The sequence below is a fragment of the Salvelinus alpinus genome, chromosome 4 (assembly GCF_045679555.1).
Source record: "Salvelinus alpinus chromosome 4, SLU_Salpinus.1, whole genome shotgun sequence".
Classification (NCBI taxonomy): Eukaryota; Metazoa; Chordata; class Actinopteri; order Salmoniformes; family Salmonidae; genus Salvelinus; species Salvelinus alpinus.
The window spans coordinates 68,924,183-68,984,154 of record NC_092089.1 but is presented as its reverse complement, the minus strand read 5'-3'; the positions used below and the strand labels follow the sequence as shown (position 1 = coordinate 68,984,154).

The window sequence follows — 59,972 nt, the reverse complement described above, 5'->3', positions numbered from 1 at the left end:
TGATATGGAAATGTTGTAGATAGACAAATACACTATTTATACAAAAGTGTGGACACCCCTTCAAATGAGTGGATTCGGCTATTTCAGCCACACCCGTTGCTGACAGGTGTTTAAAATTGAGCAGACAGCCATGCAATCTCCATAGAGAAACATTGACTGTAGAATTGTGGTTAGAGCGTTGGGCCAGTAACCGAAAGGTTCCTAGATCAAATCCCCGAGCTGACAAGGTAAAAATCTGTCATTCTGCCCCTGAACAAGGCAGTTAACCCACTGTTCCTAGGCCGTCATTGTAAATAAGAATTTGTTCTTAACTGACTTGTTAAAAAAAGGTAAAATAAATACTGAAGAGCTCAGTGATTTTCAACATGGCACTGTCATAGAATGCTACCTTTCCAACAAGTCAGTTTGTAAAATTTCTGCCCTGCTAGAGCTGCCCTGGTCATCTGTAAGTGCTGTTATTGTGAAGTGGAAACGTCTAGGCGCAACAACGGCTCAGCAGCGAAGTGGTAGACCACACAAGCTCATAGAGCGGGACCGCTGAAGCTTGTAGCATGTCTTCGGTTGCAACACTCACTACCGAGTTTCAAACTGCCTCTGGAAGCAATGTCAGCACAATAACTGTTCGTCGGGAGCTTCATGAAATGGGTTCCATGGCCAAGCAGCCACACACAAGCCTAAGATCGCCATACGCAAAAGTCAAGCATCGGCTGGAGTTGTATAAAGCTCGCCAATATTGGACTTTGGAGCAATGGAAACGCGTTCTCTGGAGTGATGAATCACGCTTCACCATCTGGCAGTCCGACAGTTGAATCTAGGTTTTGGCAGACCAGGAGAACGCTACCTTCCCCAATGCATAGTGCCAACTGTAAAATTTGATGGAGGAGGAATAATGGTCTGGGGCTGTTTTTCATGGTTCCGGCTAGGCCCTTAGTTCCAGTGAAGGGAAATATTAACGCTACAGCATACAATGACATTCTAGATGATTCTGTGCTTCCAACTTTGTGGCAACAGTTTGGGGAAGGCCCTTTCCTGTTTCAGCATGACAATGCACCCGTGCACAAAGCGAGGTCCATACAGAAGTGGTTAGTCGAGATCGGTGTGGAAGAACTTGACTGGCCTGCACGGAGCCCTGACTTCAACCCCATCGAACACCTTTGGGATGAATTGGAACACCGACTGCGTGCCTGGCCTAATAGCCCAACATCAGTCCCGACCTCACTAGTGGTCTTGTGTCTGAATGGAACTAAGTCCCAGCAGCCATGTTCTAACATCTAGTGGAAAGCCTTCTCAGAAGAGGGGAGGGAGTTACAGCAGCAAAGGGGGGACCAATTCCATATTAATGCCAATGATTTTGGAATGAGATGTTCGACGAGCAGGTGTCCACAGACTTTTGGTCATGTAGTGTATAATTGGTTCATATCATTAAGTAGGGAACCGATAGTAAGTCACCAAAGGCCTTTTTGAAGTCAACATAAACTAATCTAATTTCTACAGGCAGTAAGTGCCTTTGTTGGAGATCGACAGGAGTCATGCTTGAAATAGTTTCGCACTCAAATGACGTCTCAGCCAGGGAAGGCGCTCGGTTTCAGAGGTTCTCCTCTTGACTGTGTCACCTCGCTCCAACTGAAGAATGTCAGAGTGGGAATGAGAATTTTCCCTGGTCCCAAGAGCAATAAAAGACCCAGTGCTTCCTTTGAAAGTGCTAGGAAAGACCCCTTTGATCTCACTGTCATATGCATGTGGTTCCTAATACAAGATAATGGGCTGGCTTTCTTGAAAGATAAGTGGTGTGAAGTGTGTGTGCTGCATCTTATCAATTAGTGCCTGAGCGATTTCACAGGACACCCAGGGTATGTGTTGCCACACGGTCTCCACTGCCTGTACAGCAGTTTTATCTGGTGTTCATTTTTTCCGCCTCACTCACAATGTCATCTCCCACAGTCCTTTTTATGGGATAGGGATAGAGCACTGGCTCTATCCTGTATGTCTACACCTAGTGCCCTCCTGCTTGCCCAGCCCTCTCCCTGAATAAGTATTTCCTCCACTCTTAGGCGCGGGAGCCATCAGCCTCTTTTTGTCCATCGTCTCCACGTCCCAGGGCCTGGCATATAGCAGCAGGAGAAGGCTGGGTGGGGCATTGTCATGCCCTGGCATGTCATGCGCAAATCTACCCCTGATCTCCCACTTTGAAGTGGGAGTGCTGGAGGAACTGTAACTGGGATTTGGGATGTTGCTGGGGATTTGCACCGGGCAGACTGGGGTTCCCCCCTCCTCCTCACAGACTGGTGCCAGGCCCAGAGACTACTGCAATACAATCGCACCTCATTATCTGGGACAGCCACATCACAGACCTGTGTTGGGAAGGGAGGGGAGTATGGAGGAGGAGGGGAAAGAGAGGGTGGGGTGGGGATGGAGGGGTGTGGTTGGGTGAGGGGTGAAATGATGGGAGAGATGAGGGATAAGCAGAAACCAGGCAATGTGTCAACACCTCCGGCCTACAGTAGAGAGACTCAGGACACACTCTCTGACCCACTTCACAGGGAGGATAGAGTTGTTATGCACAGAAGCCTGCTTTTAAATGAATGGTTTCAGTAATGGGTTAACTGTGAAAGCTTACCACTGACTGTTAGCAATGACCCACACAGCACAGCAATTCAGTAGTGATGAACAAAGTGTATTTTATATTTATTACTGCATACTGCACTTTCAGATATATGACATTTTACATAAACCAGACCAGCACAGTCTAATAGCTTTTCAAAATCAAATAAATTGACTGACTTGACTGACTTTACAGAATTTTCTTTTGTTTAGGTAATATTCAGGGAGAAATTACATGCCCAACATTTATCTATGCTTTGAAAAATGCTAGATATTATGTATTACTGTGTAACTCAGTACACTCTGAGACTTGGCTTTGTCTTCAAGGATGCAGATGAAGAGGCCCATTGTCTATCTGTGAGGAGGAGGCTGGGTTGGGGTAGAACTAAAAGCTCTGGGCTCCTCCTGGCAGCTGATCAAATCAAATTTTATTTGTCACATACGCCGAATACCATGAAATGCTTACTTACAGGCCCTTAACCAACAATGCAGTTCAAGAAATAGAGTTCATCAAATATTTTTCTAAATAAACTAAAGTTAAAAAAATCTATCAAAAAGTAATACATTTACATAACAATAACAATGCTATATACAGGGGATACAGGTACAATGTCAATGTGCGGGGGTACAGGTTAATCAAGGTAATTTGTAAAGTGACTATGCATAGATAATGAACAGCGAGTAGCAGCAGTGTAAAACAAAGGGAGTGGGGGTCAATGCAAATAGTCCGGGTGGCCATTTGATGTCCTCCTATCTTCACATGTACGATCATTAAATCAATATGAAATCTAAGGAACAGGAAGCCAGATGGCCTTCCCCCAGACCTCCTTGACCTAGCAGGTCAGAGCCCTCTCAGAGCCACCATGGCTAGTGTACAACCGGCCCATGGAAGAAAGCCCTTTGAAGGCATAGACATTCAACAAGAAGCCCATGAATGACTAAAGGGGACAAATAAGCTGTTACGACTCAGGTCAAATCAGTGTTTGTGTTTCCATCCACATCAAAGGCTCAGGCTTGTTTGATATTCAGCCAAACACCTTGATCCATGCCGTGGACAGGTAGAGAGGGGAGGAGCAGTCCATTGAGAGGAAAGGGGGCTTGTGGTCTCTCCACAGCTCTGGGCAAAGGGCAGTTGACCCAGACGAGAGGTCTGGCGGTGCCTCATTCTCTAGCGTGCAATTGGCCCCTTCACACTTACCTCAAGCAATGTAAGGCTGCCCTGTTGAGTACATACTGTACATGCCTCTGTAGATGCCATATTCAGATGAGCTATCCACAGCTCTCATTAAATACTCAGCAGCCAATACTTTTATACTCAATATGGTACATACATCACTCTTTGCCTGTCTTATACTCAGTCACCATGAAAACTGGCTTCTTTGAGTCCACCATTACACTTTTATAGGTGCACCACAGGGCACTGACAAGCGGTTCCAGGAAGTCAATTCTCAATTCAATCACCCGTTGTGATAATAAATATTAGCGATAGCGATATTACTGTGCAATGTAGACATTTTATTTTCTCCAGAGATTGCGAGACAATTCATATGTTGATGTAATGTTTTTACTCTCAGTTTTTGGTGAAAAAAACGACACTAACCATGAGCCTTGCGGTCTGTGTCGTCCAATCACATAGTAGATACAAGTCACGTGATCCGCGAGCGAACACGTGTGTGTGCCAACGGATCACGCCACTTGTATCTGCCCCGTGATTGGACGATACCACATCTATCAAACGGCATCATGTGCTCACCAGATCATGTGACTTGCATCTGCTCTGTGTCTGGACAACAAAGACCTCAATGCTGTATGCGATGAGTAATTTGTTTGCCTCCTAACTCCGGTATTTACACTACACAGTCTTGTATCCTTAACTTTGATTTCATATATCAAGTTGGGATACGCAATAAAAAAAATCATTATACCCTTGTACAAGACTGAGTACTAGCACCCCCAAATGATTCATTATTATGGCTGCATCACCGCCTGGTATGGCAACTGCACCGTGATCAACCGCAAGGCTCTACAGAGGGTGATGCGGACGGCCCAATACATTCCTGGGGAAGAGCTCCCTGCCCTCCAGGACATTTACGCCAGCCGGTGTGTGAGGAATGCCCAGAAGATCGTCAAGGACTCCAGTCTTGAACATTGGGTGTCGGACCAATAGGCTCCGAGACAGCTTCTACCACCAGGCCAGCAGACTGTTGAATGGCTAAACCTTAGCTATCTACCCGCCTGCACCTTAAGAGACTATTTGCACTGACTGACTCTCTCTCTCTCTCTCTCTCTCTCTCTCTCTCTCTCTCTCTCTCTCTCTCTCTCTCTCTCTCTCTCTCTCTCTCTCTCTCTCTCTCTCTCTCTCTCCCTCTCTCTCTCTCTCTCTCTCTCTCTCTCTCTCTCTCTCTCTCTCTCTCTCTCTCTCTCTCTCTCTCTCTCTCTCTCTCTCTCACACACCATGGTCACCACTGCTGTTACCATTTATTATTGCTATTTATTATTGCTATTTATTTAAGCTGCTATACCAAGTCACTTCTCACTTTGCTACTTGTATATAACAGTCATCATAAGGTGACATAGAGTGTGTATAAATCAGAGTGTATATCCTGTTGTGCACATACTTTTCATAACTAGTTTTTCTTCCTTTATTTCCTTCTACTCTTTATTACGATTATCACATTTTAGGGAAGACCCAGATGCAGACAGTGTCGAAGTAACAGGGGGCAGGCAAAATGACAAGTCAAGGGCAGGCAGAGGTCGGTAATCCAGATCAGAGTCCAAAAGGTACAGAACGGCAGGCAGTCTCAGGGTCATTGCAGGCAGAGGTCAATAATCCAGTGTGAAGTGACAATGTACAGAACGGCAGGCAGGCTCAGGGTCAGGGCAGGCAGAATGGTCAAAACCGGGAAAACTTGAAATATACAGGAGCAAGGGGCTGTGAGAAATGGGTTTGATTCTAGACACATGAGATATATACGGAGGGTACGGGGCAACAGAAGACGAACAGCAGAGGGGCTAATGACCTTGGAGATGGGGAAAGGGACGATAAACCGGGGGGAAAGTTTGCGGGACTCCACCTGGAGGGGCAGATCTCAGATGGACAGCCATACCTTCTGCCCGAGACGATACCGGGGTCCGGTGGCGATCCACTTGTCGTCGATACCTGGAAGTGCTGGTGCGCGTAACGATGGTGACAGGTGTGCGTAAAGACGAGCAGCCTGGCGACCTCGAGCACCAGAGAGGGGGAGTGGGAACAGACGTGAGAACTATTTGTTATTCTTGGACTTTATTTGGCATTTAATCCTTGATTTATATTGATATTGTACCACATTGTTAAGAAGAGTTAGCAAGTAAGCATTTCACTGTACCATTTACACCAGTGTCCTGTGCACATGACCAATAAACTTTGACTTGATTTAGCGGCGATAGTGGAGAGGGTATAGGCTGCGGGGGTGGGAGGAGAAAGGGAAAGGTTAAGGCAGCCCTCCACACCTCTCTGATTCAGAGGGGTTGGGTTAAATGCGGAAGACACATTTCAGTTGAATGCATTCAGTTGTACAAGTGACTAGGGGGGTCGTCGATGAGGTCACCTCCGAAATGCATCCCACCAGACTCATCTTGATTTCTGTGTAGGCCAGAGGTCAGGTTAAACAGTAGTTTGATTGAATGGCTGTTCACAGGCCAGTGTGAAATGACAGCTCTATTGCAATGTGTGAGCGGGGAGGAGGGGGCTACCCTGGCCTTTGTGTGGCCCACAGTCTGAGTGCACAGACCCCATTGTTAGAACTCGACCCCCCAGCCCCTCAGACTCTCTCCCCAACCTGCTTTGTCTTGAGCAATGGGACCATTTCCGTCATCCAGGGCAGGACTACGTTGTGACTTGAACACAAGTCCTCCCTGTCTGACTTTGCGGTCTGCACACCCATTAATACACACAACGGTAGCCAGATGGACTGTTGTGACCTTACTGGGAAAAGGTAACTATTTAACCCCTTGTGTGCCTTGTAAGGCTGGGGAGAAGAGGATTGAAAACATGATGAAATGTCTTTTTCACATACAGGTACTGGTCAAGTAATATGGATAACCTGTATGTCTTTCTAAGAGCATTTAGGTAATCCACATACAACATGACCTAAATGGTTGAATAAACCTGTGGGTTATGACTTGGTTGAATAGTTGAATACTTCTTGGGTCAACCGTGTCACAGTTCAAGTTTCAAGTTTTAATGTCACGTGCACAAGGAAAGTGAAATGCCTTTCTGGCATGCTCTAAACCCAGCAATGCAGTAATTAATATCAATGTAGGACAAAAAATACACAAGGTAGAACAAAAACACACAATAAATAAAAATAAGAAATAAGAAGAACACAAGAAGTAAGTAAGCTATATACAGGGTCAGTCAGTTCCAATACCATAAACCAATGTACAGGGATACTGTAGTGATAGAGGTAGATACAGTGCATTTGGAAAGTATTCAGACCCCTTGACTTTTTCCAAATTCTGTTACTTTACAACCTTGTTCTAAAATTGATTAAATAGTTTTTTCCCCCTCATCAATCTACACACAATTCCCCATAATGACAATGCAAAAACAGGTTTTTAGACATTTTTGCAAATGTATTAAAAGTAAAAAATTTAAATATCACATTTACATAAGTATTCAGACCCTTTACTCAGTACTTTATAGAAGCACTTTCGGCAGCGATTACAGCCTCGAGTCTTCTTGGGTATGACGCTACAAGCTTGGCACACCTATATTTGGGGAGCTTCTCCTATTCTCTGCTGATCCTCTCAAGCTCTGTCAGGTTAGATGGGGAGCTGCACAGCTATTTTCAGGTCTCTCCTGAGATGTTCAACAGGGTTCAAGTCCGGGCTCTGGCTCTGCCACTCAAGGACATTCAGAGACTTGTCCCGAAGCCACTTCTGCGTTGTCTTGGCTGTGTGCTTAGGGTCATTGTCCTGTTGGAAGGTGAACCTTCGCCCAAGTCTAAGGTCCTGAGTGCTCTGGAGCAGGTTTTTATCAAGGATCTCTCTCTCTGTGTACTTTGCTCCGATCATCTTTCCCTCAATCCTGACTAGTCTCCCAGTCCCTGCCGCTGAAAAACATCCCCACAGCATGATGCTGCCACCACCATGCTTCACTGTAGGGATGGTGCCAGGTTTCCTCCAGACGTGATGCTTGGCATTCAGGCCAAAGAGTTCAATCTTGCTTTCATCAGACCAGATAATCTTGCTTCTCATGGTCTGAGAGTCCTTTAAGTGCCCCTTGGCAAACTCCAAGTGGGCTGTCATGTGCCTTTTACTAAAGCATGGCTTCTCTCTGGCCACTCAACCATAAAGGCCTGATTGGTGGAGTGCTGCAGAGATGGTTGTCCGTCTGGAAGGTTCTCCCATCTCCACAGAGGAACTCTGGAGCTCTGTCAGAGTGACCATCGAGTTCTTGGTCACCTCCCTGACCATGGCCCTTCTCCCCCGATTGCTCAGTTTGGCCAGGCGGCCAGCTCTAGGAAGAGTCTTGTTGGTTCCAAACTTCTTCCATTTAAGAATGATGGAGGCCACTGTGTTCTTGGGGACCTTCAATGCTGCAGACATTTTTTGGTACCCTTCCCCAGATCTGTGCCTCGACACAATTCTGTCTCTGAGCTCTACAGACAATTCCTTCGACTTCATGGCTTGGTTTTTGCTCTGACATGCACTGTCAACTGTGCGACCTCATATAGACAGTTGTGTGCCTTTTCAAATCATGTCCAATCAATTGAATTTATCACAGGTGGACTCCAATCAAGTTGTAGAAACATCTCAAGGATGATCAATGGAAACAGGATGCACCTGAACTCAATTTCGAGTCTCATAGCAAAGGGTCTGAATACTTATGTAATTTAGGTGTTTCTGTTTTTAACTTTTTATAAATATGCAAAAAAGTATAAATACCTATTTTCGCTTTGTCATTATGGGGTATTGTGTGTAGATTAATGAGGGGGGGAAAGTACTTTAATCCATTTTAGAGTAAGGCTGTAACATAACAAAATGTGGAAAAAGTCAAGGGGTCTGAATACTTTCCGAATGCACAGTATATATAGGGGTAAGGTGATTAGGCATCAGGATATATGATAAACAGAGTAACAGCAGCCTATATGATGATTGTATGTGAGTGTGTGTGCATGTGTGTAGAGTCAGTATAAATGTGTGTGCATGTTAGGTGTGTGTGAGCAAATGGAGTGTGTGTGTGTGTGTGTGTGTGTGTGTGTGTGTGTGTGTGTGTGTGTGTGTGTGTGTGTGTGTGTGTGTGTGTGTGTGTGTGTGTGTGTGTGTGTGTGTGTGTGTGTGTGTGTGTGTGTGTGTGTGTGTGTGTGTGTGTGTGTGTGTGTGTGTGTGTGTGTGTGTGTGTGGAGTCCTGAGAGTGTGCATAGAGACAGTGCAAAAAAACAAATATATATACAGTGGGGAGAACAAGTATTTGATACACTGCCGATTTTGCAGGTTTTCCTACTTACAAAGCATGTAGAGGTCTGTCATTTTTATCATAGGTACACTTCAACTGTGAGAGACGGAATCTAAAACAAAAATCCAGAAAATCACATTGTATGATTTTTAAGTAATTAATTTGCATTTTATTGCATGACATAAGTATTTGATCACCTACCAACCAGTAAGAATTCCGGCTCTCACAGACCTGTTAGTTTTTCTTTAAGAAGCCCTCCTGTTCTCCACTCATTACCTGTATTAACTGCACCTGTTTGAACTCGTTACCTGTATAAAAGACACCTGTCCACACACTCAATCAAACAGACTCCAACCTCTCCACAATGGCCAAGACCAGAGAGCTGTGTAAGGACATCAGGGATAAATTGTAGACCTGTACAAGGCTGGGATGGGCTACAGGACAATAGCCAAGCAGCTTGGTGAGAAGGCAACAACTGTTGGCACAATTATTAGAAAATGGAAGAAGTTCAAGATGACGGTCAATCATCCTCGGTCTGGGGCACCATGCAAGATCTCACCTCGTGGGGCATCAATGATCATGAGGAATGTGAGGGATCAGCCCAGAACTACACGGCAGGACCTGGTCAATGACCTGAAGAGAGCTGGGACCACAGTCTCAAAGAAAACCATTAGTAACACACTACGCCGTCATGGATTAAAATCCTGCAGCGCACGCAAGGTCCCCCTGCTCAAGCCAGCGCATGTCCAGGCCCGTCTGAAGTTTGCCAATGACCATCTGGATGATCCAGAGGAGGAATGGGAGAAGGTCATGTGGTCTGATGAGACAAAAATAGAGCTTTTTGCTCTAAACTCCACTCGCCGTGTTTGGAGGAATAGAAGGATGAGTACAACCCCAAGAACACCATCCCAACTGTGAAGCATGGAGGTGGAAACATCATTCTTTGGGGATGCTTTTCTGCAAAGGGGACAGGACGACTGCACCGTATTGAGGGGAGGATGGATGGGGCCATGTATCGCGAGATCTTGACCAACAACCTCCTTCCCTCAGTAAGAGCATTGAAGATGGGTCGTGGCTGGATCTTCCAGCATGACAACGACCCGAAACACACAGCCAGGGCAACTAAGGAGTGGCTCCGTAAGAAGCATCTCAAGGTCCTGGAGTGGCCTAGCCAGTCTCCAGACCTGAACCCAATAGAAAATCTTTGGAGGGAGCTGAAAGTCCGTATTGCCCAGCGACAGCCCCGAAACCTGAAAGATCTGGAGAAGGTCTGTATGGAGGAGTGGGCCAAAATCCCTGCTGCAGTGTGTGCAAACCTGGTCAAGAACTACAGGAAACGTATGATCTCTGTAATTGCAAACAAAGGTTTCTGTACCAAATATTAAGTTCTGCTTTTCTGATGTATCAAATACTTATGTCATGCAATAAAATGCAAATTAATTACTTAAAAATCATACAATGTGATTTTCTGGATTTTTGTTTTAGATTCCGACTCTCACAGTAGAAGTGTACCTATGATAAAAATGACAGACCTCTACGTGCTTTGTAAGTAGGAAAACCTGCAAAATCGGCAGTGTATCAAATACTTGTTCTCCCCACTGTATATATATACACAAGGGTCATCTCATATAGTCCATGTAGCCATTTTGTTAGCTATTTAGCAGTCTTATGGCTTGGGGATAGAAGCTGTTCAGGAGCCTGTTAGTGTCAGACTTGATGCACTGGTACCGCTTGCCATGCGGAAGCAGAGAGAACAGTCTATGGCTTGGTTGGCTGGAGTCTAATGATTTTCCAGGCCTTCTTTTCACACCGCCTGATATAGAGCTCCTGGATAGCAGGGAGCCTGGCCCCAGTGATGTTCTGGGCTGTCCGCACCACACTCTGTAGCGCCATGCGATCGATGGCGGTGCTGTTGCCATACCAAGCAGTGATGCACCCAGTCAAGATGCTCTCAATGGTACAGCTGTAGAGCTTTTTGAGGATTTGAGGGCCCATTCCAAACCTTTTTAACCTCCTGAGGGGGAAGATGCGCTGTCATTCCTTCTTCACGACTGTGTGTATGTGGACCATTTTAAGTCCTTAGTGATTTGGACACCGAAGAACTTGAAACTCTCGACCCGCTCCACTGCAGCCCTGTCGATGTGGATGGGGGCGTGCTTGCTCTCCCCGTTTACTGTAGTCCACAATCAGCTCCTTGGACTTACTGACGTTGAGGGAGAGGTTGTTGCCACAGCACCACACTGCCAGGTCACTGACCTCCTCCCTGTAGGCTGTCTCATCGTCGCTGGTGATCAGTCCTACCACCGTCGTGTCTTCAGCAAACTTGATGATGGTGTTGGAGTCGTGCGTGGCCACGCAGTCGTGGGTGAACGGGGAGTACAGGAGGGGACTATGCACACACCTCTGTGGGGACCCCGTGTTGAGGGTCACCGTGGCGGATGTGTTGTTGCCTACCCTCACCACCTGGGGGTGGCCCGTCAGGATGTCCAGGATCCAGTTGCAGAGGGAGGTGTTCAGTCCCAGGGTCCTAAGCTTGGTGACGAGCTTGGAGGGGACAATGGTGTTGAACGCTGAGCTGTACTCAAAGAACAGCTTTCTCACATTGGTATTCCTCTTATCTAGGTGGGGGAGTGCAACTGGGATTGCGTCGTCTATGGGTTTAGAGTGTCTGGGATGATGGAGTTGATGTGTGCCATAACCAGCCTTTCAAAGCACTTCATGATTACGGATGTGAGTACTACAGGGCGGTAGTCATTGTGGCATGAAGCCATACAGTTATTGTCGGGATTACAGACTGGGACAAGGCAAGGTTGAAAATGACTGTGAATATGCCTGACAGCTGTTCTGCTCATGCTCTGAGAACGCACCCTGGAATACCTCAGCCTTGTGAGTGTTGACCTGATTAAAGACCTTACTCACATCGTCCTTGGAGAGCAAGATCACACAGTCCTCTGGGTCAAATCAAATCAAATTTTATTTGTGACATACACATGTTTAGCAGATGTTAATGCGAGTGTAGCGAAATGCTTGTGCTTCTAGTTCCGACAATGCAGTAATAACCAACGAGTAATCTAACCTAACAATTTCACAACAACTACCTTATACACACAAGTGTATACAGGATGAAGAATATGTACATAAAAATATATGAATGAGTGATGGTACAGAACGGCATAGCCAAGATGCAGTAGATGGTATAGAGTACAGTATATACATATGAGATGAGTAATGTAGGGTATGTAAACATATAAAAGTGGCTAGTGATACATGTATTACATAAAGATGGCAAGATGCAGTAGATGATATAGAGTACAGTATATACATATGAGATGAGTAATGTAGGGTATGTAAACATTATATTAAGTGGCATTGTTTAAAGTGACTAGTGATACATTTTTTACATCAATTTTTCCATTATTAAAGTGGCTGGAGTGGAGTCAGCATGTTGGCAGCAGCCACTCAATGTTAGTGGTGGCTGTTTAACAGTCTGATGGCCTTGAGATAGAAGCTGTTTTTCAGTCTCTCGGTCCCTGCTTTGATGCACCTGTACTGACCTCGCCTTCTGGATGATAGCGGGGTGAACAGGCAGTGGCTCTGCTCAGGCAGCTGCTGCGCCTTCTTCACCACGCTGTCTGTGTGGGTGGACCAATTCAGTTTGTCTGTGATGTGTACGCCGAGGAACTTAAAACTTACTACCCTCTCCACTACTGTCCCATCGATGTGGATAGGGGGATGCTCCCTCTGCTGTGAAGTCCACGATCATCTCCTTTGTTTTGTTGACGTTGAGTGTGAGGTTATTTTCCTGACACCACACTCCGAGGGCCTTCACCTCCTCCCTGTAGGACGTCTTGTCGTTGTTGGTAATCAAGCCTACTTGATGATTGATGATTTGATGATTGAGTTGGAGGCGTGCATGGCCACGCAGTCGTGGGTGAACAGGGAGTACAGAAAAGGGCTCAGAACACACCCTTGTGGGGCCCCAGTGTTGAGGATCAATGGGGTGGAGATGTTGTTACCTACCCTCACCACCTGGGGGCGGCCCGTCAGGAAGTCCAGTACCCAGTTGCACAGGGCAGGGTCGAGACCCACTGTCTCGAGCTTGATGATGAGTTTGGTGTTAAATGCTGAGCTGTAGTCGATGAACAGCATTCTCACGTAGGTATTCCTCTTGTCAAGATGGGTTAGGGCAGTGTGCAGTGTGGTTGCGATTGCGTCGTCTGTTGACCTATTGGGGCGGTAAGCAAATTGGAGTGGGTCTAGGGTGTCAGGTAGGGTGAAGGTGATATGGTCCTTGACTAGTCTCTCAAAGCACTTAATGATGACAGAAGTGAGTGCTACGGGGCGGTAGTCGTTTAGCTCAGTTTCCTTAGCTTTCTTGGGTACAGGAACAATGGTGGCCCTCTTGAAGCATGTGGGAACAGCAGACTGGGATAAGGATTGATTGAATATGTCCGTAAACACACCAGCCAGCTGGTCTGCGCATGCTCTGAGGACGCGGCTGGGGATGCCGTCTGGGCCTGCAGCCTTGCGAGGGTTAACACGTTTAAATGTTTTACTCACGTCGGCTGCAGTGAAGGAGAGTCCACAGGTTTTGGTAGCGGCCCGTGTCAGTGGCACAGTATTGTCCTCAAAGCGAGCAAAGAAGTTGTTTAATCTGTCTGGGAGCAAGACATCCTGGTCCGCGACGGGGCTGGTTTTCATTTTGTAATCCGTGATTGACTGTAGACCCTGCCACATACCTCTTGTGTCTGAGCCGTTGGATTGCGACTCTACTTTGTCTCTATACTGACACTTAGCTTGTTTGATTGCCTTGCGGAGGGAATAGCTACACTGTTTGTATTCGGTCATGTTTCCGGTCACCTTGCCCTGGTTAAAAGCAGTGGTTTTTGCTTTCAGTTTCCGCGAATGCTGCCATCAATCCACAGTTTCTGGTTTGAGAATGTTTTAATAGTTGCTGTGGGTACGACATCGCCGATGGACTTGCTAATAAACTCGCTCACCGAGTCGGGTCGGTGTGGGCCCTCGCGCACGGCAAGGTGTTGTTATTGTCAAAGTGTAAAATGCATTGAGTTCGCCTGGTAGAGAGGCATCATTGGGCAGATCACGTCTGGGTCTTCCTTGAGTCTGCATGGTCAAAGTGAGAGACATGTCACAAGCTCTAATTGTACTTATTGTAAATTATAAACTGGGTGGTTCGAGCCCTGAGTGCTGATTGGCTGAAAGCTGTGGTATAGCAGACCGTATACCATGGGTATGACAAAACATTTATTTTTACTGCTCTAATTACATTGGTTACCAGTTAATAATAGCAAGAAGGCACCTTGGAGGTTTGTGATACATGGCCAATATACCACAGCTAAGGGCTGTATCCAGGCACTCTGTGTTGCGTCGTGCATAAGAACAGCCCTTAGTCGTGGTATATTGGCCATATACCACACCCCCTCAGGCCTTATTACTTAAATATATAACCAGACTTACTGGTCTAAGATAGCCTCTCAGCTAACATGAATAATAGGCCCAGCTACTCTCCCCTCTGTATTTATTTGGCCTGGTGGTTAGATTGTCCGCCCTAAGGTTGGAAGGATAGGAGTTTGAATTCCGGCACGAGTCATATCAAAGACTAAAAATGGGACCAGATGCATCGTTATTAAGGAGATAGATTTGGGGTGAGGCCCTGCAATAGAATAGCATCCTGTCCAGCTTCCTCAAGCTAAAGAAACAGGAGATAGATTTGGGGTGAGGCCCTGCGATAGACTAGCATCCTGTCCAGGGGGTGTACTTGTACATCAAGCTGCCTCAAGTTAAAGAAACAGGAGATAGGCTCCTGCTCCTATGAGCCCTTCCGGCTTAAAGCTACTTACTTCATTTTGGATTTGAGATCAAACATTTTATATGTGGTGACCATACACAATGACATCTTTTATTTAAGGGTATTTTCATACATGTCTGTTTTACCGTTTAGAAATGAAAGCACTTTATGTATCTCGTCCTCCCATAAGTATTTGGACAAATTCACTTTGAATTGTATTAATGTATTAAAGTAGCCAAAAGTTTAGTATTTGGTCCCATATTCTAATCACGCAATGACTACATCAAGCTTGTGTCTCTGTGTTGGATGCATTAGCAGTTTGTTCTGGTTGTGTTTCGGATTGTGCTGTGTCCAATAAAAATGCATGGTAAATAATATATTGTGTCATTTTGGAGTCACTTTTATTGTAAATAAGAATATAATATATTTCTGAACACTACGGGATGCTACCATGATTACAGATAATCATGAATGATGAATGAATGAATGAGTGAGAAAGTTACAGAGGCACAAAGATCATGTACCCCCCCAGAAATGTTGGGGGTATGATATGTATGCCTCTAACTTTCTCACTTATGACATGATTTTCCATTCATTTCTATTAGGCACAACATAATCCGAAACACAACCAAAACAAACTGCAAATGGATCAACAACAACAACATATGACACCTTTGATCTTAAATCCAAAATGCTGGAGTATAGAGCCACATCAAAAGTTTTAGCTTCAATGTCCAATTAAATATGGAGAAGGAGCCTATTTGGCTGGGAGAGGGCAGGGAAAGAAAGCAGCACCCTCACTCTGTCCTTACGAGGGACTGCCTACCTTATCCAGGCAAGCCCTTCATATTGATAAGAGGAGGAAAAGGTCAAAGTGCCATCAGGAGCGGCGTGGGCAGTTAAGGTCAACACAGTGCTGTGAGGGAGTCTGCATTGAGCAGGGAGGAGGAGAGGAAAATTAACTGATAACAATCTCTGAGGGGTTACAGAATGACATGCTGGGCAGACGAGCAGAGCGACATGACAGGTACAAACAAGCACTCTAAGGGCCCCTCAGTGGGCTATGAGGACAGCAAATAATACATAGGGCATACTCCTGGGTCACTGGTCAAGTTAAGGAGGGTGAGGTTTTACACAACTCTCTCTCTCAATTCAATGCAAGGGGCTTTATTGGCATGGGAAACATATGTTTACATTGCCAAAGCAAGTGAAATGGATAAACAAAAGTGAAATAAACAAAAGTAAACAGTAAATATTACAATCACACAAGTTCCAAAAGAATAAAGACATTTTAAATGTCATATCATGTCTATATACAGTTTTGTAGCGATGTGAAAATAGTTAAAGTAGAAAAGATAAAATAAATAAATATGGGTTGTATTTACAATGGTGTTTGTTCTTCACTGGTTGTCCTTTTCTTGTGGCAACAGGTCACAAATCTTGCTGCTGTGATTGCACACTGTGGTATTTCACCGAATAGATATGGGAGTTTATCAAAATTGGATTTGTTTTCAAATTCTTAGTGGGTCTGTGTAATCTCAGGGAAACGTGTCTCTAATATGGTCATACATTTGGCACGAAGTTAGGAAGTGCAGCTCAGTTTCCACCTCATTTTGTGGGCAGTGTGCACATAGCCTGTCTTCTCTTGAGAGCCAGGTCTGCCTACGGCCAACTTTCTCAATAGTAAGGCTATGCTCACTGAGTCGGTACATAGTCAAAGCTTTCCTTCATTTTGGGTCAGTCACAGTGGTCAGGTATTGTCCCACTGTGTACTCTGTTTAGTGCCAAATATAATTCTAGTTTTCTTTGTTTTTTTTGTAAATTAATTACAAAAAGTAAGTAATTATCTTTTTGTTTTCTCATGATTTGGTTGGGACTAATTGTGTTGCTGTCCTGGGGCTCTGTTCACAAACACAAACAGACCCCACAGGACCCCCCCCCCCTCTCTCTCTCTCGCATAACACACACACTTAACACACACTGTAATAGCAAATGATTTAGGGGCTCTGTGCACCAAAAGGACTATGCTTAACACGGTATGCACACAACTTTCCACAGTATAGCTAAACTTCTCTGTTGGAACACTGACTACATTTATTTTCTATAGGTCTTCATAAAGCTGGTGGAGAAACACACATACAGACATTGAAAAATGTAAAGAAAAAGGAAATGAAGGCACTATTTCTGTCTCACGGGTCAGAAGCCGACTCCACACACCACAAGCGACACTTGGATGTCACAATATGGCCATGTGGGGGGTGAGGGGAGGTGACCTCTGTAGTGTCTCTGTGGTCACTGATTTAGGGCCTGCATGTGGAGGCCAGACAGAGCCTGGGGTCGGGGGTGCAAGCTGTGGCCTGAAACAGATGCCTTGCCGTCTAGCCCAGGGGTAGGGGAGGAGGAGCGGGGGTAGGGGGCTGCATGTGAAGTTAATGTGCCCTCAGTTTCCCCCTAGCAACAGTTAAGCAATAGAGAGATATTCACTGCACCTGCGCCTAGGTCTCTCTGTGTGTGTGTGTGTGTGTGTGTGTGTGTGTGTGTGTGTGTGTGTGTGTGTGTGTGTGTGTGTGTGTGTGTGTGTGTGTGTGTGTGTGTGTGTGTGTGTGTGTGTGTGTGTGTGTGTGTGTGCAGACATCCTCCTATGTGTAACCGCTCACTTTCTATCATATTCTTTCCTTCGGAGTGTATATTTCTGAATAAAACTTTTTTAACAGGAAAATTACACAACAGTACAAAGCATTGCATTTTACTGCCCTAATCTAAAGGCAAATTCAAAGACATCAAAGGCCTTGGTGGAGTGAGATTGCAGCTGCCTTACCTGACGGTGTGAGCTTCTCCTCTCTCGCTGACGGTGCGGCCAAGAAAGTGTTTGTGTTGAGGATGTTTACCGCTCTCAGGAAATACAAACAGCTTCATTCTTGTTTGTGGGCCCCCTACCTCAAACAGAGGGCCGTGGGTCCTTTCTGTGTGAGAGAGAGAGAGAGAGCCAGGATGTGTTGCATTGTTAGGCTAGTGTTTATCTTGTCTCTTTCTTTTTCTTCCCTCCTTGCCACCTTCTTTTTACTTCCAGCATTTCCCGTCAGCTGCCATGCCAGATGAATTTTGCCGTGGGTTCTGGTGTGGTTCATCATAGAGCTTTTTAATAGCAGCGAAACAGATTAATTAATTAGAGCAAAATAAGATTGCCATTTAGTCATCATAACACCTTGAAGTCATGCAGTAATTTGTGAAAATGTATAACACCTTCAAAAAGACAGAAAAATACACCAAATGTATCCTTTAGATAAGGGTACCTCTCTAAATATTATTTAAAGAGGTACCCTTACTTGGTTCAGTGAGAAACAGCAACACATTAACTTGTGTTAGTCATCCTACAATTGACCACAGGGTGTCACTCTTACTCATCAAAGCTCATTAGCTTCAAGCAATGCTACATTCTTAAGAAGGGGCTCCTCGTGCCTCTGTTCAATTCCAGTGGTCTACACAGTGACTCACAATTGAATACCTCCTGCTCCCGGATATTGCAATTGTACCGTATAACGTCAATCTCTAAATATTTAGATCTCTAGATCTCTTCCATTGGATCTGTTGGTGGTAAGAAACTTAAACTGGTCTATGTTACAATTAATAACAGTTATACATGTTTTCTGAGGAGGCTGTGATGTTATCACAAAACTGTTCAGAAATACACGATATTGACAGTGAATTCAGTTTTGTGAGAAGTAGGACACTAGACATTTTCTGGATAGAAGCGTTGTTACACATCCATTGAGCACAACATGTCAACAAATGTATGTCTTTGGCTGTAGCTTTTCCTTAGCAGGCCTATAAATCACAGGGGAACAGGCCCTAACAGAGAGGTTTTATGACACAGAGACTTCCCTTCCATCCTGCAGGGGGTATGAAGCTAACACTGTTCATGTGTCAAAAGCCTTTTAACTGGTAGGGTCCCAAAGCAAGTATTATTACTTCATTGGGCACCATTCAGATGGCTCCTTTGTATTCAATGTGAGTCTTACCAATAAATCAGGGAAGGGAGAAACTGAAGGGAAAACATTGCTTACAAACACTGTATTGTGTGTCACTTTTCTCACCCTCTAATGCCAGGTGAGTTGAGAGAAACTCATCATGTTATTACAATTGAAATGCACATAGTTACAATTTTCTCTCATAAAACTGTTATGCATACAAACTCTGGAGTCTTTAAGCATCCTCAATTGATAATTCATCCTCAATGCATCCTTAATTGATCATTACATTGTAGGCTACTAGCAGAAAAATGGTATTCACTTTTAATTGAACATGAAATGGTCATCACTTTTAATTGAACATGACGTGATTATTTTGCTAAGTAAAATCGAAGCTTTCCCAAAATGTGTTTATTACTTCATAGGCTACAGTATAGGCTGCTACTATGTAAAAACTGAAAGTGAAGAAGGGACTGCCCATTGTAAAATATCGTGAAATGCAGATGACGACACATACAGGCAAGGTGTTCAATAATTAAGGATGAAAGAATACCTATGCAGTGAGTCACTCACGTGGGGTGTTGGAAAGTAACCTGCCTAATTTAAATATCACCTGCATGGACTTCCTGTAGAGACGTCAGATCCGAGGATACTTGTTTTGTTGTTCGAAATTAGGAATATTACCTGTACTTCTAACAACTGAGTCGGCGCCCTCGGAAGAATGAGCTGAATTATTCACCCAGACATGTAACGTATACGATTATATTAATCGTTTCTCGATACTATAGGCTACTTTAGTCATAGCACGAGTTCACAACTGTGTTTGTTTTATTATTCCGGAAAAAGCCCTTCACAAATTGTAGAAAACGAGTTTCGGTCTCGGCTATCTCTATGGTCTCGTACGTTCTCGTACGTTCTATTCTCTCATCGAACATGACGGTGTTAAACTTTTTAAATGTATTCTCACACATTTTATACAGCCCACCATTAACATAAGTGTATGAATATATAGCCTAGTCTAACACATTCCAACAAATGTAAAGGTAGTCTAACATATCTCAGGCTGTGTTGTTGAAGGTGAGAACTTAATGTGGTCAAGAAGTTTGTTTTTAGAGTGCGGAATGCTCAGCATTATTTTCCAGTGACGTGCGTAAAAAAAGGTAATATGCCATAAAATGTATAGGAGGAGTGACACTTAATTGATTTACCACGCATGTGTGCAATGCAAATTTGAATGAAGGGGGAAGTTTGTTCGGTTGTTAACCTTGTCATCGGTTGTTAACCTTGTCATCAGCTGTCAGTGGGGACATTGGATTATTTATGTTTTCTGACCAAGGAATAGACCAGCCCTTAACGATGACCTCTCTTCTACAGTAACACAAAGCCTGTGTGTCAGGCGTGAAAAGTGGGCACTCTCTGGTGAATGACTAGGTTTTATTCTATACTACTAAGGGTATGTCACTGACAGTGAATATTGAAATTATAGAGTATTGCAATGGCACATCATTTGAATTAAGGCATATGAATAGAGAGGTAATAGTAGATTTGCTCATACAACCAGTATATGCTCAGTGGTCAGTTTATTAGGTACAGCCATCTAGTACCAGGTCGGACCCCCCGACCGAGATGCTGTTCTGCACACCACTGTTGTACTGCGCCGTTATTTGCCTGTTTATGGCCCGCATGTTAGCTTGCACGATTCTTGCTATTCTTTCGACCTCCCATCAACCAGCTGTTTTCGCCCACAGGACTGTCGCTGACTGGACGTTTTGTGTTTGTCGCACCAGGAGGCCGGCCGTTTCTGAAATACTGGAACAGGCGCGCGTAGTACCGACGATCACACCACGCTCAAAGTCGCTTAGGTCACTAATTTTGCCCACTCTTAACATTCAATCGAACAGTAACTGAATGACTCAATGCCTGTCTGCCTGCTTTATATAGCAAGCCACAGCCACGTGACTCACTGTCTGTAGGAACGAACCATTTTCGTGAACAGGGTGGTGTACCTAATAAAATGTGTATATTATATATTGCTTGGGATGTGCATGTCAAGTTCAGACAGTCCTATTTGATCTTGAGGTGGTAGTGGCTATTGGCTAATGACTGTTTTATTGTTCGTTGTGAGCTCCTCTCCATTGGAAACTAGTGTCATGTTCCTAATAGCCTAAATCAAGAGGTTGTTTGTGTCAAATCATCCATCATCTTCACGTCTTTATAAAACCAGACGTAGGCTATAGGGGTAATTGGTTTGGAAGAGGTACGTTCCTTTTGAATAATGGATGATAATTCATGCATTTCTTTTTCATTCACTCTATTGAATAGCAGACGTAAGGAGCTTTATGTGACCAATGACCAAGGAGGCCATATCTCTATTCATGGATGGATATTCCTGGTCTGAAGTTGATGTCTCGTTTCTGGAACCCAGTGTGGTGTGTACTTTTCAGTCAGTGCTCTGCTGGTGAACAGTGGGAGGTTTACAGCCTGTAACTTTTTAACCTGGATGGTGTTCTGTAGTGGAGACTGGCACCAATGGGTACCATGCTCAAGGCTTCAGTGTGGCTAGCAATCATACTGGTGTAGAAAGGGAGTGGGTAGATTATGAAGCAATGTGAACTTTAGGGGGGCAAGTATACAGGGCGTTCCCTGTATTTTCACTTTCAGTCAACCATAACGGACAGTCAAATCAGTCAGGATTTCCGCACATCCTTTTTTAGCTGATCTAATCTCTTTTCTGTCTGCCTCATGGATTTACCTGCGTTCACTTTTATGAGGGTGTGCGGAAAATGTGACTCACCTCTGCTGTTGTGGAGACAATGGAAGCATTGGTGAGGGGAGGTTATTGTCTGTCATAACCACAGTGACTGAACAGCTGGCAGTCCTGTTTGACTTAAAAGCTCATCTGGCTATGAGTGACTGTTCCGATTATGATTTTTCAACGCCGATACCGATTTATTGGAGGACCAAAAAAAGCCAATACTGATTATTTGTAATAATGACAATTACAACAATACTGAATGAACACTTATTTTAACTTAATATAATACATCAATAAAATCCATTTAGCCTCAAATAAATGAAACATGTTCAATTTGGTTTAAATAATGCAAAAACAAAGTGTTGGAGAAGAAAGTAAAAATACATATGTGCCATGTAAGAAAGCTAAAGTTTAAGTTCCTTGCTCAGAACATATGAAAGCTGGTGGTTCCTTTTAACATGAGTCTTCAATATTCCCAGGTAAGAAGTTTTAGGTTGTAGTTATTATAGGACTATTTCTCTCTATACGATTTGTATTTCATATACCTTTGACTATTGGATGTTCTTATAGGCACTTTAGTATTGCCAGTGTAACAGTATAGCTTCCATCCCTCTCCTCGCCACTACCTGGGCTCGAACCAGGAACACATCGACAACAGCCACCCTCGAAGCAGCGTTACCCATGCAGAGCAAGGGGAACAACTACTCCAAGTCTCAGAGCGAGTGATGTTTGAAAAGCTATTAGTACGCACCCCGCTAACTAGCTAGCCATTTCACATCGGTTACACCAGCCTAATCTCGGGAGTTGATAGGCTTGAATTCATAAAGAGCAGAGCTGCTGGCAAAAACGCACGAAAGTGCTGTTTGAATGAATGCTTACGAGCCTGCTGGTGCCCACCATCGCTCAGTCAGACTGCTCTATCAAATCATAGACTTAATTATAACATAATAACACACAGAAATAAGAGCCTTAGGTCATTAATATGGTCGAATCCGGAAACTATCATCTCGAAAACAAAACATTTATTCTTTCAGTGAAATACGGAACCGTTCCGTATTTTATCTAACGGGTGGCATCCATCAGTCTAAATATTCCTGTTACATTGCACAACCTTCAATGTTATGTCATAATTACGTAAAATTCTGGCAAATTAGTTCGCAATGAGCCAGGCGGACCAAACTGTTGCAGATACCCTGACTCTGCGTGCAATGAACGCAATAGAAGTGACACAATTTCACCTGGTTAATATTGCCTGCTAACCTGGATTTCTTTTAGCTAATTATGCAGGTTTAAAAATATATACTTCTGTGTATTGATTTTAAGAAAGGCATTGATGTTTATGGTTAGGTACACGTTGGAGCAATGACAGTCCTTTTTCGCGAATGCGCACTGCATCGATTATATGCAACGCAGGACACGCTAGATAAACTAGTAATATCATCAACCATGTGTAGTTATAACTAGTGATTATGATTGATTGATTGTTTTTTATTAGATAAGTTTAATGCTAGCTAGCAACTTACCATGGCTTCTTACTGCATTCGCTTAACAGGCAGGCTCCTCGTGAGGCAGGTGGTTAGAGCGTTGGACTAGTTAACCGTAAGGTTGCAAGATTGAATCCCTGAGCTGACAAGGTAAAAGTCTGTCGTTCTGCCGCTGAACAAGGCAGTTAACCCACCGTTCCTAGGCCGTCATTGAAAATAAGAATGTGTTCTTAACTGACTTGCCTAGTTAAATAAAGGTATAAAAAAAGAAATCGGCGTCCAAAATTACCGATTTACGATTGTTATGAAAACTTGAAATCGGCCCTAATTAATCGGCCATTCTGATTAATCGGTCGACCTCTAGTTCCAATGGCACCAATGGCACATGGGAGGCTAATCTTAAATGTTGAGCCAAGACATTTTTCCTAGAAAGCTTTGAATGTCACATGATTACACATTGATGTTGAGATATTTCCCCCCCGTTAAGGTCATCTTCAGAACACGCCTTATACCAGAACTACACATGAACAGTTCAGTACTTAACAACGCAACGTTGCCAATATTACAATGTATAGCACTGCATACCACTGCTGTCAAAGCATGTTTAGCCCAGAATAACGATTTGACTGAAGACATATACCATTATGAATTTCATCTCAAGCAGTTTCCTCCCTAGTTATTTCCTCCAGGCATTAGAAACCATTGATTTAAAATATATGATTTAATGTCTTTTAATATGATATTTAATATTGATTAATATGATTTAAACATTGAAGCTCAATGGAACATTTAAATGGGTTATACATGAGAACATGTCCTTTTAGGAGATGAGTAGTTGAACAGACTTAATAAAGTTATCCTCTGAAAGAAGTACCTTCAGACTTAATAAAGTTATCCTCTGAAAGAAGGTACTTCTTAACTATATTAAGTCTGTTCAACTACTCATCTCCTAAAAGGACACTCATTGAGGGTCCCTGCCTGCCTGGCTTCTCAGCAGCCCATGGCCTCTAACCACCCATGCTACATCCTCAATGAAACTCAAACAACCCTTTCACTCCCTCTCTGTAAGCCACATTCTCTGTCCAGCTCTCTCCTATTAAACATTTATAGACTGTGTGCTTTTTATGCTATGGCAAATATGCATACCAAAGATTAGGAGGAATTGTATTTAGGCTAATCTCTGTTTCGCCCAGGCAAGTCTAAACATGCATGTGTTGATAAGGAGGCATTCCGTCTACTCCAGTCAAGTGGGTGGTGTTTGTTTTGTTTTACACAGAATTCCAATTATGGGACACGCTTGACTTCATCATCCATCTTCTGAAGTAATCTCAGGTCAGGTTGAATATTTGTGAAGTCATTGAGTCTGGTTATGTGAATTCCCAAAGAAGTGGGGCAGAACCTTGGTTATGCTTCCTCTGCTTTGCCACAGGATCCATGACGCTTCTCCATTACAAGACGAAGGATCACTTGAGTAACGAGAAAGGCGGTGAGCGAGTGAGCCGTCCTGTTTGACCTCCGTGTGTGTGTGTGTGTGTGTGTGTGTGTGTGTGTATACACTACAGCCTTGGTGTAATTGCTCAGCCTTGGGTTTGGCCTCAGTGTTTTGCCTGCGCTAGTGCAACATCAGCAGTCTGAGTCCCCCCTCCCTCCACCTCTACATCCCCTCCCTCAGTCTAGTCACACCACTCCCCCTCAGTTTGCCACACAGCTGGTGCAGTGCTGGGCACACACACAGAACCTTTGACTGTGTGCCGGGGATGTAGAGCTCTGGTTTCAGTCAGGCTGCAGGCAGCCAGCACAGCTGTTGGGTCTGAGTTTCTTGTTTGCATGCGGTGGCTGCCGACCGGCCGGGGCCCTTGGCAACGCTGATATCAGCTTCTCAGGTAGGTGCAACAAGCTAATGACGAACAAGCTACATAATCAGTCTGCTCTTTTGCCTTGCTGACCTCTCGACGGGGGTCAGAGAGGAGTGCTGGGACTGGTGAGGGAATGCAGGGAAGCTGGTCTGTGTACATAATGCTGTTGGCTGGGTTTTTATCATGTGACAAAGGGGAACGAGGAAAGGTGGCACGTAAACAGCTCAGTATTTGCATCAGTATTGTTGGTTAGGTACTCCTATTCAGTGTACTTTGAGATATTCACACCACACTCGTATGCTTGTTTGTGCTGCAGTTCGCTGGTTATACGATACATTTGACAAGTGTTGATTGAAGCTTACACATCGGCTGCTTTTCTTTGCACATGTGTAGAGTAAGTTTCTAAAAGTGAAGAATGCATTTCTAATCAGCCTCGCCTAAAGACAGGGAATTAGTGGAGAGATTAGAAGCCTCACAGAGGGATAGAGACCTCAGCTGAGGGGGTCATTAGTGATGAGGATTGCATTTCTGCCCAGTTCATTCAGTTTTCATTCTCTCCTAGTACCATGTCTTTGTTCCTTCCCATTAGCACGTTTCTTACTTTTAGTCCTTTCTCGCCTCATTTCATGGGGGTTTACTCCCCCTATTTTAATGAAGCGCACAGTGACATGTAGCCGAAAGGAGAATTCCTTTAGTCCCTCAGGAAACTGTCTGAGAGGAAACAGCTGCTCCAGCCTCCATATTGTTGCCGCTCTGTGTCATTTCCTGTTGAGCCAGTCAATATGAGTAGGAAAAGTCCCAACTCTAACGGCAGACCTCTTTTTGTGCTTCCCTCAACAGAAATCTAGGATGAAGACGTGAGGAGGAGATGACACGCGGTGGATCAGGGTTTCAACCTCACCTTCACTTTGGGATGTTTGCCCCACTTATGAAATAAACTAAGCATATCCTTTCAGGGAGACGAGGGCACAGAGGAAGTAGGACAGTGGAACATTGGAAGTTGGACTTGCTAGCTAGGTACTCCAGCCTCTGGCCATGACGGAGCCAATGGTCCCCAGTAGCAGCAGCAGTGCTGGCCTAACATGGGCAAAGATGTGCAAGGAGTGTGGCCAGCAGCACGAGGGAGGCCAGGAGAACCACCTGTATGAGTACCAGGATGAGGTAGATGACGAGCTGGTGTGCCACATCTGTCTGCAGCCCCTGCTGCAGCCCATGGACACGCCGTGCGGACACACCTACTGCTTCCAGTGCCTCAGCAGCTTCCTGAAGGAGCAGGACTTTTGTCCCGTGGACCGCCAGCAGCTGCAGCTGCACCATTGCCGGCCCTCCAGCCTGCTGGTCAGGAACCTGCTGGACAAGCTGACCGTGCTCTGCCCACACCAAGCTGAGTGCCAGCAGCAGATGCAGCGCTGCGAGCTGCAGCCCCACTTGCACAACAGGTGAATAAGGTTATGGTTGGGGCACCACGGAGGGGTGATGATGAGCATGGGCCGGGGAAGAGGGAGTTTGAGATGGGGAAAGGTATTTAGTTAAGAGTTGAGTTTAAACTGTCTGCTTTGCAACCAGAGTAAGTAAGCCAAAATAGTACCTGTCTGTTTACTGTAGTTTATATTTGGCTGGTCTATTTATTTTCCTATGCCTGAATTTAGGAATAAATTTTGAGTTAATGGGTCAAATGTTAACTTAACATGGATTCACACATAACATAAGTCAATCAGGTTTAGAGTCTCCCATGAAAAAGCTTTTATTACGTAGTGCCTGGACTCAAAGGAGAGGTTCAGTCTCAAATGTCATATCCCAGAGATCTTTGTAATTTGTGGATTAGCTTTCCCTTTCCTCACTTGGCCAGTGTGGTGTGGTGCTTATCGTCTTAGTGGTTAGCGAGCAGCTATGACACAGTCAGTAGTGGGTAAAGGTTATGTTATGATAGCTGGTCATCCTGCAGCCATCCGTGAAAACAGACAGGAGGCAAAGTTCAGACAGCAGGACCAGCAGCAGTAGCTCTCTCTCTGACTTAATCACACTCAACCTGTCCCCCCCTCAGACTCCCTGCAATGCAGTAAAAAAAGGCTCATCTGCATAGCTCTTCTCCTCTTCTCATAGTCTCGCTCTCTGACTCCCTCACCAGTCACTAAATCTATTCATTCCCATTTCCTACACCTCTAGCTTTTTAGACTTGTCCTCCTCCTCACTGAAACAAATGAATGAACATTGATCGTACTCCCTTTTTTGCTGGTCACACGGTATCTAAAGAAATGTAGGAGGTGTGTGCTCACTCAGGGTATTTTAGGTTACCTTCACGGACAGTTTTGGATGAAAGTCATGAGGTTTAATTAAAAGGAGGCTTGTTGAATGTTGACTTAACTCTCTCACTCTTTCTCCCTCTCTAAGATGTCCTGTTTTCAGAAGGCTGAGGGAGGAGGCAGAGAGGAGGAAGAGACCCCCCTGGAATGAGCTAAAGGGGAACAGGGGGGGGGGAGAGTCAGGCGCTGATACCAAACATACCCGTACCGCCACCCGGGACACCCAGCCCGAGCCTGGCCTCATCAACCCTGCCTTCGAAGAGAGCGAGGACGGTAAGACGTCACACTAACGTCACTATGTCTGAAGTCTGATTATTGTTGTATGATAATGATAGTCTGTCAGTCTAAGTGAATAGCAGTGAGCTCCCACTGGAAGAAAAAAAAAATAGGATACTTTCTAAGAATGGACAAATCTATATCAGTGTCAATCGGGGCAACGAATGTTTAAGGATTTTATGAACGCACCCGGGGAAAGGAAGGGAGAGGAAACAGTCTGTCAGCTGTGTTGACTTTAGGGAAAACCCAAAGCCCCTTTGATGTGGCCATCCCTGGCAAGAGAGTTGTCAGACCTGGATAAGACGAGTGCTGATCATTTAGCTGGTGGCTTAGGATTTCAGACACTCCGGCCAAATCCTCGTCTGGACCTTCAGAACGTTTATCAACCAGAGGAGGCTGGTGGGAGGAGCTATAGGAGGACAGGCTCATTGTAATGGCTGGAATGGAATCAATGGAACGGTATCAAACATATGGAAATCATGTGTTTGACTCCGTTCCATGTATTCCATTCCAGCCATTACAATGAGCCTGTCCTCCTATCGCTCCTCCCACCAGCCTCCTCTGGTATCAACCTAACCTCTGTCTGGTCTAGACTTAGAACCCCTCCAGGGAATTTGTAATCCAGTACTGTGGAACAAAGTCCATCAAAACAAAGTTACCTGGCAACACTGGCGATCATTATCGCAGAAATTATTACCTCATCGTGAGTGATTCTTGGGGAATAGGTTGCCACTTGCCCTACTTGATTCAGAACCCCAGGGGTGTGTGTTGGCATTGCACACACAATGAAAGGCAACCATGGACCATTGATATGTGTTTGAGCATATATGAATCTCGGTGAGTGTGTGTGCCCGTGCATGCGTTTGTCAGGTTGTTTGTCTCTGTTTATGTAAACGTGTACCTCAAATCATCATGCCCTTGTCTGCCCCCTTCTCCCCCCACAGAGACCTCCATGCGGTCCAGCCTGGTGGCCGAGGCCAACGTGGTGGAGATGATTCGGGAGGAGCAGGAGTTGGGCCTGCGTATTGTGGGAGGAAAGGACACGCCCCTGGGGAACATAGTCATCCAGGAGATCATTCGTGACTCACTGGCGGCCCGCGACGGCAGGCTGGCCCCAGGGGACCACATTCTGGAGGTGAGACAGGTTCCTCACTGTAAATAATAGAGGGATAGGTCACCTGAAAAATATGTTCAGGCTGCTCCCCTCCTTCCCATCTTATGTAGCTTTAGTGCCGTAGCCGTATACTTTGAAATGCCCACCTTGACGATGGTAATGGCTGCACTTTGTGAAGATGGTGCTTTATAAGAAGCTTTGACCTATTATTCCACACAAACACCCTATTCCCTTAGGTTCCCATGATCCTCAGTAAATGGGGGGGGATTTGTTGGTGGGGAAGTAGATATTCAGGATGAACGGGTCTCTGGATTCATGGTAACATGTGTGGCAGAGATCTGTTCTCCAGGCAGGCCCATGAAACAGGGTTTTGAAACTCTCACTGTTGAGCTATTGCCGTTTCAGACCGAGCCCCATCTTCTGGAAGGCCAAAGTTCACCTGATTGCAGACAGGCTCTGTCTGGTTTTCCTCAATGTTTTATTTTTCTTGGTCAGAAAGGGCTGATTATGACTTATAGTCTAGTGACATTTTGGCTATTGTCCTGGTTGTAAATGGGCCAAAAGGCTAAGGAAGATTACATGCTAGTGGTGAGGGTGTCTCAACACATAAAACCACTCGCTTGATGATCTGCGTGCTCCGTGTTGCTTGTCCTATGTTGCTCTGCATGTGCTAATTGTCTGTATTGTAATTGTTTTGCCCAGAGACTTATACTGAAACTTTGATTTAATGTGCAGTGTCCCTGTAAAAATCTAAATCAACTCAAATCTGGTTTCCACCCAGAGGGTAGAACTAGGGTACAGAGATGGTATATCTTTTGAAGGGGGTTTCACAAAGATACAGCTTCCTTTCTTCCCAGAAGCCTGCTCCCTCTCTCCCCCTCGGGTTTCTCCTCCCCTTGGCTGTCTGGCAGGGGCACATGACAATGCCTGAGCCCATCTCTTCCTCTGGGCTGACCAATCACAAATTTAGAATGAAAACTCATCTCACCCCTACTAGCTGCCTTGGTAGCAGTAATATAACCGCTCACTTTTTGGGGTCCTTTGTGGACAGCTATTGGCTGTAAAGAGAGATGTGTGACAGAGCGGAGATTGCCTTCTTAATTTGTTGAAATTGAATCCCTCGCTTCCCCCTGAGTCGATGTATTGATTTTTAAGAAGGGCTTCTCTCGGATGAGGTTTGTAAAGCTGGAATTGGTCAAAAATGGGTCCAATAATTTCGTACACCTACTCAACCAAAGGTAGATGCAATGCCTCAATACAATGCCTCGAGCAACATGAGTCGAGGTACCTGTGGTTTTTGGCTATAAAGATGGAGGCACAGCTCTTAGTATTTTTAAAGTGGTATGTTCTATTCTATTGATTTTCTTATTGTTAAAAATGGTGATGTCAATAGTTTTGAATGACATGAGGCCAACCTGAAACAATGTTTTTCACCATACAATCAATCCCAGTTTAAAAGGAACTAGTTACACCTCTATCCTATTGTTCTACATAATTCTACCATGATCAGCAGAAAGCATTTGAATTTGTCTCTCCATCAGCGCAGGGACCAGTCACTTCGCTCAGCTGTCGATACTCTATGTATATTTAGTAAACCTGCAGTGTTCCAGAGGGATGCTGTATCAGTGGCCGTGTTGCTGACCGTGTGGTGTTGTGTTTCTAGGTGAATGACGTCAGCCTGGCGTCTATCCCACACGGCCGGGCCATCTCTGTGCTGCGGCGGCCATGCCCTCTGCTCAGACTCATCGTCATGCAGGAGAAGGGCTTCAACCCTCGTCACCCGCAACGCCCTGGCCTCGAGCACCACACTCCCTCCTCCACCGTCATGGCCACTGCCTCCCCTCCCTCTCACAGTCCCCACGGCACCGCCCACAACCAGGGCACGGTGATCCAGGTGACGCTGGTGAAGAGGGATCGCTCAGAGCCGCTGGGCATCAAGCTGATCCGCAAGTCGGACGAGACGGGGGTCTTCATTTTGGACCTGCTGGCGGGTGGGCTGGCGGCCAAGGACGGGAAACTATGCAACAATGACAAGGTGCTGGCCATCAACGGGCAAGACCTGAGACATGGCACCCCAGAGAACGCAGCACAGATCATACAGGTAGGTCTTCTGTAGTAGACAAGTTACAGCACAGCTATTTCATGGAGACCAAAGCACGAGACATTATGGAAATAGGATTTGTTATAATCTCTTACGGAAACATTGACTTTCATGTTAGCAGAGGTTCCCAGGATATATTTGCTGGCTGTGTAATGAATGTGAGGCCTGAACTGTGTGTGTGTGATGTGTGTGTCTGCAGGCCAGTGAGGTGCGGGTGAACTTTGTGGTGATGAGGCAGCCGGACGCCCAGGAGGAGGGGGGCAGTGGGGGAGAGGGGCAGGGCCGAGTGGCTAGGAGGGCTCCAGAACCCCAGTACTTCAGACGCCCCTCCACCTACATGAAGGTAAACAATCTCCTCCCCGGATGTTTAGAACTTACAAATCACTGTACTAAAAACTGCTGTATGTTGGTGTGTACACACAGGATCCCACAAGCTTCTCATGTTTACATAATGTGATCATGGCACCACGGTCGATCAGTCACACCTCAGCCCTCTGTCACCAGTCCAGGCTTCCTAGCACGTCCACAGAAGCCCTCCTCACTCAGACAGTGGTGAAAGGGGCCTTGGGAGCAGACCGACACCTGTGTCCCTGGTCCGGGGATAAAAGCCCTTCTCTGGGGCCTGCTCACTCCTGATCAAAAGGTCCAGAGTGCTGCCTCACCATGTTCTATTTGTTTGTTGCTTTGGGTGGCAGAGGATCATGGTGATGGTTAGCTTTCACCTGCAGAGCCCAGGCTTTGAGTGTTGCTGGTGGTGAAGGGTTCCCTGCTGGGGGGAGGAAGAGGGAGGTCTCTCCTCCTCCCCCTCCTCCCTAGCACCCTCTGAAGGTTAACAGACTCCAGAGAGAGAGAGCAACAAGGACGCTGGCAGGAGCTGTGGATGTCGACACGTGCACTCGGGAGCCGAGTGTCGATCCTTGCACATTACCTCTGGGTTTGAGTCCGCAGCTGCATCTGAGATGTTGCTGCTTACATTGGTTTGGACAAGCGGTTTCACGAGGAATCAATTAAGTCAAAAGATCCTTCTCAGTTCTAGGAAATGGAGAGGGGCAGATGATGAGCAGCACACCCCAGAAGGAATGCCGAGTCAGGCATATTGTGCTACTTTTCTTTGACGCCAGTCTATTCTATGATGACCAGAAATAATTATTATGAAGTCGTTTTGATCTTAAGAACAGGAAGCAAATCTAAATAGCCTACTGCATGCTCCTCATCAATGTAAAGCAAATGAAGGGTTCTTCCTGGTGTTTCCCAGGATCCACCAGGGGGCTTCTCCAGCCAGGAGAAGATGGTGAGTCTGAAGAAGGAGCCGAGACTCTCCCTGGGCATCACCATCGCCGGGGGGAGGGACTGCCGCAGCCGCCTGCCCGTCTACATCACCAGTGTCCAGCCTGTTGGCTGCCTGCACCGAGACGGCACTATCAAAAAAGGTGCACTTGGGATATACAGTGCATTCGGAAAGTATTCAGACCCCTTGACTTGTTTCTCATCAATCTACACACAATACCCAATAATGACAAAGCGAAAACAGGTTTTTAGAAATGTTTGTAAATGTGTTAAAAAATAAAAACAGAAGTACCTAATTTACAAAAGCATTATGACCCTATGCTATGCTATGAGACTTGAAACTGAGCTCAGGTGCATCGGTGGCAGGTAGCCTAGTGGTTAGAGTGTTGGGCCAGTAACCCAGGTTGCTGGATCGAATCCCCAAGCTGACAAGGTAAAAATCTGTCGATCTGCCCCTGAGCATGGCAGTTAGCCCACTTCCCCGGGTGCCGAAGACGTGGATGTCGATTTTAAGGTAGCCCCTGGCACCTCTCTGATTCAGAGGGGTTGGGTTAAATGCAGCAGACCCATTTCAGTTGAATACATTGTTGGACAACTGACTAGGTCTTTCCCTTTCCTGTTTCCATTGATCATCCTTGATGTTTCTACAACTTGATTGGAGTCCACCTGTGGTAAATTCAATTGATTAGACATGATTTGGAAAGGCAAACACATGTCTATATAAGGTCCCACAGTTGACAGTGCATGTCAGACCAAACACCAAGCCATGAGGTCAAAGGAATTGTCCGTGGAGCTCAGAGACAGGATTGTGTCGGCACAGATCTAGGGAAGGGTACCAAAACATTTCTGCAGCATTGAAGGTCCCCAAGAACACAGTGGCCTCCATCATTCTTAAATGGAAGAAGTTTTGAACCACCAAGACTCCTAGAGCTGGCTGCTCGGCCAAACTGAGCAATCGAGGGAGAAGGGTTTTGGTCAGGGAAGTGACCAAGAACCCAATGGTCACTCTGACAGAGCTCCAGAGTTCCTCTGTGGAGATGGTTATCCTTCTGGAAGGTTCTCCCATCTCTGCAGCACTCCAACAATCAGACCCTTTATGGTAGAGTGGCCAAACAGAAGCCACTCCTCAGTAAAAGGCACATGACAGCCCACTTGGAGTTTGTCAAAACAAACCTCAAGGACTCTCAGACCATGAAAAGCAAGATTCTCTAGTCTGATGAAACCAAGATTGAACTCTTTGGCCTGAATGCCAAGCGTCACGTTTGGAGGAAACCTGGCACCATCCCTATGGTGAAGTATGGTGGTGGCAGCATCATGCTGTGGGGATGTTTTTCAGTGGCAGGACTGGGAGACTAGTCAGGATCGAGGGAAAGATAAACAGAGCAAAGTACAGAGAGATCCTTAATAAAAACCTGCTCCAGAGTGCTCAGGACATCAGACTAGGGCGAAGGTTCACCTTGCAACAGGACAACGACCCTAAGCACACAGCCAAGACAACGCAGGAATGGCTTCGGGACAAGTCTTTGAATGTCGTTGAGTGGCCCAGCTAGAGTCCGGACTTGAACATCTCTGGAGAGACCTGAAAATAGCTGTGCAGCGACACTCCCCATCCATAGAGCTTGAGAGAATCTGCAGAAAAGAATGGGAGAAACTCCCCAAATACAGGTGTGCCAAGCTTGTAGCATCATACCCAAGACAACTCTAGGCTGTAATTGCTGTCAATATTGATATTTCAGTTTATTTTAAACTTTTTATACATTTGCGAAAATTTCTAAACTGTTTTTGCTTTGTCATTATGGGGTATTGTGTATAGTTTGATGAGGAAAAAAATACAATTTAATCAATTTTAAACTAAGGCTGTAATGTAAAAATGTGGAAAAAGTCAAGGGGTCTGAATACTTTCTGAATGCACTGTATGCTTTCATATAACCACCAAACCAGTGACCATTATCAGACATTGTTTTGATAGGACATGACAGTTTTCATTCCATACATTGACTCCACGTAGCATGGCTAATGTTCAGATTTAAATGCTTAAAGGGATAATTCTGTTAGTGAAGGGCTAGACAATATGCATACCTCTTGCACATTTAACGGGAAGACCTTTGATGTAAGGCCAGCTTTGCATGCAGAGGATACATTTTCTTGACATGGTTCTGATTTATGTTGCCCAGGGGATGTCTTGCTGAGCATCAACGGCGTGGATCTGACACAGCTGACTTACAATGAGGCGGTGTCGGTGCTGAAGGCCCAGACGGCTCAGGCCCAGGTGGTCCTCAGGGTCATCCAGACCATCTCAGAAGACCCAGAGGATGAGGGGGAGGGCGCCAAGGAGGCCATGGAGTCTGTGGAAAATCCAAGGGAGGATGACGCCAACTGGGCCCCGTTGTGGACCCGCTGGCTGGGGCTTTCCAGGTAAGCACACACACTAACCATTGGTTGGAAAATAACTTACCTCAACTTTGCATGACCTCAACTTTGCAGTTCTTCAAATCCAATCTGTGTCATGAGTACAGCTTGTACTCAACACTTCAGTAGTTGGACAATACTAGTAGGCAATATTAGTCTGAACAGTGTAATAATGCTTGGACAGTCTGTTGCGTCGGAAAAGTTCCCTATCACTTGTTTCAGGTGGCCATTTAAAACACGGAGGTCTTAATTCTGGGCTTATGAAATCACACGGACACTTTTTTTTGCGCGTCACTTCCTCTCCTCCTTAGTCACATGCACTGGTGCCGTGACATCGTGTTGCTGAAGACCAATCAGGAGAGCTGGGGCTTCAGCATTGTGGGCGGCTTCGAGGAGACTCGTGGACAACAGCCGTTCTTCATCAAGACCATCGTGCCTGGTACACCCGTCTACCTCGACGGACGCCTCAAGTGAGTTGCTTCACACGGCCAGTGCTAGTTTCTTATAATAAACGTCAGTGAGAAAACACATGTCGTTACTATCTGGGTGGGTGAAGGAGTGTAGGAGCAGTGAGAAGGGAGTTATGTTTTGGTAAGCCTGCCCTGTTCTTTGATAAGGCATGTACTCCCTTTTGTGAGGGGTTTCCTCCCCAAGGACAGGATTGAACAGAAATACCTGGTTTCACCATTTTAATTCAACTGAGAGCAGAGATGGAGCCAGCCTGGTATCCAGTGCTCATTTAGATGTGATTCTCCTGTAGAAGTCCATCATATTTAGACCTTAATGCACAGCTGTTAGGAGACTGATTATGGTTGCGGGTAGGTCATTGTGTTGCCCATCTCTGTGCCCCATGTTTACTGACTGTCCCTCTGTGTTGTCTCTAGGTGTGGTGATGAGATTGTAGCTGTGAACGGAGCCACCACGGTGGGCATGAACAACTCGTCCCTCATCCCCATGCTCAAGCTGCAGAAGAATAAAGTCACACTGACTGTGGTGTCCTGGCCGGGGAGCCTGGTGTAGACACGCATGCGTACGCACACGAAGATACACACACACACACACACACACACACACAGACGCACACCCTGCCTTCCTCAGCTCCTGTCTCCACTGAGCCTCTTGTCTCTGCACACACCACCCTAGAATCTCATTGGTGACATTCTTGGAAAGATGGTTACTTCTCCGATTGATTGTTAATTTCACTAGGTAATCTCTTCTGATGTGGATTGTAATCTAGTTTAATTTGCACATTGCCCTAGCTGACTAGTGTGACTGAATTTCACATTTTAGTTGTTTCACTGCTTTGGTTGTTACTCAAAAGGGTAGTTGATTTTCTGGCTGAAGAAATCGGGCTTATCAGGGTGAAGGATGAATTGACCATCAAATTGGAATCCTTAATGGTGCAAACAGCCACATATATATTTATATATATCACACTCACTCACCGGCCAGTTTATTAGGTACACCCCGTTCACAAATTGATCCCTCCTACAGACAGTGAGTCATGTAGCTGTGGTGTGCTATATAAAGCAGGCAAACAGGTCTTGAGGCATACAGTTACTGTTCGATTGAACGTTAGAATGGGAAAAAAATAGTGACATTTGAGCGTGGTATGATCGTTGGTGCCAGGCACGCCAGATCCAGTATCTCAGAAACGGCCGCCCTCCTGGGCTTTTCACGCACGACAATGTCTAGGGTTTACCAAGAATGGAGCGACAAACAAAAAACAATCAGCGGCAGTCCTGTGAGAGAAAACAGCTCGTTGATGAGAGGTCGAAGGATAATGGCAAGAATCGTGCAAGCTAACAGGCGGGCCACAAACAGACAAAAATAATGGTGCAGAACAGCATCTCGGAATGCACAACTTGTCTATCCACAGACTCCAACATGACCGCGAGTTCGGTTTACTTGAGTGGCCTGCGCAGTCCCCAGACCTCAACTCAATAGATCATCTTTGGGATTAGATGGAACGGCCTGTTCGCAGCATGCATGTACCGCCGTCCAATCTGCAGCAACTGCATGATGCCATCACGTCAGCATGTACCAACATCCCTGTGGAATTTTTCCAACACCTTGTAGAATACCCAAATAATTCAGGCTGTTCTGGAGGCAAAGGGGGGTCCGACCTGGTACTAGATGGGTGTACCTAATATACACTCAGAGGTCGGTTTATCTGCGATATTACAACAAAGAGGTTTCTGAAAACAATGAACACTGTTCTTTCCCCCTGGTACATCATTACACGCTCGATGGAATCGCACAATATGTATGTACTGCAATATTTTTTTACATGCTGTGCGACATGCCTCAGTTTGGCAACAAAAACAATAACAGCGGTGGTACTGCTACTGCAGATTCCATCTTTAAGTGTAAACTGGAAGGATCTTTACTGTTTTGGAATTATTGTTTTTACCCTGTCTTGAACGCTTTAAACATTTGATTTTAGCAGGTTTTGCTTACTTGTTCACAATACCTATTTGTTTTTTTCCCTCCCATATTTGTTAATGGTGATTTTAATTATTCAATGCTGGGATATATTTGTAGATTTCAAATTCCATGGTGGGAAAATGGCATATTTTAGGCTATGAAACATATCCTCATAATTCCACAGTTAATTAAGATGTATTTAATATACCTAATCAATTAGGAAAGGGTGACAGTTGACTAAGTCACATGTAACCATCCTCTCCAACACCTTCTGCCTTTTTATTTTTGTACATTTAGATTTTAACAGATACTGTGTTTTATCCATATATATACAAGGATGTTATAGTGGCTTCTGGTTTTTATGAATGACTTATTTCCTATACAACTGCACTGTAAAAATCTCTTACATTTTTGTGCATTGCCTCATCCCGAATGTATTTGATTAATGTGGGTGCCTTGTACATGTTGAAGGACAAAAAAGTTCAAACACTTGCCTTAATTGCCACAACCAAAAATGATCTTGTTTTTTTCTTAAAGCTCCCACCTCATTTTCTTACCAATGATAAAGAGGAGGGATGATATGTTCATTGTTATTTAGTTCAAATGTTCACAGGAAGAGCCAGGAGGAGATCAAAGCTGCTGGCCTTAGTTGGAGCTTTAGATTGACTTCCACTGTTCTTTTCAAGGTGTCATAAAACACTACAGGCCTTTCATTAAACCCTGTGAATGTGATGGAAGCCCTCAGTATAGTTTAATATTTGAGAAATGTAGGCATTTTATCCTGTGTAATGGATCATCCCTGGGTTTCATAATATTCTAAAATATCAAATAAAATCTGTCTTTTGTATTTTATACATAATATTTACAAAGCACTGAAAGCTTCTCAGATTGTATTGAATGGCTTTTAAAGTCCAGCACTTAAACAAGTATATTCCTCCATGGCTGTTTGTCCAGAGCTCTGGGGCCTAGTGCCTCTCAATGGGCCTGGCTTTACTTTTGGTACCCTGGCCTCTGGCTGTCCTGTGGCTGGGGGGGTATCAGTCATCTGGAGGGGGAAGTGGGCCAGGCGTGTCGCCACGAGAGCTTTAGGAGGAATGTAAATCAGGACGGTAGAGTCGCAGAGCAAGCAGCAGAGGACTCAAGGACGGCTTCAAATCATCCCTGGTTTTCCAGCAAGGGTCACGGCCTCAATTTCAGCTCAGTGAAACATATAAGGGATGAAATGGTTGGTTAGAAACAGTTATGTTAGTATCTATATTGATCAATAAAAAGCTTATACATACCTCGTTTCTTATCATTACTGCAACCTAATGAAAACATAAGCAGGAGTTATGGGTGGTTGCTGGCACCTGCAGAGGATGTTGAGAAACAGCTGTTGTGTAGGCATACTTAGACACCAGCAGAAACAGTTAGTCCCTTAGCTTTCAATCAATGAATACCTAAAATGCAAGCATTTCAGTTTAAATGAGACCAACATTCTTGGTTAAATGATGCCACTGGACCATAGCAAAATCAATCCCTCTTTCCCCACAAGTAATGTGATACATTTGTTACATAATGTGATTGCAAGTACAAGAAATTAACTTCAACACTCAATGTGTGATACTTTAAAAGCATTTCAATCGTGTTTGTGGATGAATATTGGACCACACTTCTTCGTCTCATACTGGGATAAGGAAAATTGGAAATATATAATAAGGGTCTGGTTTTATTAAAAAAGACAATTTAGCTGAGATGTGACAGAGATTGAACCAAGAGCTGAATTACATGAATCCAAAATGGTTAGACCCGCTTGTACACTACTACACACTCATAGCTCATCTCTCATGGTGTGTCAGTCTGCCCTCTGGAGGACACGGAAGGAAAGGCCCATTCACCCATCTCCACCTCTCCGCATTGTCACTTACTGTCTAAACTCCCCTCAATTGATTGTGTATGATCTTTGACATTAATATTAGGCTTTTGCAAAGGATACTACAATTTACACAACCCAAAGTGGTACTCCATTAGATTGGAGGGGTGCTTAATACAGTACTGGTAGAAAAGTAAAGTAAGCCAACCTCACTTGATCCTGTAGACCAGGGGTATTAAACTCTTACCCTGTGAGGTCCGAAGCCTGCTGGTTCTGTTCTACCTGATAATTAATTGCACTCACCTGGTTTCCCAGGTCTAAATCAGTCCCTGATTAGAGGAACAATTAAATAAATGCAGTGGTTCTGGCTTTGAGGTCCAGAGTTGAGCACTCTAGACCTGATTTCTTCATCCCAACTTCAACAGGACAATGTGAACAATAAATCCAAGAACAAAGAGGGTCTACAAAACAACCCTCTACTCATTACAATGAAACCCACCACTCCAGTGTATGTATGGGGGTAGTGATATAGTAACCTATTAGATTTTGGCTATAAACTCAGGGGCCACAGTTCCATTCCCTGAAAGTGCTAGCTATTTATGGTAATAGTATTCCAAATGTGTCAAGTCATTACAGGCCATCTTGTTAAGTTAATGATTCAGCACCTTGTTAAACATGACAAATTGGCAGGTTTTAGTAGCAGGCTGTGGGTAAAGTACATTACCACAAATAAGATAATCTGTATAATTTAAATGATACTGAATGATTTACCATACGGCAGTAAGGTAAGCATGTCAACAGTTAGCATGTGGTTTTCAGTTGGACCAACTTCAAGACTCTGGGAGAAAATTCAAAATCAACAATTTATTTCAGCTTTTCATAGGGATTGAGTTGTCATGACAAACATTTACAAGTACTCTAACAGGGCCAATACAAGTGAGCATGTCAACCTTAACAAGTACACCCAGTTCTCTGACTGTGGTTCACCTAACATTCCAGTGGCACTGTAACGCAGCAAAACTCTCAGCTACAAGTGAAGGACACAACACCAAGGCCTTACAGATTCAGCGATAGAAATTCAAAGGTCATATCCGGTTGAGCTGACATATGCAGCATTTACCGTGAACGCAGTCCTCACTAAAGCGGGAACGTTGCCTTGAAATGTCAATCACGCTGTAAAGCTGAACTTCAGCGATGCGGATTGAATAGTGCACTAACGCTGGACAAAATTAATAACTAAGGAAACATTTATTTAAATATGTCATGTTCTCTAGGCTGTATGTGTGTTTTTAACAAAACACATTATAGGAAAATACAAAACTATAAAATGAACAAAGACAAAGCTGCAATAAAAAGATTGACAAAAAAAATATTTTGACATAGAAGTGCCAAGTTGGAGTCTTTGTTTCCAACAGTACATCATAAAGACAAGTAGCCATCTCACGTTAAACTGGATGACACTTTTTAACCTTTTTCTCTTTAGTTGGCAAAACCACACAAATAACATGCATCACTAGTGTCATTGTAAAATTACTCAGAACCTCCGTTTGACCATCCTCTGAAATCATGACATTTTGACGAGCTTAAGTGCAATTTTCTGTCCTAACTCTGGCATCACATACATTGTAAATGATATGGCTTACTAGGTAAACAGGCCCATATAAACTGGTAAGAGACATCTTTCATAAACAAAACTATGGTACAGCATTATCTTGACAAAACAAATCAAAGATCTAAATAACAACGTAAACAACAGTGTACCACTGTACAGTTTATCCTAACATATTTACAGGTTCATTTAAATTCTCCTGTACAGAGGGGTCATTTCCAAAATAAAGAAAAAACATAATGCTGTTAAATAGTATGTTAGGCAAATTCAAGCATACCATCTACTTTTTGTTTCAAAGAATTGATTTGAGGAAATGAAACCCAATAACCAGAATTTGAACATGGTGGGCTACAGAACGCTGGTCTCCTCCTGTCGTATATAACATTGTTTATTGTTTTACATAAGGCGATGATGCTCTAGGTGTCCAATACTGATACGATACATGGCCTCGATTAATGATGGCTCTTTGGGCTAATGCACTTTTCAACAGTATATTTTTGTTCAATCACTAGTTGTATTACACACAACAAAAAGGGGACATTTTTCTACTTCGAAAGGAACTGTGCAAAATCTGCCCTACAAAATCTGCTCTAAAGCAAAGTGACAGTGTTGCAATTTCTATTGTACAAGGTACTGGGAGATGGTAAGGGACATCTCTAGACACCGGTGCAGACCCTCATTCCAACATATATACAAGGCACTACGGATAGGAGTCAAGGGTCACACTGCAGGTCTCCCAACAGCCTCCTCAGCTCAGTCCGGTCGTAATATAGGATATTTGGGTAAGAATTCTATAAGAATTACCTGTGGAGGGAAAACGTTTATTCATTTCATTTTACACTTTTCTTTCAGAATTGAATCTTTCCAGTAGGCCCTGCTCTATTGTACATTGCATAAATTACCATATATTTTGCGTCTTATGATCTGAGATTTGTAATACTCCATATGTTGGCAAGAATCATATTCTGTTTTAGGGGAACATGAATGGGTTATACTTACATATTCCATCATATTGCTGCTTTCACATTTCCTTTTGCTGAGTTTCCAGTGCAGGCCCAGCTAAAGAGAAGAGGTGAAAGTAAGGACAGACATAAGAGCGCACACGCACAGACACCCATATACTGTCTGGGTAGCAAATCTGTCAGATCTCCCCTAGTGTGAGGGGAATTTAGGAAAGGCTTTAAAACTACAGTGTGGTCCATATACAGTGGGGAGAACAAGTATTTGATACACTGCCGATTTTGCAGGTTTTCCTACTTACAAAGCATGTAGAGGTCTGTAATTTCTATCATAGGTACACTTCAACTGTGAGAGACGGAATCTAAAACAAAAATCCAGAAAATCACATTGTATGATTTTTAATTAATTAATTTGCATTTTATTGCATGACATAAGTATTTGATCACCTACCAACCTGTAAGAATTCCGGCTCTCACAGACCTGTTAGTTTTTCTTTAAGAAGCCCTGCTGTTCTCCACTCATTACCTGTATTAACTGCACCTGTTTGAACTCGTTACCTGTATAAAAGACACCTGTCCACACACTCAATCAAACAGACTCCAACCTCTCCACAATGGCCAAGACCAGAGAGCTGTGTAAGGACATCAGGGAAAAAATTGTAGGCCTGCACAAGGCTGGGATGGGCTACAGGACAATAGGCAAGCAGCTTGGTGAGAAGGCAACAACTGTTGGCGCAATTATTAGAAAATGGAAGAAGTTCAAGATGACGGTCAATCACCCTCGGTCTGGGGCTCCATGCAAGATCTCACCTCGTGGGGCATCAATGATCATGAGGAAGGTGAGGGATCAGCCCAGAACTACACAGCAGGACCTGGTCAATGACCTGAAGAGAGCTGGGACCACAGTCTCAAAGAAAACCATTAGTAACACACTACGCCGTCATGGATTAAAATCCTGCAGCGCACGCAAGGTCCCCCTGCTCAAGCCAGCGCATGTCCAGGCCCGTCTGAAGTTTGCCAATGACCATCTGGATGATCCAGAGGAGGAATGGGAGAAGGTCATGTGGTCTGATGAGACAAAAATAGAGCTTTTTGGTCTAAACTCCACTCGCCGTGTTTGGAGGAGGAAGAAGGATGAGTACAACCCCAAGAACACCATCCCAACCGTGAAGCATGGAGGTGGAAACATCATTCTTTGGGGATGCTATCTGCAAAGGGGACAGGACGACTGCACCGTATTGAGGGGAGGATGGATGGGGCCATGTATCGCGAGATCTTGGCCAACAACCTCCTACCCTCAGTAAGAGCATTGAAGATGGGTCGTGGCTGGGTCTTCCAGCATGACAACGACCCGAAACACACAGCCAGGGCAACAAAGGAGTGGCTCCGTAAGAAGCATCTCAAGGTCCTGGAGTGGCCTAGCCAGTCTCCAGACCTGAACCCAATAGAAAATCTTTGGAGGGAGCTGAAAGTCCGTATTGCCCAGCGACAGCCCCGAAACCTGAAGGATCTGGAGAAGGTCTGTATGGAGGAGTGGGCCAAAATCCCTGCTGCAGTGTGTGCAAACCTGGTCAAGAACTACAGGAAACGTATGACCTCTGTAATTGCAAACAAAGGTTTCTGTACCAAATATTAAGTTCTGCTTTTCTGATGTATCAAATACTTATGTCATGCAATAAAATGCAAATTAATTACTTCAAAATCATACAATGTGATTTTCTGGATTTTTGTTTTAGATTTCGTCTCTCACAGTTGAAGTGTACCTATGATAAAAATTACAGACCTCTACATGCTTTGTAAGTAGGAAAACCTGCAAAATCGGCAGTGTATCAAATACTTGTTCTCCCCACTGTATATTGGCAACCTTGATAAAGATTAGCAAAATATACTTTATAAAACAAATAATACAAATACTTAGCAGGTAGCCTAGTGGTTAGAGCGTTGGTTGGACTAGTAACCGAAAGGTTGCAAGATCGAATCCCCGAGCTGACAAGGTAAATAATCTGTCGTTCTGCCCCTGAACAAGGCGGTTAACCCTAGGCCGTCATTGAAAATAAGAATTTGTTCTTAACTGACTTTCCTAGTTAAATAAAGGCTAAAAGAAATTGTATGCTGAAAACATTTGAAGATTCAATTATTTTATACTAATACGACTGCTCAAATAAATAGATTTGTTTAAGAGGTAATACAAAAATTCTAAAAAAGATAAGGGTCAGAATATAGGCATACGTTTTCAGTACTTCAGCACCGTCCCCTCGCGAGGATAATGACCCTGAGCCCTTTTCTAAAATGTTATGAGATTGGAGAGCACAATGGGAGGGGTTTTAGACCATTCCTCCATACAGAATCTTTCTAGATCCTTGATCTCCTTCATCAGCGCTTATGAACTGCCCTCTTCAATTCAAACCACCAATTTTCAATGGGGTACAAGTTTGGAGACAGATGGCCATTGAAAAATGTTGATTTTGTGGTCAATTAACCATTTCTTTGTGGATTTTGATGCACCACCTTAGGTATGAGGTTATTTTCTGCATATGCTTCCGTTTTTTCAACGCCAAACCCACCACTGGTATGCGTGGCCAAAGAGCTCTATTTTCATGTCATCTGCCTGGGGTTTGATAAACAGCATTGGCACTTGGATTAGAACCGGTGCCATGGTCAGATAACAGGAAAATAGAGCTCTTTGGCCACGCACACCAGTGGTGGGTTTTGTGTTGAAAAAAGAAGCATATGTAGAAAATGACCCCATACCTACTGTAAAATATGGTGGTGGATCTTTGATGTTATGGGGCTGTATTGCTTCCATTGGTCCTTGTTAAGGTCAATGGCATCATGAACTTTACCAAGTACCAGGACATTTTAGCCAAAAACTTGGTTGCCTCTGCCAGGAGGCTGAAACTTGGCCACATGTAGATCTTCCAGTAAGAAAACAACCCCAACACTAATCAGAATTCACAAAGAAATGGTTAATTTACCACAAAATCAACATTTTGCAATGGCCATCTCAGTCTCCAAACTTGTACCACATTAAAAAAAAATATGTGGTTTGAATTGTCCATAAGTACAGTCCATAAGCAGTCCATAAGTACAGACGAAGGATTTCAAGGATCTGTAAAGATTCTGTATGGAGGAATGGTCTAAGACCCCTCCCATTGTGTTCTCAGATATCATCAGAAACATTTTAGAAAAAGACTGTGTCGTTATCCTCACAAGGGGAGGGTGCTGGAGTATTGAAAACAATGTTTAATTACTTGCTAAACAAAATCTCTTTCTCTGAGCAATTGTATTAGTATAAAATAATATAATGGTCCCAGGTGGCTCAGTCGGTAGAGCATGGCGCTTGCAATGCCAGGGTTGTGAGTTCGATTCCCATGAGGGACCAGTACGAAAAAGTATGAAAATGTATAACTTCGAGGGAAATTCGTTTTAAGGGTTTAAAGTTTACATGAGTTAACGACCATTATCCATCAGAAACCTGCTACTTTAACATTGCTTAAAGATGGAATGCGCAGTAGGGGGAAACAGCGCCACTGGCCACCACACTGTTGTTGTTGATTTTGTTTCCAAGCTGAAGGAGCGTCGTCCAGCATGGTAAAAAAAACTAAAAGTGTGTAGTACATATTGTGCTCTTCTATCGTGCGGGCGATGATGTCAGGGGGGGAGGGGTTTGTTGTTTGCAGTAACTTTTTTGTTGTATTATCGCAAACGGACGTCGCTGTGCCACCATTAACGATTGCTTCACAACTGACGGGACGGTTATGGTCTTTCAGACAGGTGCTAATATGCAATTTGTTCTTACCTTGTGATATAACCGGTTGTTTTCCCATTCTAACAACTTCTGAATAGATCTTCTCGCCTGTTTGTAAAGGAGCACATACAACATTGAAATGTTTTCTAGTAATTACCTTGACTTCACACTCTTTTACAAATGACAATAACAGCAGCACAGTATTATATGACAAAGAGACATTTATGGACTGAACTCCTCCTTTTACCAGCTTGTAATTTCCACTTCACAATAACACTGGGTCGAGGCACCACCTTTCAGTGACGTACCCTTCAGCTGGACAGGCCTTCAATGGTGCAATGTACCATTTTTACACACAAGTTGTTATTGCCTGCTTAAGACCAATACGGCTGGATTTGTAAACTAGCCCATGAGTAATGAGTGGGCCTGCTGACTTATGTAGAGTGGGACTGTGCAGCAGACATCACACGAGGGCTGATTGAGACTTACTCTCTTGTTGAGGCATATAACGGGCCACAGACTGAAGCCCACTGTACAGCAACAGCACAGGCAGCCGCAAAGAAGCCACTTCACATTGACAGGCACGTTCTTCTTCAAGCAAGCGTTCACTCTGCTGATGCTGGTTTTAAACTCCTCTGGAGCCACCTGGAGAAGAAGCGGGAGAAGGGAGGAAGAAGTGGATAGGAAATGTCAGACAGAGGAAATGTGGTTGTAATTGGTATAGTTTTTATCTTATTCGTAATTCTCTCTTTGAGACAAATCAGCTCATAATTGTTTTCAATCATTTGAGCTTAAAATAGTTTTTCATCTGGTGCTGAGCAATTAACCAAAATGTCAGTTACTAAACAACTAATTGACTGATATTGGTTACATTTTTGGAATTCTATTTGGTTCAGGTTTTTTCCTGTGAGCTCGATGCGCAGTTTCTCCAGAGCTAAATCAGATCAAGCCCGAATTGTGCGATGAAGTAGGGAGTTGTAGTTTCCAACAGGCCAATATTCTTCATAGTTTTGCGCAGAAAACGTGCTAATTAACGACAATGACCATAATCCATTGCGTGCCTGGTCTGTGTGTTTCTTTTACACCGGCTACTGTACATTAGGTTAGTGAGGGGCAGAGATGGAGGGGGAGAGAAGAGAGAGAGCAGTTGCTTAGCGAGGTCTCTCTACCTGAAAAGACATAAGTGACTGATAGTTGGCATTCAGCAGTCATGAATGTATGCCTTATTTACACTGAAGAAAAAAATAAAAACGCAGCATGCAACAATTTCAAAGATTTTACTGAGTTACAGTTCATATAAGGAAATCAGTCAATTGTAATAAATTCATTAGGCCCTAATTATGGATTTCACATGACTGGGAATACAGATATGCATCAGTTGGTCAGAGATTTCTTTTTTAAAGTAGGGGCGTGGATCAGAAAATCTGTCAGTATCTGGTGTGACCACTACTTGCTTCATGCAGTGCGACACATCTCCGTCACATAGAGTTGATCAGGCTGTTGATTGTGGCCTGTGGAATGTTGTCCCACTCCTCTTTAATGGCTGTGTGAAGTTGCTGGATATTGGCGAGAACTGGAACCACGCTGTCGTACACGTCGATCCAGAACATCCTAAACATGCTCAATGGGTGACATGTCTGGTGAGTATGCAGGCCATGGAAGAACTGGGACATATTCATCTTCCAGGAATTGTGTACAAATCAATGCGACATGGAGCCGTGTATTATCATGCTGAAACATGAGGATGGCAGCGAATGAATGGCACGACAATGGGCCTCGGGATCTGTCACGGTATCTCTGTGCATTCCAATTACCATCAATAAAATGCAATTGTGTTCATTGTTCGTAGCTTATGCCTGCACATACCATAACCCCACCACCACGGGGCATTCTGTTCACAACGTTGACATCAGCAAACCGCTCACCCCCATGACACTATACACTCTGTCTGCCATCTGTCCGTTACAGTTGAAACCGGGATTCATCGGTGAAGAGCACATTTCTCCAGAGTGCCAGTGGCCATCGAAGGTTAGCATTTGCCCACTGTCACGACCCTGGTGAGGACGACGAGCACACAGATGAGCTTCATTGAGACTGTTTCTGACAGTTTGTGCAGAAATTCTTTGGTTATGCAAACCCAAAGTTTCATCAGCTGTCCGGGTGGCTGGTTTCAGACGATCCCGCAGGTGAAGAAGCCGGATGTGGAGGTCCTGGGCTGGCGTGGTTACATGTGGTCTGCGGTTGTGAGGCCGGTTGGACATACTGCCAAATTCTCTAAAATGACTTTGGTGACAGCTTATGGTAGAGAAATTAACATTCAATTCTCTGGCAACAGCTCTGGTAGACATTCCTGCAGTTAACATGCCAATTGCATGCTTCCTCAAAACGTGAGACATCTGTGGCATTGTGTTGTGTGACAAAACTGCACATTTTAGAGTGGCCTTTTATTGTCTCCAGCACAAGGTGCACCTGTCATGCTGTTTAATCAGCTTCTTGATATGCCACACCAGTCAGGTGGAAGGATTATCTTGGCAAAGGAGAAATGCTCACTAACAGGGATGTAAACAAACTTGTGCACAACAATTTTGAAAAATAAGCTTTTTGTGAGTATGGAACATTTCTGGGATCTTTTACTTCAGCTCATGGTACCAACACTTTACATGTTGCATTTATATTTTTGTTCAGTATACTTTGAAGAAGTACAAAATGTGATTTTTGAATTTGATTTTGTCACCAGCATAGGCAGCAGCTCTTTAGAGATGAGTTGACTTGGAATGTAATAAAATAAAACAAATGTAATCTATACAACTGAAATATTTTATTAAAGTAAAGTGAATAAATGATGGCTAATAAGTGATAAGCAGTAATGGCCGGTCACTACCATCATGGGTCTTCATAATTGTTTTATTCTGTGTTGTTGCAGCATTCAACCCACATAATGCATTTAATGTTTAAAGCCGAAATCAAAAACCGTGATAATTTTTTTTATAATCAAAACGATCTCAAAAGCCACTAATCGCTCAGCAATATGAACCAAAAATAAAAACCTGAAAGGGAAAGTAGGAGAAAGGCAACCATTTCCGTGAAAAACTCCTTTAAAAATGTTATTTTTATAATTAAACCTGTACTGTAGTCTACAGGATCAAAGAGCCTTAGAAAACAAATGGGTGGCCTAGATATTTGGAGATGCTATCCAGAGATCAGATCTCTTACTAGTACGCCTGTAACTTGCTAACCAATCTCTTGTCTATTCACGGCAGAGAGGGACTAAAGGGAGAGATAAGCTCAGTGCCTGTGGCAGCGGCCATCCAAACAACATGAATGGATGCTAATTCCTCTCTGGGTCTGTACGCCATAAAACTGGGGTCGTAATCTTTTATGACAGGATGCAAAGGTCTCTTTGCAAACATAATAGGAATAAGGGCCTGCTGATCTGCACCCTTCAATCATCATAATTGTGACCTCTTCCATCATGTCACCATTGGTCACAATACTGGAGAGACTTTTTATTGCCCTGCACTTCCCTCTGCCTGCTCTTATCCCTTTAGCCTTTTTGTGTTTGAGTGTCTGACCCAGGAAGCTGCCCTTTCTTGTGCATGGCACAGTCTTTATTTCCTTCTTTTATCACCTGGAGCTGTGTCCCCGACCAACTGGGCTCCAAAGACGGCTTACTCATTGACAGAGCTTCATTTCAGCTTTGGATGCACCGTGGTGTATTGCTCCATCATATCAAAAGCACTTAAGAAACTTGACAGAGGTAATTCAGGGATGGTCTGATTTGTCAAAGGGCAAATAGAACAATGGAGCCACCATAATAGCTTAAATTGCTTAATTCGCATCCCAGTCCAAATCATTTGGCAAGCACAAAACATTGCTTTGGGGAAATGCATGAGACGATACTAATGAATTGGGATACTGTACCTTTCCCGTGAGTACTGAGGGAAACTCTGTGTCAAATTTGTTGCTCAAGCCAAACCTGTCAAAAAGAAACATACAAATGGTAGAGATTAAACAAACTTTCCATTGGACATGTATAAAGTACTGTACTGTGACTGTGGGCTGTCACAAGGGGAACCTGGCATGGTTTTTTATGGAGATGGAATAACAGACACTGTACTCTCTACAAATAAATACCTATACAAATGTACCTAACACTTTACAATGTACAGACAGCAAAACAAACCAAAAATGCATTTCCTGAATAACCTGTAATTTGTTTCATTATGTGAATAGCTTCCCCTGTTGATACAAATCAATATGATGACAAGGATACACCATATGCATAACGAAGTTGTGGAGACTAGAGGAAGTATACTTGACTATTTTGGTAAAAAGCTAAGGAATGGGCCTGGGGAAATGTAAGCACTCGCAAACGCATAGACAGAGCTATGGATGCAAGGACTGACCATCCATGATATCAAAATTACAGTTTTAACCATGTTTTGCAGTTATACAGTGTTTAACATTTATCTACATTGTTTACAAACATTGGAGTAAAACAGTGCTTATTTTGCGTTCTGGTGGCATAGGACAGTTGAACTAAGCTCATGAGGCATTTATAAATTATATTTTTCAAAAATCAATGGGTATAGCTAACTTAATATCATAAATGTATAGCCAAGTCCAAAATGGATTCTAGTTTTGCAGGGAGTAACGTTAACTTAACACAGAATGTTAAATCTATGGATGGTAGCTAGCAAGCTTGCTGGAAATAGTATTGGTTCATCACCACCATTTGAATAAGCCAGCCCTGTCAAAATATTCACTAGTTATCGTAGATGTCATGTTGGCTTGTCATTTTTGTTACAGTAGATGCTTTGTCAGGCAACCAGTGTGGATAGCTAACGTTAGCTACCTAGTTCGCACAACTATAGTTACGCGAACTACGTTAGCTAGTCAACTATAAAGCAGGAATAGCAGGTAACGTTACGCAATAGATCACACTAGCCTCATCAATGAAGACAAATGTAACAGTTTTGTCCTAATATAAGACCAGACAGCTGACTGTTATTGCCACGGCCTAGTGGTAAGTTGTATTTCATAGCATTGTTGTTGGCAGGCTAACTAGCAAGCTGATGAGGAAAAACAACATAACGAATCATAATGACTGCGCTTTGGATTGCTTACACGGTGATGTGCCCGGCCCCTCGCATAATCACAGGTTCTGGGCAATATTTAACAAGATGTTCTTCACTCACTACACGTTCATCTTCCTCGTCTAACTCATAGATGGTATCAAAATCCGCCATGTTGGGTAGTAAGACGCTCATGACGTCTTCGTCACTGCCAGCATGACATCAACAACCAGTAATGCCGCGTTCAAAACAACTGGGAACACGGAAATCTCAGACTTCAGTGCATTCAAAACACCTGGGAACTTCGGGGGGGGAACTACCTCCGACTGGGAAAATCGTTTTGAACAGTCATCCATCTCGGGATTCCAACTCGGGAACTCGGACCTCTTTCTAGAGTTCCGACCTGAAGATCACTGACATCATGATTTGACCCGAGCTCAGCCTCCGCAGACTGTCTGGAAAAGTGACGGATATAATTTCATATCATCTAAGCTTATAATTTTTTAAGAATACAATAAAGTAGGGTTCACCGCACTCTATACTCCTCTGTAAACTGGTCATCTCTGTATACCAGTCGCAAGACACACTGGTGGCTGCTTATTTATTAAACCCTATTAGGCCTTGCTCCCCCCTATCTGAGATATCTACTGCAGCCTTCATCCTCCACATACAACACCCGTTCTGCCAGTCACATTATGTTAAAGGTCCCCTAAGCACACACACCCCTGGGTCGCTCGTCTTTTCAATTCGCTGCAGCTAGCGACTGGGACGAGCTGCAACAAACAGTCAAACTGGACAGTTTTATCTCAATCTCTTCATTCAAAGACTCAATCATGGACACTCTTACTGACAGTTGTGGCTGCTTTGCGTGATGTATTGTTATCTCTACCTTCTTGCCCTTTGTGCTGTTGTCTGTGCCCAATAATGTTTGTACCATGTCTTGTGCATTGCCATGCTGTGTTGCTGCCTTGTTATGTTGTTGCCTTAGGTATCTCTTTATGTAGTGTTGTCTCTCTTGTCGTGATGTGTGTTTGTCCTATATTATTATTATTTTTAAATTATATATATATGTAACCCAGCCCCTGTCTATGCAGGAGGCCTTTGGACTTTTGGTAGGCCATCATTGACTTGCCTAGTTAAATAAAGGTTAAATAAAAATAAAAATAATAATACAGATATCAATAGCAGACTACACATCAGGGGCGTCATGCACCCAAACATCTGAGGGGGTACAAAGTATGGAAGCCCCCAGTCTGGAAGATGGAGAATTTAGAATTTTCCAACACCATGAAACATATTTTTCCTGCAATCTAGAGCCCTAACCATTATTCTGAATTCTATGTTCAAAATATGTTTATTTTCTGCATATCTAAGCATACTTCTTGAGCTGTCTGTATCCTCCTGTCTGTATCCTCCTGGTTATTTTTTTAAAGGTTCAATGCAGCCGTATTTATCTCAATATCAAATAATTTCTGGGTAACAATTACTTCCTTACTGTGATTGTTTTCAATTGAAATTGTAAAAAATAAACATATATAGCTTCTTAGCAAAGAGCAATTTTTCAAGCAAGAGTTTTGCTCGGACTGTCTGGGAGTGGTCTGTGTGGGGAGGGGGAAACTAAAAACTAGCTGTTATTGGCAGAGAGGGTTGGAACTCTCTTTCTTATTGGTCTGGTTAACTAATTTACACCTGGTGATGTCACCAGGCAGGCCAAAACTCCATCCCACCAAAACAGGCTGAAATGTCAGGCAATCTTTTCAAACAGCTCTTACACTAAAAGGGTATTATAATAATTTTTGCAATTTCACAATATTATTCCAAGCTCACAGTGTGGAAATATACACTGAACAAAAATATAAACGCAATATGTAAAGTGTTGGCCTCATGTTTCATAAGCTGAAGTAAAACATCTCAGAAATCTTCCATACGGACAAAAAGCATATTTCTCTCAGATTTTGTGCATGAATTTCATTGCATTCCTGTTAGTGAGCATTTCTCCTTTGCCAAGATAATCCATCCACATGACAGGCGTGGAATATCAAGAATTTGATTAAACAGCATGATCATTATACAGGTGCACCTTGTGCTGGGGACAATAAAAGGCCACTAAAATATGCAGTTTTGTCACACAACACAATGCCACAGATGTCTCAAGTTTTGAGGGAGCGTGCAATTGGCATGCTGACTCCAGGAATGTCCACCAGAGCTGTTGCCAGAGAATTTAATGTTAATTTCTCTGCCATAAGCGTCAATTTTGAGAATCTGGCAGTACGTCCAACCGACCTCACAACTGCAGACCATGTGCGTGGCTTTGGGTGGGAGAGCAGTTTGCTGATGTCAATGTTGTAAGCAGAGTGCCCCATGGTGGCAGTGGGGTTATGGTATGGGCAGGCACAAGCTACGGACAATGAACACAATTGCATTTTATTGATGGCAATTGGAATGCACAGAGATACCGTGATGCGATCCTGGAGCCCATTGTCGTGCCATTCATGTTTCAGCATGATAACGTACAGCCCCATGTCGCAAGGATCTGTACACAATTCCTTGAAGCTGAAAATGTCAGAGTTCTTCCATGGCCTGCATACTCACCAAACATGTCACCCATTGAGCATGTTTGGGATGCTCTGGATTGACGTGTACGGCAGTGTGTTTATGTTCCAGCCAAAAGCATGATCAACTCTATGCAAAGGAGATGTGTCGTGCTGACTGAGGAAAATGGTGGTCGCACCAGATACTGACTGTTTTTTTGATCCACGCCCCTACCTTTTTTTAAGGTGTCTGTGAACCACAGATTTATATCTGTATTCCAAGTCATGTGAAATCCATAGATTAGGGCCTAATGGATTTTTTTCAATTGACTGATTTCCTTATATGAACTCAGTAAAATCTTTGAAATTGTTGCATTTTGCATTTATATTTTTGTTCAGTATATATAAAACACAGGGAAATCATGTTTTTGACGACACTAAATATGCTTCTCTGCCTCTCTTCTAAAATCTACGTAAAAGATTGAAAGGAATGTAAGTCTTATTCAGTCAATTTAGTTTTACTTGCTTTATAAATTCTACCAACCTTGCCAGCAGGCATGCCAGCTAAGATAGTTAGACAAGCTAGCTACTTGATTGATGGCCTGAAATGGCTTTCTGCAGGCCCGGGTCAGGATGTCATGCCTGAGAGGGCATTTTAAATCCATGGAGGGGGGTGGGGGGGGGGGCACAACTAGTATTGCTTTAAAGCCCTAATAAAACAAGTTAGATTGGTATTTTTATTACTGTTCAAATGTGCAAAAATGTATTTGAAATTTACCCGTACACATCAATAACTGTCATTTTATAGAATAACACAAGATATGCACCCCACTACAACATACATGTGTATCTGAAGTGCAGCCGTCGCTTCAGTAGGCCTACACATAATTTGTGCCTACCAACCAGTGTTGCCAACTTAGCGACTTTGTCGCTATATTTAGCGAGTATCCAGACCCCTCTAGCGACACATTTTCAAAAAAGCGACTAGCGACAAATCTAGCAACTTTTTCTGGTGTCATTGGAGACTTTTGGCAAGGTCACAGGCGGCCCAGTCCTCGCGCAGCAGTCCCTCCCAGCTGCAGTCAGAGCAGGAGATGTTCACCCCTCTGCGCCCAGACTGCAAATGAATCGCGCATGCGGGAAGCTGCCGCTGGCTGATCCCGCCCTGGCTTACATTCAGGGCGGGATGTAAATGTAAAATGTTCTTTGTCTAAAATAATTGCTGCACAAAAGTAAATCACTGCATTTGACTCACACAGCCTCAGTCACTTACTCACCTTGTCCACTGTGTGTGTGCCTCTCTGTGACATAAGCTAAACATCTAGCTGGCTAGCTCATCATGTCTCAGTCTAAACTGCACACTCAAAAATACAGAAAGTAGTGGGAATCAAACCCTGAATTCAAAGGCTGGTTGAAGCCGTTTATTGGAGATGATACTGGGGCATGCTGCCTGTATTGTAAGGCTGATTTCTATGCCAAACTTAGTGATGTTAAAAAACACATGACAACTCAAAAACATACTCAAAAGGCAAAGCCTTATAACAGTTCCACTCAAAACAAGCTGCCATTTATGGTTAAAAACATTGACTCTGCAAAAAAGGCTGAGGCCACCATGGCATTAGCTATCGCTGAACACTGTTCCATGCTGGCATGTGATCACATTGGAGAAGCATGTAGAGCTGCTTTCTCAGACTCCACTGCTGCTACCCACTTCAAAATGCACAGAAATTATTAATGGTGTTCTAGCACCATACTTTCTGAAAAAGTTGGTCGCAGATGTGACCAGCGTTTCAGCCTCCTCATCAATGAGTCCACGGATGTAAGTGTTTCTAAATACCTGGGGGTTGTGATAAGGTACTTTAGTGACACCAAGCAGACAATTGTATCAACATTTCTTGGGCTTGTTGACTTGGAGGGAGGAGATGCCAAGTCTATAGCCCGTGCTGTTGTGGCTTTCCTTGAAGTGGTGTCTTAAAAAAGAGAAACTCCTGGGGATAGGGACTGACAATGCCTCTGTTATGACGGGGATTAACATTGGGGTCTATAAAGTGCTGAAGGAGTATGGCCTCAAATATCTGGTTCTTATTCGCTGTGTGTGCCACTCTCTGCAGCTTGCTGTAAGTCATGCTTCCAATGACACCCTCCCCCGTAGTGTGGAGAACTTGGTACGAGAGACTTATAACTGGTTTTCAGTGTCTACAAAGCGCAGGGAGGCCTACAAGGCCATATATGAGACCATCAACTGTGGGGAGAAACCTTTACAGATAACCAAGGTGTGTGCCACACGTTGGCTCTCCATTGAACCCGCGGTTTCACGCATTTTGGACCAGTGGGAGGAGCTTAGGCTGCATTTCGCAGTCACCAAGTCCAGTGAACACTGCTACATGGCTGAGGTTTTATACTCCATGTACAGTGATCCTCAAAACATATTGTATCTGACTTTTTTGAAGTCAGTGCTGGGTGAGGTACAGTTGGCCATCAAGGCTTTTGAGGGAGAGCAAGTAGATCCTCTTAAGCTACTTGACAGCTTGGTTAGCCTGATCAAGTCTGTGAGCAGCAGGGTGCTGAATCCACTGGCAAATGTTGATGTACTCAAAGGGCCAATAGATGGATACATCAGTCCCAAACCGTACCTTGGTTACCTTTTTGAGTCAAAGGCAGCTGAGCTGCACCTTGCGCCTGAGGACGAAAACAATGTCCGAAAGTGGTGTGTAGCCTTCACCATCTCCCTCACTAATGCGTTGAGGGTGAGACTGCCAGACAACATCGAAGCATTGCAGTACATGTCAGTTTTCAATGTGGAGGAAACTTTAAAGCACAATAAGAGCCCTGGAGGAATAGAAAAAATAGCCAACCTCCTTGGCTACTCCCCTGCAGAGATAGACAAGATTGTCCAGCAATGGCGTGCCATCCATCTTAGTAAATGGAATGAGACAAAAAACACACTGGGCTTCTGGAGTGAGATGTGGAAGTTCAGGGATGCAGCTGATATCAACCCGTTTCAAGAGCTTGCCATGGCTGCTGTGTCTGTGTTGTCCTTGCCACACTCGAATGCTGAAGTCGAGAGAGTCTTCAGCCAGATGAGTGTGGTAAAAAGCAAACTTAGAAATCAGATGTCCTTGCAGACCCTTAACTCCACCCTGTACATTCGATATGGACTGAAGCTGTCTGGTGAGGCTTGCTATGAGCACCAGCTGCCTGATAATGTGTTGCAGCTTTTTGGCACATCAGCTGCTCACTCATTTAAGTCAGATCCCTCAGTTGCTGAACCTGCCATAGAGAGCCATGACCAAAATGACGATGACCCACTCTTTCTGTGAGCCAGCACAGTCTGTGTGTGTGTGGAGGGGGGTCTGGGAAAAAAACAATTAACCTGAATTAGGGCCAGACTAGTTACCATCATTTTCTCACATTGCCATTGACAGTTTTTTCTATTGTCTCTTTTTGGTCCATTTAGATTGTTAATGTAGATTGTATACAAAAATGTTTTAAAAAATGATGGTGAAAAATGTTCATGTTTTACTGTGACTTGTTGTAGACTCCTAAGTGGACCGTAAGGTTAAAAACCAAACCAAATTAAGAACACTAAGTATTATTACAGAGAAAAAACAACAGTCTTGAACGAGTTCCGACATATGCTGAGCACTTGTTGGCTGCTTTTCCTTCACTCTGCGGTCTAACTCATCCCAAACCATCTCAATTGGGTTGAAGTCGGTTGATTGTGGAGGCCAGTTCATCTGATGCAGAACTCCATCACTGTCCTTCTTGGTAAAATAGCCCTTACAAGCCCTGGAGGTGTGTTGGGCCATTGTCCTGTTGAAAAACGAATGATAGTCCCACGAAGCACAAATCAGATGGGATGGCGTATTGCTGCAGAATACTGTGGTAGCCATGCTGGTTAAGTGTGCCTTGAATTCTAAATAAATCACAGACAGTGTCACCAGCAAAGCACTCCCACACCATCACACCTCCTCCTCCATGCTTCACGGTGGGAACCACACATGCGGAGATCATCCGTTCACCTACTCTGCGTCTTACAAAGACACGGCAGTTGGAACCAAAAATCTCAAATTTGGACTCATCAGACCAAAGGACAGATTTCCACCGGTCTAATGTCCATTGCTTGGGTTTCTTGGCCCAAGCAAGTCTCTTCTTATTATTGATGTTCTTTAGTAGTGGTTTCTTTGCAGCAAGTCGACCATGAAGGCCTGATTCACGCAGTCTCCTATGAACAGTTGATGTTGAGATGTGTCTGTTACTTGAACTCTGTGAAGCATTTATTTGGGCTGCAATTTCTGAGGCTGGTAACTGTAATGAACTTATCCTCTGCAGCAGAGGTAACTCTGGGTCTTCCTTTCCTGTGGCGGTCCTCATGAGAGCCATTGACTGATCTTCATGTCTTGAAGTAATAATGAACTGTCGTTTCTCTTTGCTTATTTGAGCTGTTCTTGCCATAATATGGACTTGGTCTTTTACCAAATAGGGCTATCTTCTGTATACCACACCTACCTTGTCACAACACAACTGATTGGCTCAAACTTATTAAGAAGGAAAGAAATTACACAAATGAACTTTTAACAAGCCACACCTGTTAATTGAAATGCATTCCAGGTGACTACCTCATGAAGCTGGTTTAGAGAATGCCAAGAGTGTTTTCTCCTGTCACAGCCTCTAAACTCTGTAACTGTTTTAAAGTCACCATTTGCCTCATGGTGAAATCCCTGAGCGGTTTCTTTCCTCTCTGGCAACTGAGTTAGGAAGGACGCCTGCATCGCCCATCTACCAATAGGTGCCCTTTGCGGGCATTGGAAAATCGAATCAAATCAAATTTTATTGGTCACATACACATGGTTAGCAGATGTTATGCGAGTGTAGCGAAATGCTTGTGCTTCTAGTTCAGACAGTGCAGTAATATCTAACAAGTTATCTAACAATTCCCCAACAACTACCTAATACACACAATCTAAAGGGGTGAATGAGAATATGTACATATAAATATATGGATGAACGATGGCCGAGCGGCATAGGCCAGGTGCAATAGAATTGTTTACAGACAGATTATTTCACTTATAAGTCACTGTATCACAATTCCAGTGGGTCAGAAGTGTACATACACTAAGTTGACTATGCCTTCAAACATCTAGGAAAATTCCAGAAAATGATGTCATGGCTTTAGAAGCTTCTGATAGGCTAATTGACATATTTTGAGTCAATTGGAGGTGTACCTGTGGATGTATTTCAAGGTCTACCTTCAAACTCAGTGCCTCTTTGCTTGACATCATGGGAAAATCTAAAGAAAACAGCCAAGACCTCAGAAAAAAATGGTAGACCTCCACAAGTCTGGTTCATCCTTGGGAGCAATTTCCAAACACCTGAAGGTAACACGTTCATCTGTACAAACAATAGTACACAAGTATAAACGCCATGGGACCACGCAGCCGTCATACTGCTCAGGAAGGAGACGTGTTCTGTCTCCTAGAGATGAACGTACTTTGGTGCGAAAAGTGCAAATCAATCCCAGAACAACAGCAAAGGACCTTGTGAAGATGCTGGAGGAAACAGGTACAAAGGTATCTATATCCACAGTAAAACGAGTCCTATATCGACATAACCTGAAAGGCCGCTCAGCAAGGAAGAAGCCACTGCTCCAAAACCGCCATAAAAAAGCCAGACTACGGTTTCCAACTGCACATGGGAACAAAGATCATACTTTTTGGAGAAATGTCCTCTGGTTTGATGAAACAAAAATAGAACTGTTTGGCCATAATGACCTACGTTATGTTTGGAGGAAAAGGGGGAGGATTGCAAGCCAAAGAATACATCGCAATCGTGAAGCACAGGGGTGGCAGCATCATGTTGTGGGGGTGCTTTGCTGCAGTAGGGCCTGGAGCACTTCACAAAATAGATGGCATCATGAGAAAGGAAAATTATGTGGATATATTGAAGCACCATTTCAAGACATCAGTCAGGAAGTTAAAGCTTGGTTGCAAATGGGTCTTCCAAATGGACAATGACACCAAGCATACTTCCAAAGTTGTGGCAAAATGGCTTAAGAACATCAAAGTCAAGGTATTGGAGTGGCTATAACAAAGCTCTGACCTCAATCCTATAGGAAATATGTGGGCAGAACTGAAAATGCGTGTGTGAGCAAGGAGGCCTACAAACCGGACTCAGTTACACCAGCTCTGTCAGGAGGAATGGGCCAAAATTCACCCAACTTATTGTGGGAAGGCTACCCGAAAAGTTTGACCCAAGTTAAACAATTTAAAGTCAATGCTACCAAATACTAATTGAGTGTATGTAAACTTCTGACCCACTGGGAATGTGATGAAAGAAATTAAAGCTGAAATAAATCATTCTCTCTGCTATTATTCTGACATTTCACATTCTTAAAATAAAGTGGTGATCCTAACTGACCTAAGACAGGGAATTTTTACGAGGATTAAATGTCAGGAATTGTGAAAAACTGAGCTTAAATGTATTTGGCTAAGGTGTATGTAAAATTCCGACTTCAACTGTACATATGAGATGAGTAACGTAAGATATGTAATCATTATTAAAGTGGCATTATTTAAAAGTGACTCGTGATCCATTTATTAAAACTTCTCTGGTCTTTGTGGTTGAATCCGTGTTTTAGATTCACAGCTCGACTGAGGCACCTTACAGATAATTTTATGTGATGTAGTCATTCAAAACTCATGTTAAATACTATTATTGCACACAAAGTGAGTTTATGCAACTTATTATGTGACTTGTTAATAAGCACATTTTTACAATTGAACTTATTTAGGCTTGCCATAACAATGGGGTTGAATACTTATTGACTCAAGACATTTCAGCGTTTCCTCAACATAGTGTGGAATACACATATAAACAATAGCCTAAATGTAGGCTAATTTTGCTGGTGGGCAATGATGAGATTCGGGATCTTTCCCCCACAGCATCTTATCCCCCACGTGTTTCCATGGCAAATCCATTGTTTTTCCGAGTTCCATTGACCTCTTTACTGCATCTATAAGAGCTAGTTTTCAGTTTTCCCCTCCCCACTCAGACCACTTCCAAATAGTCCTAGCAAAATTCTTGCTTGAGAAATTGCTCTTTGCTAAGAAGCTATTTGTTTGGTCTCTTTTTGACAATTTTAAAGTTCCAATTCAGCCATTTTTATCTCAATATCAAATAATTTCTGGGTAACAATTAAGTACCTTACTATGATTGTTGTAAATTCAAATGGTCAAAAAGAAACAGAAAATAGCTTCAAAGAGCAATTTCTTAAGCAATCATTTTTCTAGGACTGTCTGTGAAGGGTCTGGGTGGGGAGGGGAAAACTGAAAATGATCTGTTATTGGCAGAGGTTTGGAACTTTCTTATT

General features: G+C 43.8%; 2 protein-coding genes across 4 annotated transcripts; one reads left to right on the top strand and one right to left on the bottom strand.

The window, feature by feature from the left end:
* The first annotated feature begins 19,375 nt into the window (after positions 1 to 19,375).
* On the top strand, positions 19,376 to 38,111 carry lnx2b (ligand of numb-protein X 2b). Of its 3 annotated transcripts, XM_071398668.1 has the most exons (11): positions 19,376 to 19,564; positions 24,333 to 24,542; positions 25,753 to 26,351; positions 27,304 to 27,488; positions 28,436 to 28,626; positions 30,269 to 30,706; positions 30,906 to 31,049; positions 31,962 to 32,136; positions 34,168 to 34,408; positions 34,714 to 34,872; positions 35,287 to 38,111. In XM_071398668.1, exons 3-11 carry the CDS (start codon positions 25,948 to 25,950, stop codon positions 35,420 to 35,422), a joined length of 2,073 nt encoding a protein of 690 aa, XP_071254769.1. In that variant the 5' UTR covers positions 19,376 to 19,564; positions 24,333 to 24,542; positions 25,753 to 25,947; the 3' UTR covers positions 35,423 to 38,111. The 3 variants fall into 3 exon arrangements, with proteins under 3 accessions (XP_071254769.1, XP_071254767.1, XP_071254766.1); XM_071398666.1 differs by lacking the exon at positions 24,333 to 24,542; XM_071398665.1 differs by lacking the exons at positions 19,376 to 19,564; positions 24,333 to 24,542 and adding an exon at positions 24,634 to 24,939.
* Positions 38,112 to 39,525: 1,414 nt separating this feature from the next.
* chic1 (cysteine-rich hydrophobic domain 1) lies at positions 39,526 to 50,330 on the bottom strand. Its single transcript, XM_071398664.1, has 6 exons — positions 50,125 to 50,330; positions 48,919 to 48,973; positions 45,487 to 45,642; positions 45,049 to 45,105; positions 41,290 to 41,349; positions 39,526 to 41,094 (listed from the first exon to the last, which is right to left on the bottom strand). Exons 1-6 carry the CDS (start codon positions 50,265 to 50,267, stop codon positions 41,044 to 41,046), a joined length of 522 nt encoding a protein of 173 aa, XP_071254765.1. The 5' UTR covers positions 50,268 to 50,330; the 3' UTR covers positions 39,526 to 41,043.
* Positions 50,331 to 59,972: the final 9,642 nt, after the last annotated feature.

What these genes read in the sequence shown, in the direction of transcription:
- chic1 (XM_071398664.1), bottom strand. Translation starts at nt 50,267, where the DNA reads ATGAGCGTCTTACTACCCAACATGGCGGATTTTGATACCATCTATGAG. An exon ending in GGGGCCGGGCACATCACCGT is followed by an intron (nt 48,974 to 50,124) that starts GTAAGCAATCCA and finishes TCTTTTTGACAG; the next exon opens with GTTTGGCTTGAGCAACAAAT. An exon ending in GCAGCAATATGATGGAATAT is followed by an intron (nt 41,095 to 41,289) that starts GTAAGTATAACC and finishes TTCCCTCCACAG; the next exon opens with GTAATTCTTATAGAATTCTT.
- lnx2b (XM_071398666.1), top strand. Translation starts at nt 25,948, where the DNA reads ATGACGGAGCCAATGGTCCCCAGTAGCAGCAGCAGTGCTGGCCTAACA. An exon ending in ACGCAGCACAGATCATACAG is followed by an intron (nt 30,707 to 30,905) that starts GTAGGTCTTCTG and finishes GTGTGTCTGCAG; the next exon opens with GCCAGTGAGGTGCGGGTGAA. An exon ending in CGCTGGCTGGGGCTTTCCAG is followed by an intron (nt 34,409 to 34,713) that starts GTAAGCACACAC and finishes TCTCCTCCTTAG; the next exon opens with TCACATGCACTGGTGCCGTG.